The following is a 72,089-nucleotide window of genomic DNA, read 5'->3' as shown; positions in this document are numbered from 1 at the left end:
TGTATTCTCTGAGCCCATGTTCTCAGGCAAATGGTAACATAATTTAGCCCACAAGCCTTAAAGCCACAATCCAAGGGAACAGAGGGGAAAGGCCACTCGGGAACTCTGGACCCCAGATTTCAGTCTGATCTGCTATGAAATGTTTCATATAACACCTGAATCTTCCTTCTCCTCTGTCTCTTTTCTCCTTCCTCCTCCTCAAGTCATCCATTCTACAATTACTTGAATATATGGTAGAGTCCCTAATAAATGGCAACCTAGGTTCTCAGGGTCTCCATATTCTTATCTGCTTGCTACGGGCAATCTTAGTGAAGAAAAGAATTTATTGCCCTCCTCAAGACTATTTGCAGCAAGGGCTATCTTCTTTGCCCACCTGACCTGCCTCCCTGTCTGTGACAACAAATACCTTTCAACTATTTTTTTTCTAAATCCAGGGACTCTGTGGCTGTTGTCCTGGTGATAATTATTAAAAGGGAGGAGCAGTGGAAATAGAGGAGTAGCCCTGTAGAGAGTGGCATGAAGCTTTGGTGGCTAGACAGAGCCTACTGGGATTGCTCCCACAGGAACTCTTCAAAGGTTTAATAAGATTCATCTTACCTCGTGTATACGTATTCCCCCTCCCAGGCTCCTGGCTACTCCTAACACTTTCCTAGGAACCCAGCCCTGATTGGACTGGGGGAATCCTGATGCCTGGCCTCTTGCCCAGACTCGCTAAGTGTTCTGGACTGAGGCACACTTGTCTGCCTCACAGTAGCCTTCCATCTCTAGGGAGAGAAGAACACTGGGCCACCTCACAATGACTACTGCCCTAGCCAATGGGGCCATGAGATGCTGGATGAAAAAGACAAACTCAAATAAGGGAAGAAGAATTTCCTGCATAGTGGTCCTTTAATCTTCATCATTTGCCGTTCTGCCTCCCCAAGCTTATAGCAACACGGACTCATAGGCTTTAAAGATAAAAGGGACCTTAGACATCATCTAATTTGACCCTATAACTTATACAAGCCCCCATGCATGTGGTCATCTCTGGATACAAAGACAGATCTGATACAGTCTCTGTTCCCAAGATGTTAAAGGCTTGCACACGTATAACTGTGATGCTTTTGTTGCTTAGTCATTTTCAATCACGTCTAACTCTTTGTAACCCCATTTAGAGTTTTCATGGCAAAGATAAGGAGTGGTTTTCCATTTCCTTCTCCAGATGATTTTTTTAATAGATGAGAAACTGAGGCAAACAAGATCAAGTGACTTGCACAGGGTCACTCAGCTAGGAAGTATCTGAGGTCAGTTTTGAATTCAGGTCTTTTTGACTCCAGGGCCAGTGTTTAATCCACTGACCATCTAGCTGCCCAACTGTAAAGTTATACAATTTAATGAAACTATAACTTTGAGAAGCTTGAGGAGAAATTTCAAAGCAAAATCACTTTTACCCGATGTGTCAGAGAAGGCTTCAGTCACATGAATTGAGTTTTGAAGGAAAAGCACATCCATGGACTGGAGTATGTTTCAGGTTACTGAAGATAGTGTGAACAAGGACATGGAGCTGGGAGGGGGCAGGATAAGAATAGGGTTCATTCTCTATCACTTCCAGAATAAAATACAAAAATCCTGTGTTTGGTATTCAAAGTCCTTTATAACCTATCCATCCATCTCAATCTCTGATCTTTCACTTTTCTTTTTTTTTTTTAACCCTTGCCTTCTATTTTAGAATTGATTGATTCCAAGGCAGAAGAGTGGCAAGGGCTAGGCAACTGGGGTTAAGTGACTTGTCCAGGGTCACACAGTTAGGAAGTATCTGAGGCCACACTTGAACCCAAGACCTCCTAAGGCCTGGCTCTCTATACACTGAGCCAACTAACTGTTCCTTTCCAGTCTCCTTACACCTTATTCTCCATCAAGTACTCTTTGATCCAGTGATATGGGCCTCCTGGCTGTTCCACAAACCAGACACTCTGTCTCTTGGCTCTGGGCATTTTCTCTTGTTGTCCATTCCATCATGCTTCACCTCTTCATCTCTGCCTCTGGGCTTCCCTGGTTTCCTTGAAGTTTCAACTAAAATCCCATCTTCTATAGGAAGCCTATCCCAGCTCCTCTTAATTTGAATACCCTCCTTCTAATTATCTCCCGTTTATTCTGTACATGCCTTGTCGCTATATTGTTGTTCACTTACTGTCTCCCTCATCAGATTGTGAGCTTCTGAAGGGTAAGGACTGTCTTTTACCTCTTTGTATCCCCTGGACTTAGCATAGTACCTCGTACAATGTAAGCACTTACTAAATGCTTACTGACAACTGACTGAAAGTAGTCTTGCTGGATTAAAATTTAGAGTACCTGATGGGGAATAATAGGAAACATGGCTAGAAGGGTAGGTTGGGTATAGAGGGCCTTGAATATCTGAGTTAGAGTGGTTGTTTGGAAAGTACTTCATAAGTAGTAAACCACCACAAAAAGGGATATATTGTTTTTTTATTAAGATTTCTGCTCCCTCTAATCTATGTGTAATAAACTGCAGTTGTAGACTAGAGAGTTGAGGTCCCAGTGCTTTAGGAAATAGGGTCTTCTCCCTTTCTTGGTCTTTTAATGTTTATGACACTGAAATAGCAGTGATATGGCAACATTCTTTCTTGAGACAGGTTCAATATTGGACTTACCAGTCTATAAGTATAGAGTCCCTAGTCTTCATCTTTTTAATCAGGACACATCTGTCTTGTCCTCATGATACTTCTATTCTTCACCCTTCTTTTGTAGTATTCTCCAACCAGGTATAGAAATGCGGAAGACCAGTTAGGAGAAAGATAAAATAATTCTATGACCTCTACTCACCTCAGTGAAGGTGCAACTGATGTTCTTATGGTATCAATTTGGTACTGAGTATAGGTACAGTGGAGTGCTGGCAAATGTTTATCAGCTGGATTAAGTTTCATTTGCATAATGAGTAAGTTCTCCATCACTGTCTTAAATCTAAATAATCAATAAAGCAATCAGTCTCTGATGTGTAGCTTTGCCAATTTCCGAGTTAAGTGTTCACACTGAAAATTTAACAAATGGCTCACAACAGTCAGTTGATAAACTTACTGTTCCCAGTCTAGGGAGAGACAATACAGGGAGAGGAAGTGATCAGAAACAGAATTTTCTGGAGTCATTGGAATGGTGAGTTGATCAGTTGGGCAGCTAGTCAACATGTTCTTTCTACAAGAACAAAGAAAATATGGTAGTATTGATTTTATGACTAAGCCCAGAAAAAAGGTGGAAAGTTTAGGGAGTGGTGGGGTGGGATGGGATGGGGTAAAGGTACAGAGGAAAAGGAAGAAGGGACAGGCAGAGAAATGGCAGAGCAGATAGCAAGATAGATGAAGTGGACATCTGGATGGTATACACAATTGTGATTTGGTAGAAAGGGCATCAGATTTGAACCCAGAGGCCTGGGATTTAATCATGACTCCAGCTCCTATTATTCATGAGAGTTTCAGTTTCCTCAGTTATAAAATGGACCACAAGCTAATAGATTTAGAGCTAAAAAGAAGTGCAGAGGCCATCTGGGGAGCCCTCCTCATTTTACATGTAAGCAATCTGAGGTCCAGGGAGATTAGTAAACTTGCTCTTTAGGGCACTTAGGTAATAAGTGTTAGAGGTGGGATTTGAACCCAGGCACTCTGACTATAGAATTAGTGCTTTCTACTACATTACACAGTTTATCCTAACAGGATTTTTGTGAGAAACCAGTGAAAAAGTGTTGGTTAAGCACTTGAAAACCTAAAAGTGCCATGAGTGGGATTTATATGTGTTGATATTTTGTTTGTTCATCCCTGTCTTCTTTTCTTTCAAATTTTATAAGGTCCGTGATTTCAATCAAAGTGGCCACTTGCTTCATGCCTTAGTCGACAATTCCTCATCAGTTTCTGTAACCAAGTACTTTCTTCTCTTAGGTAAATCGGTCTTTGAAAAGCAAACACTTGAGCCACCCCTGGGTCCTTAATTCAAGCCATCATTGAATCCTTAACTCAAAATCTTTTTAGGTTAGTAAAAAATTGGTCAAACTTGGCAGGACCTCTTGAGAATCCCAGAGCATTCCCAAGGCATGATGATCATAGTAGAACCCTGGGGATGGTGCCCAAACTTCCTCCTGAAAATAATAGCTTATATTTCTAATGCAATTGAAGGCTTCAGACAATTTCTTGCACTACCCTGAGAAGTAGGTAGTGCAAGATTCTTTTTCTTATCTTAAAGATCAGAAAACTGAGGCTCAAATTGATTCTGCAGTCCATTCAAGATTATCAATAGCAAGATATAACCTGCACTTAGCACTCCAGCCATATTAGCAAATTTCTACCTAAGAAGGGAAGAGACAGATGGGTTCAGTTAATCAGACTGACACTTTAGTTCAGCTTTGGTGAAGGAACTAGGAATTTGGTTAGCCTGGAGAAAAGGACAAGATTACAGTCTTCAACTGAGGGAGGAGGTGATAAGGTACACTGGAAGGATTGCTGGATCTGCGTTCAGAAGACCTAAATTAAAACCTCTCTTCTTATGTTATCTATGCTATCTATACTTTAGGCAAACCACTTTAGCTAATTGGGATTCAGTTTCCTTATCTGTAAGATGAAAGCCTTGAGTCTGGCATAATGGTGCAAATCTATAATATTTGCTACTGAGGAGGCTGAGGCTGTGGATTAACTGAGTTTAGGAGTGCTGAATTGCAGTGGACTAAAATAAATCTCCTGCCCCTATAAGATAGATTGGAACAAGGTGGAGGTGGGGTGGAGGATGGGCATTAAGCTGCCTGAGGAGGGGCAAAAAGAAATGGGTCAGTCCAAAATGGATCAGTAGTGGAGTTGGGGCCATGAATGGCCATTGCAGTCCCAATATGGACAAGCTAGAGCTTCAAAAAAACAACAACAATAACAACAACCCATAAATAAACAAACAAATAAATGAAATTAAGAGGATGGTTTAGATCAGTAATGTCAAATATGAGGCTTATAGGCAGCCTGCAGCCTGTAATACTCATAGGGTGGCCTGAATGAGATAAAAATGTAATTGGGAAAAAATTTTTAAAACAGTTTATTTTTCCCTCAATTATGTGTAAATGGAATTTTTAAACATTGTTGTTTTTTTTTTTAAACCCTTACCTTCTGTCTTGGAGTCAATGACTCCAAGGCAGAAGAGTGGTAAGGGTAGGCAATGGGGGTCAAGTGACTTGCCCAGGGTCACACGGCTGGGAAGTGTCTGAGGCCAGATTTGAACCTAGGACCTCTAGTCTTTAGGCCTGACTCTCAAGCCACTGAGCTACCCAGCTGCCCCCTTTAAACATTGTTTTTAAAAAAATTTTTTTGAGTTCCAAATTCTCTTCCTTCTCCTCCTCCCTATTGCTTGAGACAGCAAGCAATTGACATAGGTTATACAAGTGCAATTATAGAAAATAAATTGCCATATAGGTCTTCTCATGAAAGAAAACCTATACACACACACATACACACACACACACACACACACACACACACACACACACACACACACACAAAGAAAAGGAAAAATAGCATGCTTTGATTTACATTCAGACTCTATCAGTTCTCTGGAGGCCAATAGCATTTTTCATCCTAAGTCCTTCAGAACTGTCTTAGAGCAGTGATGGGCAAACTTTTTAAAGAGGGAGCCAAAGGAAAGGAAATGCTCATCTGTCAGTCTGTTTCTAAGGCAACTCTTTTGAAGTTTCATTGTATTGTATCCTACTCATTGTATTCGTCAGATTAGGAATAATGTCACATGGCTGGATAGAACATTTCAGGGGGCTGCATTTGGCCCTCGGGCTGTAGTTTGCCCATCACTGTCTTACATCATTGATTTGCTGAGACTAGCTAAGTCATTCACCATTGATCATCATACAATATCACTGTTACTGTGTACAATGATCTCATGGCTCTGCTCACTTCACTTTGCATCAGTTCATCTAGGTCTTTCCAGGTTTTTCTGAAATCATGTGCTCATTATTTCTTATAGCACAACAGTATTCCACACAATCATATAGCACAACTTGTTCAGCCATCCTCCAATTGCTAGATATCCCCTTGATTTCTAATTCTTTGCTACCCCAAAAAGAAGCACTATAAATATTTTTGTCCTTTTCCTTTTTTAAAAAAAAATTCTTTGGCATACTGAAAAAGATATACTGGGAATAGGGGAATAACTAGATGCCAGACAAACTGGGGACCTCACCCCACAAAGGAAAGACTGACAGGTAAACACAGGGAAACCAAATGGGGATATAAGGTTTGGAAATGACAGTTGGTCAGCTGACTTTATCAACCATTATCAACCAGGGAAAGCCAGTGAAGTGGGTAACTTCAAGATGTGGGTTCTTTATGGCTTAGAGCAGACAGGAAGTATAAACTGGATTTATTGATATTAAATGAGGGAAGTGGAAGAGAAGGGTTTTCTATACTATGGAGCAGCCCAAATGATTTAACAAAACTAAGATCTAAACTAAGCTAAATCTCTAACTAGAATAAGAGAGGGCTGGAGAGGTAGACTTCTCAGTACACTGATCCACGGTGCTCCAGGATGATCACAGATGTCACAGGAACCAGGAACAAGTCCGATACATAGCCAGTCAATCCAAAAATGCTCTAGGGAGTAAGGTAGATAAATCTGCTGTCCACCAGCAGATAATCAAGACCTTTCCTCTACCTAGGCCACGATAGCTGCTTGAAGTGTCTTCTTCTCAGTGAAATCCAAATACTACTCTATCAGCTCCTTGGCTACTTGGCAAAGCTGGACCACACAGCCAAAACCTCCTTCCTTCAGCTTGGCCAAACCATACTCTCTCTTTTGAAAACCCTGGCTTCATTCCATTATGGAATGTCCATGGAGTCCTAGATTTCTTCAAGCTGTCATCTATACTCCTCCTCATAACAATATATACCTACTAGTGGTACTGCTGGATCAAAGAGTATGCATAGACTAATATAACCTATATCAAATAATTTACTGCCTCTGGGAGGGGTGGGAAAGGAAGGGAGGGAGAAAAACAGATTCTTAAAATGGCAGAAAAATGCCAAAAATTGTTTCTAAATGTAACTGGAAAAAATGAATATTTTAAAGGGCATATATAGTTTTATAGAATTGAGAAACATTTAACTAAGTAAAAATCCGATTGAATATAGATAATGTTAACATGTGTTTTTACAAGTCAATAGCGGCTTCAGGGATCCCCATCTATGGTTTAGTAGTTTCCTTTCTATCTGAATTTGGCACTACTGGCTTTGAAGGACTCTTCCAGCTCTAGATCTCTAATCCTAAGTATTTGAGGAGCTCTCTTGTGGAAGAGATAGATTTGTCCTGCTTGGCTCCATAGGGCAGAAGTAGGAAGTTGTAAGGAGATAAATTTAGACTTGAAACAAAGAAAAATTTCCTGACCAAATTTTCACAGAGTAGGATGGGTTGGCTAAGAGTGTAAGATGTTCTCCCTCACTAGAGGTCTATAAGCAAAAGCTAAAGGTCTACATGACGAGTATTGTTCAATTTCCTATCTTCCTCCCTATTTTGTATTAGATGACCTTAGATGTTCCTTCCAACTCTGAAATTCTGACTTAAAACTAAGGCTTCTCAGCTAAAGTCAGAATTTCAGAGTTGGAAAGGTCATCTGTCCACTACACCATGTTGCCCCTTTACTAAGAACTCAAGGGCAAAGACCATGTTTTATTATTCATCGATTTGCATACGTTCACTAAATGTCCCAATGAACAATTCCATAAATACTTTCTTCAGGCATCCTTTCTCCATGACATCCTTTCACCTGTTCCTCAAAATTCACTATTCTCTTTCTGCCCATTGTGGATTACCCAGCCACATCCTCTTTCTTGATTCTTCATCCCCATTTCTTACATCTCTCCACTTCTCTTCTCTCTCCTTCCCTCTATCTTTATCCTGGTGTTTTTCTCCAGAAGCCTGGATTCTTGCAGTAGCTGACTAAGTAGTTTCCCAAACCCTAGACCATTTCTTCATCATGCATCCTCCTTTTATCCCAACACTTTCCTGTTCAAATCCATGTAAATAATGCTTCATTTCTTGTAGGATAAAGTTCAAGCTTTTCAACCTGGCATTCAGGTCTTAAGGAAACCATTTACCTTCCAGCCACTCTTCCTACTCATTCATTCCAGTTCTTACTGAGTACTTCATAGAATCATAGGTATGGACAATATCTTAGAAATAATGAAAGAACAAATGATGAGAGTCAGCTTCTGAATTTTATTAAGCACTTAACTATTCTACACACCACACTAAGAATTGGGTATCCAAAGGTAAAAAAAATAGTCATTACTCTCAAAGAACTTACATTCTTTTTTTATTTTTTAATTTTTATTTTGAATATTTTCCCCTAGTTACATGTTTCATGTTCTTTCCCTCTCCCCCAAATTCCCCTAACCCCCCTTAGCTGATGAACAATTCCATTGGGTTTTACATGTATCATTGATCAAGACCTAATTCCATATTGTTGATAGTTGTACTAGAGTTATCGTTTAGTGTCTACATCCCCAATAATATCCCCATCAGCCCATGTGTTTGAGCAGTTGTTTTTCTTCTGTGTTTCTCCTCCCACAGTTCTTCCTCTGAATGTGGCTGGTTTTCTTTCTCATAAGTCCCTCGGCATTGTTCCGGATCCTTGCATTGCTGCTAGTAGAGAAGTCCGTTATGTTCGATTGTACCACAGTGTATCAGTCTCTGTGTACAATGTTCTCCTGGATCTGCTCCTTTCATTCTGCATCAATTCCTGGAGGTCATTCCAGTTCACATGGAATTCCTTCAAAGAACTTACGTTCTTAAAAAGGAAACTAATCCATAGAAGAAATGTTGGCTAATGAAAGGCAAATAGGTCATAAAGCATCTTAATTAATCTGTTTTTTAGAGGAGGAAAAAGACAATGAAAGTGACTTGCTGCCTAAGGTCATTCTGTGATGAGTTAACAGAACCAGACCTAAAACTCAGGTGTTCTGACTCCCAAGTCCTATCCATCATGTTGCTTCTCATCAACCATTCCCCAACATGAGCTCTCAGCTTCAGCTAGGCTGATCTTACCAAATTTGAACATCATGTACTGAGCCTCTTCAGTCATTTTTCAATTGTGCCTAATTCTTCATGACCCCATTTGGGGCTTTTTTTTTGGGGGGGGGTAAAGATACTGGAGTGGTTTTCCATTTCCTTCTCCAGCTCATTTTACAAATGAGTAAATGGAGGCAAACAGGGTAAAGTATCTTCCCCACAGACATCCAGCTAGGAAATGTCTGAAGCCAGATTTGAACTCGGGAATATGGGTCTTCCTGACTCCAGGCCCAGCATTCTAGCCACTGAACCATCTAGCTGCCTGTGATATGCCCCTATCCTAGCCTTTGCTTGTATTGTTTCTGTGCCTGGAATGACCTTTGCCTAACCTCTGTGCCAATTCCATTACTACTCATCCTCTAGGATTCTTCTCTTCAGTGAAGCATTTTTTTGACCACTGTCATCCTTAACCATTTTCCCTGTCTTTGGAATCTTATAGCTCCTGCCAGCTCTTTTCAATTTAACATATTCTGCTAAGGCCGGACATTTATCCCTGGACACTTAATCTCTTCAATGTGGGGAAAATCTCAGAGTGGAAACTTGGTGTCATAAATCTTGTTCCTTAGAAGCACTGAAGGGTTAAGTTGTTGGTCCATAGTCACTTCTAGTCAGCTTTTACTGATTCCAAGGCCAACCCTCTATCTCCCATGCTACACTGGACTCCCAATCTCTAACTACACATATATTCTATCGCCCCAACTGAACAAAAACTCCTGAAGGGTAGGGACCATGTCCTAGACCTCACTGCCTCCTTTGATTGGGCTATTAGTTGGTAGATAAGAGGAAATTAAGGACAGCATAGTGACTGCAAAGTATATAGCCGAGGATAGGTGAGCTGGTTGGGTGAGCTTAAGCCTAAGTCTTAGGCTATCTCTTCTTCTTTCTTTCCTGGGTATAACAGCAATCCAAGGTGAATGTTTTCAGCCTTGAAGGCAGACATTTGAGTCTGAAAGGTTGAGAGTTCCTGGATCCTGTTGGTGCCAGGATTGGATTACTGGGGTGGGAGGAATAAGAGAAAATTACTTGGTATCAGGAAAGTCTTGGATAAAACATCCACATCTATCTTTCTCTTCCTTAGAAACAAGATTGACTTCCCAATTCACCTGATAAATGGGTTCTTCTTTCACTTTAAATTAAATTCCTACTTGCTCTCTCCATCCATTTCTAGATATTAGGAATCCTACTGGCATCTTTTAAAGTCCAATTTAAATGCCTCCTCTTCAGTGAAGCTTCTCTTCCCCCTTTGATTCCTCGTCTGGTCTCAGCATTTTGTAATCCTCTTGGGTACTTGAATTCTCATTAATATTATACTGAACCTCAGAGCTAGCAGAGACCTAGGTGGGCATCTACACCAACCCCTACTTGAGTTCAGAATAGTAGATTGAATGTCGGAGTTGGAGTCAGTCCACTCAGATTGCACTGCACAACCTGTTACTTGTGTGACTGTTCAATTAACAATCTTTCAGAGTCTCATTCTAAATTGCTGATAAGAGTACTTGTGTTGGGGTTTGAACTGGAACATATCTCATGGAGCCACATGGGGATGGATCTCCAGGGCCTGGTAACTTTCAGTGACTTATATGACTCAGCACTAAAGGGCTTGTCACTTTGTTAAAATAAGACAAATGAGGGATTGTCTCTTGATTCCTGTCCCATGATGGCTAAAGTGAGGGATGCTGTCAAAGTTGCAGCAGAGAAGCTGCTCAGTGAATCTTAAAGAGAGTAACTCTGTTCTTTTGTGCTCTTGATCTCTGTCTCTCTTCCTCTCCCTCTCACCCTGCTTCCATTCTTCTCCATCTCCCTTCTGTCTCCCTTCCCCCTTTTTTTCCCTCTCCCTTTCCCCCCTCCTTCCTCCTTTTCTCTCTTCCCTCTCCTTTCTCTGTTCTCTCTTTTTTTCTTTCTCCTCTCCATCTTCCTTTCTCTCTCCTCTATCTGGGGGATAGAGACAAGACTATCTCCCACCCCAATAGCATGGTGGCTGCAAAGTACCTGGCCAACGGCACATGAACTAGCTCGATGAGCTTAAGCTTAGATCTTAGGCTATCTCTTCTTGTTTCTTTCCTGGGTATAGGTAACTGAGCAGCAATCCAAGATGAATATTTTCTGCCTCGAAGGCAGACTTTTGAGTCTGAAAGGTTGAGAGCTCCTGGATCCTGTTGGTGCCAACAGCACTTCAGATAACACCCTGCCAACTACTTTAGTATTTCTTGGAGTTGGTCCGCAAGAGAAGGGTGAGCCTAACCCTGGATGAGCTTGCCAGAAGACACACACACCTTGAGGGTATTGCTTAGACAGCGCAGATATAAGGTAAAATGTGAAATGTTGATTTAGCAGCCTCACAATCTGTTTTATGTTTTGACATTTTAAATCTCAACATCCTAGGAAAGTATTAACAGTACTTATGTTATTGATGCTAATTCAAGTCTTTGTTAATGAGCACTGGTGAGTCTCTTGTGTTAACCACTTCTGTGTGAAGAAAATGAATGGCTGTCCTTTAACCTGATTTTCTTTGTACACTGAGTACCTTTCTACTCTTCCCTTTGGGAAGGTCATAGAAATGCATGAGCCAAAATGAAATTTTAAGTGATTTTCTCAGGGCCCTGGGGTAGATGTGTAAAGAGTCAAGGAGTAATAGAAATTGATCTTTCTCTCTATCTTCAGACCCACCTCCCACCAGGACTCATTTCAGTTAGCAAACATGAATCCAGAGCAAAGACAAGGACTCCATAGCAGGGAGAGGGTGTCAGAGTACCTTGCCTTTTCCCCCCAAAGTAATACTATTTCTCTAGTTTCACTTACTTCTTATATTGTGGGGGAAATGCTTGGTAACCTTTAAAGCAGTGATGGCAAACCTTTTAGAGACTGAATGCCTAAATTGTACCCTCATGCTAGATGTGAGCAGCCCCATTACCCCAGACAAAGGAGAGAGCAAGTGCTTCCATTGGGCTGCTGGGCAGAGGGGTGGGTGATGTGAGAAATGTTCTCAGGCATGGTAGAGGAGGGGAGGGGAGCAGCCCCCTCTAGCACATGTGCCATAGATTTGTCAACATGGCCTTAAAGTGATCTGCAATGGAAAGTTATGATTAATTCTCCTTTGCAGCATGTATTCCTGACAAATGACCAGCCAACCTCTCTTGAAGACTTCTGATGATGAGGGATTCTCTACTTTGAGGGATCTCACTCCTTTTTTAATTTCTTTAGTTATAAGGAAGTTTTCCTTTCTATTGTGGCCAAAGCTTTCTTCTTCCTTCTTTTCCTCTGGGTCCAACCAGAATGAACATAATTCCTTTCAGAAATGAGTCTTTTATGTAATTGAAGACAATTATTGTGTTTCCCTCCTCTAACCACGAGTTTTATCAGTGTGTATTAATGATTTTTCTACTAGTAGATTAGCTCCATAAGGGCAAGCACCTTATTTTTCTGTCTTTCTCAGTGATTCACATAGTGCATTGTACAGAGTAAATGTTAATGTTATTGTTGAATTTGCCCCAACTCCAAAAGGTTCTCACAAAAAGGACTAGATCTTTTTCTCACTCCTTAGCACCTGCTCATTTGTAGATGCTTCCTTTATCTACTAGGAGTCACTGTGGAACCCTGGCCCACACTGGGGATGGGACCTATACATATCCCTCTCTGAAAAAGGAAAAGAAAAACCCAAAGACGAAGCAAATGTTAGTTGTTATTAGACTTTAATGTTGGTAACTTACATGTTATTGAAGAGATGGTCAAAGGCTCTTCTTTGCAAGAGAGGAGAACAAAAACACTATCATAGCTAAACCTGAAATCTTCCCTGGTGCCTAATGAGTACTCTGCACACACAAAGTAATCAAACAAATGCCTCTGGAATGAATTCTAGTATTTGCTATCATGAGCTGTTTCAGATTCCAATCTTTCCTTCCAAACACTAATAGATAAGTCTTTATTCTTCAGATTAGCCTGCTAATCTTAAAAAAAAATAAGAATTTTCTCTTGGAGTCTGTGACTAACTATAGTCAGGAGATATAAGAGGAGAGGACTACCCTTTCTCTCCAATATCATTTGCCTAAGAGTCCTCTCTTTTTTATTTTCTAGCACAGCTTCCATCTTCCTTCTCCAGAGCCCTCTGCTGTAGCAGGGAGCCCCTCTTCCTTCCTCAAATATGTGTAATATAGTGAAAAGAGCACTGGATTGGTGGTTGGGGATCCTGGGTTACAGTTCCAACTGTGAACAGGGCAAATCAATTCCTACCTCTGTGTCTACACTTTCCTCTTTTGCAAAATGAGGGTGTTGGACTAAATAGGCTCTCAGATCCCTTTTTCACTCCGATATCCTAGAATTCTGATGCATAGGATGGGAATGACCTCAGCATTATGTGGCCAGAGACCTGATTTCTGGTCTCAACTAAAGCACTCAGCTAACTCAGGTTGCAGCTTTATGCAGGCTTCTTCCCCTCTCTTGCTTCAGTTTCTTAATTTCCTTCATTTCAAGATGATTGATTCCCCCTGGCACATGCCCACTTCTCAAAACTGCATCTGTTCTGATGCAAAGTCCAACTGTATTTTAGAGTCTAGAGCTCTTGGTTGAGTATAACTATTTCACAATTCAGCTTGTCTTTGAGGAACAAGGTAGATTTAGGTTATCATTTCCCGAGCTCCAGGGACAAGGAGTCACACTCCAGATAGACTATATTTAGAGTTTCAATATCACTTTGTATTCGGACAGTTCATGGATGGAAAGTACATACATGCTCAGTCTTGTTGGGTCATCCTTATGTGATAGGCAGCAGCTAGTGGAAACCTTTAGCTGAGGTTTTCCAACAAGTTAGAAACAAAGCCAAGAGAAAATTACTCATACCTTGAGGCACTCCTTTGGAGGGCTCCCAAAGTAAGTGAATGCTGAGGGGGGAAGAAAAGGAATGGTAATAGGTCATATTTTTAAAGCACTTTAGTTTGCAAAGTACTCTCCACATATACATATATGCACACATGTATATTGCCTCATTCGAGTCTCCTAATAATCCTCTAAGGAAAAGCAATATCCTCATTTTACAGGTGAGGAAACTGAGGCTCAAAGAGTTTAGGTGACTTGCCCAGTCATCAAGAACCCAGGTTTTCCACTTCCAGACCCAGTACTCTTTCTACCATACCACAGTTAGCCTAGTCCTGGAAACGGTGAGTTCACCTTCCACAGGGAGTGGAGGGATGAGGAGAGACAGGGAAGATGTTCCACTTGGAAGTAGATCACTGTACAAAGGAACTGGTGATGTTGACAAAGGTGTGAGAAACAGGGGGCTGGGTCAGCTCATAGATTGATTGGTAGGTCCCCACCACAAACCCAAGGAAGCCTAGGACACTGATCAGTGTGTCCTTAATGATGGTGATAGGGCTTATGCCCTCTGGGTAAAAGGCGATGATTTCCAGGAGTGGAGGTATGATCAGAGCCAGGGCACTGCTGCTTATGGAGCCCACCAGGGCTATTACCAGGTCTAGCCTGGGGACAAGGATGGCCAAAGCACCTGTGAAGCAAAAAACATTTGTGACCAATCTGAAATGGATGGTATAACTAGCATTTTTGTTGTTGTTGTTGAGTTATTCAGTCATGTCTGACTCTTCATGACTCCACGAACTATCACAGCATGCCAGACCCTTCTGTCCTCCACTGTCTCCCTAAGTATGTTCAAGCACCTGTTTGTTGCTTCCATGATATCATCTATCCATCTCTTTCTCTGCCATCCCCTTCTCCTTTTGCCTTCATTTGGTCCTGAAATCAGGGTCTCTTCTAGTAAGTTATATCTTCTCATCATGTGGCCAAATTATTTAAGCTTCAGTGTTTGACTTTCCAATGAATAGTCTGAATTAATTTCTTTCAGTACTGGCATCATCATGTCCATTTTTCAAGCATAGAAATGAAGGCAAAGGAATTTAAACAACATCCTTTAAAAGGTCACCTCTCAAAGGAGTGACAGAGCTAAACTCCATGGATCCAGAGTCTTAGCACTACATCAAGAGGTCTTAAGGTCTTCCCTAATAGGTAATTCTGTATAGGCCACCTTTTAAAGGAAGCAAATTTCAATACTTCAAAAGACCTGTGCTTTTGTCAGTGTATTTATGAACTCATAATCACAATTGCAAATCAAAATCTCTCTCTAGTGAAAAGTAGAGATTTTCACAAGTTGCTACACTTAGCTGGGCTGGTTTCCTGAGACCTTTCCCTGTGCCCATACTTAAAGCCTTCCCAATTATTGGGGTGTGTGTGTGTGTGTGTGTGTGTGTGTGTGTGCGCGCGCACGCACACGCACACATGCACGTGTGGACAAGATAAGTTTTATGAAATAAAATTACTCCAAATGAGAGTGAGTTGGAGTTCTTGCTCCCGGGGCCTTGCCTGTGGGTGAGGGGAGTCTAGAGCTTCCTCTCTAAGGGGGAAGAAGTTCATAGGTCCCAGTTCTAAGGGAGATCCCTCTTCCCCTAGCCCTGGCCCAGACAGGGATCTCCTCTTGCACCATCATCCCACTAAGGAAGAGTCATTCCAAAGAGATACCTTGACCAAGGTGCCCATCTTCCTGTGCTTCTGGATTACCAGCCTGGGGAGCTTGGGTCAGATGAGAAGGGTTGGGTGCCCTCCAGAAACCTGTCCAGCTTGGCAGGAGCTGCAAGAGTCTACACTCTGTTGGCCCAACCTTGGAGAACCCAGGGTCATCTTCACATTGAGATAAGGCCCTAGGGGAGGACTTTAGTGGGAGAGTACATTTGAAAGCCTCTGTAAACTTCCAAGAGCCATCTAAACACCGGGGGGGTTATCAAAACAAGCTCAGTGAGTCTCTTTCCCAACCTCCTCATGAGACATTATAGGAGAGGACATTCTCTAGCTCTTTCTTTTGTGAAGTGATCTGATTATTTAGAGCTAGGAAAATGGAGATTATTAGCTCTCACAATAAAAAATTGGGGAGAATTGTAAGCAGGTAATTATTAAATTATCCTTGAATCTCAAATGACATTGAAGAGAGAAAAGGAAACAAGCACTTATTAAGTGCCTATTATGTGCCAGCTACTATACTGAACATTTTACAAATATTATCTCATTTGATCCTAACAACAAATCTGAGAGGTGGGTGCTATTACTGCCCCCATTTTGCAACTGAGAAAACTGAGGCAGTTAAGTGACTTACTCAGTCATATAGCTAGTAAGTATCTGAGGTCAAATTTGAGCTCAGGTCTTCCTGATGTTAGCCCCATGCTCTGTGCACCATGGTGCCTCCTAGCTGCCATAGGGTGAAGTGATCTGCCTAAAGTCAGAGTAAGTAGCAAAACCAAGAATAAAACCAAAGTGCCTGACACTTAGTTCAAGATTCCTTTTACTCTACTTCATCACAAGCTTGCTGAGTGGTGCCAGTGAACTTGAGGATTCCTACCCTCATACCATGGTCTATACCAGTGAGTCCCAAAGTGGGTGCCACTGCCCTCTGGTGGGTGCTGCAGCGATCCAGGGGAGTGGTGATGGCCACAGATGCATTTATCTTTCCTATTAATTGCTATTAAAATTTTTTAAAAAATTAATTTCCAGGGGGCTAAGTAATATTTTTTCTGGAAAGGGGGTGGTAGGCCAAAAAAGTTTGGGAACCACTGGTCTACACCCTGACCATCTCCCAGGTGTTGGGTGCCCAAGTATCACATCAAAATCGAATCATACTGTGTCTGGAGGATCTGGGTTCAAATCTGATCTCAGATACCTCCTCCCTGGGCAAGCTACTTAGCCCCAATTGCCTAGCCTTTACCACTTTTCTGCCCTGGAACTGATACTCCGTATCAGTTCTGAGACAGAAGGTAAGAGTTTTTTAAGAAAAAAATCAAGTCATTTTGCTTTCTACTCACATGTCACAGAGACCAGGGCTGTGCGGATGGATAAGTCTACTGCCAGATTCCAGCTCCTTGGCACACGAGAGACAGCAAAAGGGATGATGATCTCTGCTGGGACGTAGAACTGCAGGGCGTAGGTGAAAAAGATTCCAAGGGAGTAGAGCAGCTTGACGGACTGATATAACCTGTTGATAGAACCCAACTAATTGATCAGCTTGTCTGGGAAAATCTACCTAAAATCTTAGCTCTTAGCACCAAAGTAAATGCAAAGTATGGCATAGAAAGAAGGGATTGAATTCAACAAGGTTAAGTCAGAAGTCACCATATTGGTTGAAGAAATTCATGTATGTTTTCTTCTCCCAAACTTTCTACTTCCTTACAACCCAATACTGGATCACACTGAATCAAGTAGCCAGAAGTCTGTGTAAGATTACTGTAATAATGGTCAATAATAGGGCGACTAGGTGGCACAGTGGCCAAGTCTGGAGTCAGGAGGACCTGGGTTCAAATCTGACTACAGACACTTCCTGGCTGTGTGATCCTGAGCATGTCCCTTAGCCCCAATTGCCTAGTACTTGCCCTTCCGTCTTAAGAGTTGTTACTCGATAACAGAAAATAAGGGTTTAAAAAAATAGTTAAAAAAAATAACAAAAGCAACAATTGACTTTTCACTTGGCAAAGCATTTTACATACATTATCTCATTTGAACCTAATAAAACTGTGAAGAAGGTATTGCAGTTATCATCATCCCCATTTCATAGAGGTGGAAACTGGGACTTAAAAGACATTTAACTGGCTTATCTGAGTCAGAGGCCAATTTAGTTCCAAGTTAGAGAGTTCTTGGAAAACACCTAATTCATCCCTTTCATTCTACAGATGAAGAAGCTGAGATCTAGAAAATGTAAATGGATTGCACTGGACACAGATAGTGTCAGGAGCAGGACTGCAGGTCTCTGTAACTGTGGAGATGCAGATATGGGCCCTGAGTTGGTCACACTATCAAGACTAGTGGTCACTTTTGACCATTGACTTTGGGCTAGTTCCCAGAATTGGATCTAAGAAAATTCTCTGAAGCTCCAAGTATCTATCAGCAGAAAGAACAAGTATGTGTGATGTTGTAATATAAATGGGCTTGTCATAAGTGCATCAAAGAATTGTCAATTGTTGGAACAGGGCTTCTAAACTTGGGATCTGCGACATGGTTTTTAAAATATTTTGATAACTCTATTTCAATAGAGTTGGTTCCCTTCTTAATCTTATATATTTTATTCATTTAAAAACTACTCCAAAAAGAGGCTCATGGGCTTTATTAGGCTGCCAAAGAGTTTTAGGACATAAAACAGGTTGAGAATCCACACTTTAGGCCATCCAGTTCAACTTTCCACTAATTCCCGGAAGAAATCAATTAAATGACTTGACTAAAGCCATATAGTCAGTAGGTACCAGATCTGGGACTAGAATCCAGGAATTTATCCCTGCATTATAAGCCATCGCTCTGAAGGGATCAGAGAGAAGGTCAGGAGAACTTCTGACAAAAGGGATCCAAACATACAAGGTGACCAGTTTGACTTTAATCTCATTCCCTTCCACAAATCCCATCATATGTTACACCCAATTAAAATATCATCTTTAAAACAGAATAGCATTAGGTGTCATACCTATGGTTTAATAATGTTGGCATCCAACACATTTAATTAGGAGCCATAAAGAGAAGAGAATATTGGACTTGGAACTCAAAGGTTTGGGTTTGAGTCCTGACTCTGCTGCTCATTGTTTGGCCATGGGAAAGTCACTTCCTTTCTATGCTTTGGAGTTTTCTCCTAAGTAAAATAAGGAGTTGACTTGGTAATCAAATCACTACAGTCTCCTCCACTGGTGATATTTTATGATTCAGTCTAGGAACTGAATTTGAGATGAGATTAGCATAGAGGTATTAAGTTCACTTGCTTTGGCCTTCCCAGAAAGTTCTATAGTCCTCCTGCTTTATTTAAGTAGAAATATAAAATTAATAATAATCTTAATATTAACTTTTCTAGACTTTGTATTTTATCCATCACTGATTACAGTAATCAGTTCATCATATAAATAATAACTTAGTGTACAAAGTGCTTTATATACATTATTTCATTTTATCCTAAAAACTCCATCAGGCTGTGGGACTCTGGGCAAGTTGCTTAATCCCAGCTGCCTAGCCCTTACTGCTCTTCTTCCTTGAAACCAAAATTTAGTATCGATTCTAAGACAGAAGGCAAGATTTAAAAAAGACAAAAACAGAAAATGCTATCAGGAAGATAATGGTTATTATCCCCATTTTACAGATGAAGAAAGAAAGACGGAGAAAGAGGACTTCCCCAAGGTAAAACAGCTAGTAAATGGCTTTCAATTTGTAGTAGAGAATTCTTTCTATTCCATCAGAATTGTTCCTTCCCAAGTTTATGTGCATGGATTCCTTCCTCTCCAAACCATAAACGTACCAGCAATTGGGTAAGTTGAGGGTTATGCTAGCTCGTATGCCATCTCCAAACCTCAAGTAGCCCAGGCATCCCAGGCTGATGTAGAGAAGAGTAATTATGGTCATCCCCAAATACAAGATGAATGGGAATTGCTCCCTCTTCTTCATTTTGTTTTCTAGGGGAAGAACCTGTTAGGAAGGCAAGGAAGGACAAAAAGAGAAGTGTTAGTCACCAGCAAAGGAGATAACACCATCATCCCCAAAAGGATTTCTATTCTGCTTCTATTCTAGGTCTTCCCTTTTCTTCTTTGCAACCCTCTGCTCTGGGCAAACTCATCTTCTTGTTTTGTGAGCCTACGAAAGGTTTTAGCATTTTAGCATAGAAAAGCACATTTCAATGCAGTCATTCATTCCATCAAGGTGGTTGGTTATTCCCTCTCCCTAGAAGATCAGAAGCCCTTTGTCCCTTGTTGACTAGTCTTCATGCCCTAGTCAAAAAATGGATCCCCTCAGTGGGTCTCTGATGGTGAGCCCTTCTGCCAAGAAGCTTCATTGGTTCTTGGATGATAGACTTAGAGACCATCCTCAGGCTCCTCCTCAACACTTTTCCAGCTAGTTGGGAACTGTCAGAGCTTGAACCTCACTGGCATTGCTTTTGAGAAGTTGGGTGTACCATTACAACAGGATGTGATGCCACATGTGCTACCTTCTTCTACTAATCAAAATCTTGGGTGGACAACTTAGTAATGGTTAGCAAAAAGGCTTAGAACACAGCTACAGCACCCAAATTTTGCTAATGGGTCACAAAATAAAAAGTGGTGGAAAGCATTTTTATTAAGCACTACTCTGCTAAGTACTTTACAAATATGATCTCATTTGAGCCTCATAACAATCCTGTGAGGTAGGTGCTATTTTTATTTCCATCTTACAGATCAGAAAACTGAGACAAACTGAGGTAAAAAGACTTGCTTTTAGGCAGTGCTAGACACTAGGAAGTGTCTGAAGCAGAATTTGAACTCTGACTTCAGATCCAGCTCTAATCTACTGGCCACTAGCTGCGTCTATTCATATACTGCTTTTTAAAGTTTGCAAAACACTTTATAAATATTGTCTCATATGATTTTCATAACATCTCTGGGAGGTAAGTGTTATTTTTATCCCCATTTTATAGATGAGAAAACTGAGGCAAAGAGTGGTTAGGTGGCTTATCCAAGATCATGAAGCTAGTATCTGTAGCAAGATTTGAACTCTGGCTCCAGGTCCAGTTCTGAACCACCTAGCTTGTGACTAAGCCAGTAATCTGACTCTTCTTTATAAAATCTCCTCACTTTTATGTATCCATAGTCCCTGAGAACCACAGAGATCACTCTTGGAGCCCTAAGACCTGATGTGTCTGAAAAGGTCAGAAATGAATCATATCTAAAATATGTATATTTCTCCAGGGCTTAAAAGAATACCACTGAAAAGTTTTACTCGCTAAGGCAATGATCAGAATAAGAAAGTCACAAAAATTTCCATTTCAAAGCAGAACACTTGGATTCAAATCCTTAACCTGCCAATTAATAGAATCTCAATTCCTTTGATTTGGTTTCCTTATTTGTGAAATTGCTATCACATTCCTACAATCTACCTTCTAGGGCTGTGGTGGGCAAACTTTTTAAAGAGGCTGCCAAAGGAATGGAAATGCTCATCTGTCAGTCTGTTTCTAAAGCAAATCTTTCCAAGTTTCATTGTATTGCGTCCTATTCCTTGTATTCCTCAGATTAGGAATAATATCCCAGATAGAACATTTCAGGTGGCCTCATCTGGCCTGCTGGCCATAGTTTGCCCATCACTGTCCTAGGGTCATTATAAGGATTAAATGAAATAATATCTGATGAAGGGGCAGCTAGGTGACTGAGTGCATAGACGCTGGATCTGGAGTCAGAAAGACCTGAATTCAAGTCTAGTCTCAGATATTTACCTGCTATGTGACTTTGGACAAGTCACTTAACCTTTGTTTGCCTTAGTCCACTGGAGAAGGAAATGGCAAACCACTCTGGTATTTTTGCTAAGGAAACCCTACATGGACATAACAGCCCATAGGGTCGTGAAGAGTCAGATATCACTTAATGACTGAACAGCAACATGTAAAAGTGCATTGTGATCTATAAAATACTCGTTGGAGGGCAACTAGGTGGCTCAGTGGATTGAGAGCCAGGCTGGAGACAAGAGGTCCTGGGTCCAAATCTTGTCTCAGATACTTCCTAGTCATGTGACCCTGAGCAAGTCACTTAACCCCAATTGCCTAACTCCCCCAGGGCTACCCTGAAAAATCCTAGTCAACCATTTGGGAGATATAGCCACTTATCTCTAATCTCTTCTTATCTTGAGAGTCCTATGACCAGTCAGAAGGGAGCCAGCTGTAAGCACTTAGGCTTGGAGCCAGAAGACTATGATGTTGACTAGCTGTGGAACTCTGGGGAAGATACCTTCCGTCTCTCTGGGTCTCAGTTTCCCCATTATATAAAATGAGTGCTTTAGAGAAGATAGCCTATGAAAGATCCCCTATCCATTCTAAGATTCTCTGATACTAGTATAGAATAATTTTATACCTGGGGTCGGCAGAGAGATGAAGGATTGGACTTCATCTACTTCTTCCTACACAGTAGAGCCCAGAAGCCGCAGGGGGGTTCTGAGGTCCTGCATTCAATTCTTGCCTTTGATGTAAACTTTGAGAAAGTCACTTAGCTCCAAAGGCCTGTTTCCTCTTGTGTAAAATGAAGTTAGACTAAATGGCCTTTACTCTCTCTTCTACTTCAAGAACCATGATCTTTCTATTAGTTGAAGCTCTCTAGGGAGGGGAATGAATTGTCAAGAGGTTAAAGATCCTCGAGGATCATACTTTGTTCAGGTATGAGTTAAATTAGATGGTCTTTGAGATTCCTTCCGACTTTCCGATTCAGTGACCCAGGTCCAATTTGTTGAAGTGAATCAATATGTATGAAACAATACATATGTAAGTTTGACAAATCACAACTTATTTTGGTGTCAATTTCCTCAGCTATAAAGTAAGAGGTTTGGGCAAAATAGTGCTAAAGACAGAAGTTTTTAATCTTTTTTGTATCATGGCAATTCATTGAAGTTTTGGATGCCTTCTCACTATAGTATTAGTTGGTGCTTTTTTTTAAAGCCCTTACCTTCTGTCTTAGTATCAACTCTAAGACAGAAGAGCAGTAAAGGCTAGGCAATTAGGGTTAAGTGACTTGCCTAGAGTTATACAACTAGGAAGTGTCGGAGGCCAGATCTGAACCCAGGTCTTCCTGACTCTAGACCTGGTGCTCTCTTCACTGTGCTATCTAGCTACCCCCACAATCATGTTACAAAGGAAGCAAATACAATGAAATATAATTATCAGGATATTTAAAAACCAAGTTCATGAATTCTGGGTTAAGAACCACAGGTCTAAGGTCTCTTCCAGTTCTAAATGTATGAAACAACTTGTTTATGAAACCAACTTCAGTTATGTCTTAAGTCAAAATTTCTGTCTCATGATGGCATTATTCTAGCCTTCCAGGAAAGGCCCCATCAGAACAATAGGTACCATGATCCCCAAGCTCCTTCCTAAGAGTTCATTAGTGGTCCCAAGAAGTTCTTATCACTTTAAACCTTACCACACCAATGCTCTCAAATGCAAAAATGGCAGTTCCAAAGAACAAAGGGTAGGTATTCCAGCTACTGATAAGAGGTAGGTTTTTGGGATCCGGGATATCCTAAAAGACAAAAACAAGTGGTTAGGATTAGAAGAAGCCCCATGATATCACAGCACACAAGCCCAATGAATAGTCCCAGGAAACTTTAAGAGAAGATAACCAGAGTTAAGTTCATTTCAAAATTGTTCCTAAACAGTTGGTGGTAGTCTCTCCCCTCCTGGTATGATTTTATATTTGCTTATCTTGACACGTGTTTGTATCCCCAATAGAATGGATACTCCTTGAAGTTAGAGACTATTGCATTGATTTATTTTTCTCCTATCCCTGGGAATGTGGTTTGTATGTAGAAAGCGTTTAATGAATGTATGTAGAACTAAATAAAATTATTAAATTCCCAGCCACCAGCCTTTATTAATTTATGAAGGAAAGGTTAACAGCTTTCTCTGGAAAGTAAAAAATTGGTGTGTGTGTGTGTGTGTGTGTGTGTGTGTGTGTGTGTGTGTGTGATTTTTTAAAAAACAGACACAAATTAGAACTAGCTAGATAGCCCTAAGCAACAGTGCTAACAGTAGAAGAGATAAGAGAAGAAATGGAAGCAAGACAATCTTCTGGAAATCTCATAGAGCTGTGAAAATAGCTCAAGTCAGAAAGAGCTTGAATTCAAATCCTGCCTCAGATATTTACTAGCTGTGTGACCCTGGGAAAGTTACTTAACCTTTGTTTGCCTTAATTCACTGGAAAAGGGAATGGCAAACTATTCTGGTATCTTTGCTAAGAAAATCAATGGACATTAGGATCTATGGGATCATGAAGAGTCAGACATGGCTTAATGATTGAACAACAACATGTTGACGTGCCTTGGTGGATTTTAAAGGCTTGAGTTCTCCAAGAGTTTGGGGTGTTGTATAAATAGCACTGAACTAGGGTTCAATAAATCTCAGTTTAAGTCCCAGCTCTATCATTTACTATCTGTGGGCCTTTAGGTGAGTTTCTTGGTCAGTCTGAGCAATGGTTTTTATATTCTCAAGATGAAAATGAGGCTATTTCTTGAACAAAGTGTTTTACAAACTATAGAACACTATGGAGGGTACTTATTACTGTGTTAAATATTATTATCACTTCACCCAGAAATAGTGTTGCTTTACAGAGATGAAAGCAATCAAGCCAGTAGCATTTTCTTAAGTGGGATTACCTAAGGAAATGATACATAAATGAAACTTCCTTTCCAAATTAGTTCTGCAGAATAGTTTAATACCTGCTATCTCTTAATAGGTACAGCGAGGTGGTGCAATGGATAGAGTGCTGGGCTTGGATCAGGAAGATTCATCTTCATAGGTTCAAATCCAGCCTCAGACACATACTATTTGGGTGACCCTGGGCAAGTCACTTAACTCTAAGTGCCTCACTATCCTCATCCATAAAATAAGCTGGAGAAGGAAATGGAAAACCACTCTAGAATCTCTGTCAAAAAAAACCTCCAATGGCCTCACACAGAGTCAGAAATGACTGAAACAATGCAACAACAACAAATCTCTTAATATCTATTATCTCTAAATTCACTTCAAGCAAAACATTCATTAATGTGCAAAGTATTATGTTAACCTCTGAGAAATAGTTCCTGTCTTCACAGAAATAGGGGAGATCTAATACATAAGTCAATAAATATAAGCTATAAGGAAGTAAATGTATTTCAAGGCATTTAAAAAGGGAAGTTATTTAAAGAAGGAAAGAATATTAAATTTTATATGTGAGGTAGAGGGACAAGGAAAGGAATAAAGTTAAGAAGGCCTTGTACAAGGGTCAGAAAAGTGAATAGAGAGTCAGGCCTGGAGATAGATAGGAGGTCCTGGGTTCAAATCTGGCCTCAGATACTTCCTGGTTATGTGATCATGGGCAAATCACTTAACTCCCATTGCCAACCCTTTACTCCTCTTTTGCTTTGGAACCAATACTTAGTATTATTTCCAAGGTAGAAGGTAAGGGTATTTTTTTTTAAAGGAAGGCCTTGCATAGGATGTGAAACCTGAGCCATGCCTTGAAAGAAGTTGGGGATTTCATAAGGGAGAGGAAGTACATTTCAGATAGAGGTTCACTTATGCAAAGGGATGGAGATAAGAGATGATGTCATCTCCGGGTAAGAGTCAACAGGCTAGTTTGACTAGAACAGTGAGAGAAAGAGTATAAGATGAAAAAAAGACTGAATAGGGTGTAGACAGTTTTAAATGGAAGGAAGAGGAGATGGAAGCTTTGAGTATGGGAATAATATGGGTAGATCTGTGTTAGTAATATCAATTTGGTGGTTTTGTGAAAGATGGATTGGAGAGATGAAAGGTTAGAAGCAGAGTCCAAGTGGGTGTATAATGCAATAGTTCAGATGTACAATAATGAGGGCCTGAACTAGGTCAAGCTATGTAGGTGGAAAGAAGGAAATAGTTGGAAGTTAGAATTAACAAGATGTGGCAACTGGGTAGATATGTGGAGGGACAGAAAGGATGCTCCAAGGTAGAAACCTAGATGGCTAGTAAGAGTGGTATCCAACAGAAAGAGGGAAATTTGGAAGAGGTATGGGTTTGAAGGAACATATGTATTCCATTTTGGATGTACTGTGTCCTGGGTGCCATATTAGGCACTGTACAGGAGGCAGATGGTCATCTAGGACTGGAATTCAAGAGAGAATGGGACTGTACATATAGATGTGGAGTGATCTACATAGATAAATTAATCTGTGGTATATGATATAGATGGTCAGATATAGGAAAGGGAAAAGAAGAATCAGACAGGAGAAAAATCAGTGCAGAGCAAGGTCACAGAAACTGAAAAACAAGTCAAAGACCAAGAGGAGGGGCTGGTCAATACTGTGAAAAGCTGCAGAGAAATCATGTAAAATAAACCACCAAATTTAGCAGTTAAGTGATCACTGAAGGGAGCAATTTCAGTCAACTAGTAAAGTCAAGATTCAGAACTCAGGGACTGAGAAGTGAGTGGGATATAAGGAAATGGAGGAAATGAATATAGACAGTCAATTCTAGAAGTTTGAATGTGAAAGGGATGGGAAAAATGCGATGACAGTTTGTGGCAAAGTTTTTTGTTTGGAGGCTATTATTTTTTAAGGATGGGAGAAGAGGCCTTGGCATGCTTATTGGTGGCAGAGGAGCCAACAAATAAGGGGAGGCGGAATATAAAAAAGAAAATAATTAAAGAGATGAGGACCTAAAAGAGATGGATGGAGATGAGATCAAGAATATAAGTAGAAGGATTTTCCTTGGCAAGGATAAACGCCACTTCTTCAGAGTGAGCAAATAAAAAGGGGATATGGAAAGATGAACAAAAGGACTGATGTGTAAAATAGGAGGAAAGAGGAAGCTTAGGACTCAATTTTCTCAGTAAAATAGAAGCCAAGATCCTTCTTTCAGAGAGAGGGAGAGGAAGAGGCAATATGTAAGGTTTGATGAAAGAGGTTTGGAGCTACTATATAGAGAACATTGAAGAGGAAACTGAAGAAAAATTAGTGTTTTTCTGTGTAGCAGTGAGGGGTGAGATTAGGTAACAAATTTTTAGTGCACCTAGTCGGCATAGTTATATGGCTTTTTCTTTTGCACTGTTAAGCGAGATGAGTAGGGAAAACAGATGGCAGAGGTAACTCAAAGTTGGATTGTCAAGGTAACCCAAGGTTTGGTCTGGTAAGAGTAAGACCAAGGGACAAACAATTTAGTGGTAGTTAGTGTATGGTGGAATTAGTCAGCAATATTGTTGAGACTATTGTAACAGAGGACTAGAAGTTATGGTGAGAACAAAAATTGGACTTAGGTGGGATAAGGAAAAGAAAGAAATTGAAGGATAGAAGGTTTCTCAGAAAGAGATATCAGAATTCTGGATCATGGTGATATAATCCTAATGGGTATTGGGTCAGATAAAAGGTGTTATCATCTCTCTCTGTCTAACTATGTTAAAGATATTAGTTGCAGCAGTTGAGATAAATGAGCTTGGAGGCCATGGTAATTAAGGAGTCATCAATGAATATATCTAATTCCTCAAAAACTGAGAGAGGAAGTGGGGGTGGACAATATTGATCCAGGTACTGAAACTTTTGAGAAAGGAGGAAGATTTTAAGAAGGATTTGGACAGGACAATAGTTATGGGCAGAATAAACTCTAAAGGAGGAGAAGCTGCTAAGGAACAGTCTAGCTAGTGGAAGAGTGAGGAGTAAGACATTTCCTTCTCCTCATTCTCCTCTTCTTCTTCCTCCTCCTTCTCCTGAAATATTCCTTACTGGAGAAGCAGTGTCTTCTGGAGACAGATAAGTTTCAATTGGTGCAAGAAGGAAAAGTGTGAGACAAAGAGAATCAGGAGAAAAAGAGAGTTTTTCAACAAGAGTCCCAGAAGGCACAATGCTAAGTCCACATCAAATGTTTCAGATCCTCACAATCATTTTTACCTAATTATCCTAAAAAGTAATTGTACTAGATAAAAAGGCTTCTAAGAGAGGCAAAGAAAAGTTTCTTACTGGCACTTTACCAACCTCGGAAGCTAAACTTCCAGGCCAAGTCTCTTAAACCAGAGTTCTGGGGAAGACTGATTTTCTTTTGCATGTGAGATATATATCATCAAGATACTCAAATGAGTATCAGTAATTTCTGGGTAGTGGGAGAGACAATGTTGGGGAATGTAGGCTGTCCTGATACTCCCATAAGCCACCTCTTTTCTGATAGGTCACAGATTTTTACCAAATATCTCCATTGTGATGCCCAATCTAGGTCACATTGCTGTACACAGGAATGTTTTGCTAATGGGGCACTTGATATAGTTATAGAGGGCATAAAAAAATGCAACTCTTTGAGACATAGGGTTGGTTACCTACATGCCACAATGAGACCCTGAAGTATGAATATCAAACTGTTTCAGAGGAAATGGATGCAGAATCTTTGTTGTGGTTCCTTCTATTGAAATCTTGTACCATAATATCAGGGGAGTAGGGGATGGGAGTAGAAAGGAGAAAACTACTGGCTCTCTTTTCCCTCATGTCACAGTAGACTAGCCAGCATGGTGGAATACCCAGTGACAGCTAAAATAATAATCAATTAAAGCTGACAATAACTGATCCAGTAACAAGGAATACAAGATTTTTAGAAGATATCCATCCTTTCCTTCTGCTCTTCTTGCTTTGGTGTAACAAATGATAAAAGGTCCCAGAGAGCCATCTAAAGATACCAAGTATGCATTGTTCTTCCTGAAATTCCAGATACTCCCAAAATCTTCACTTTGTAAATAAATAATTGGGAAGGTGAGAATGGAAGGACCTTTAATTTGGAAACCTAGGTGTTAAAGGTCCCAGTGAAATTTAAGATTCTGGTCTGGGTACATACCTGAACAATGTATTGGTAGATCACAATCAGACTGACAAACATACTTAGGTTGGCCAACATGGAGAAGATGGACAGGAGTCTGAGGTTGCGGATAAATACCAATAGCACTACAAAGGGCAGGAAGCTGAGCATGTAGAGTCTTGAGTCCATGGTAGGTGTCAAGGTCACAGTCTCATTGATATTGCAGCTGATGGTAGTTGTATTGGCTGCTTCTATCACCTGATAAGAGGCACAGGAAGTTATACATCTCACCTAAATAATCCTTTGAGCAGACCAATGGCCTGCTTAAAACACCTTCATGGCTCTCCGTCATAGGACAAAGTCCAAACTCCTCAACTTGGCATTCAAGGTCTTCCATTATCTGGCTCCAACCTACCTTTCTGGATTTGCTCCAGGCAAACTAGTCTATCTACTATTTTCCAACAATGACTCATGCTAAAAATACCTTAGCAGATATGATTGGGAATGTTGACTTTAAAGGATCAGTCTATAGCAAATAATAATAATGGAAATAGGTCTTGATCAGTGAATAATACATGTAAAACCCAGTTGAATTGCTCCTTGGCTACGGGAGAGGGGAGTGAAATTGGTAGCCTTCCTAGAGGGATGTGAGACGATACAACCCACCTAGGAACCTTCCCAGGGCCAGTGAAGCACAAACCTTAAAATAGTAAAATCAAGTTTATTAATGTTAAACAACTAATAAATACAGTCCTAAATCTATCCAGCTACATCTCCTCCATTCAATCTCTGAGATCCTCATGGATCTGTCTTCTGGTCTTCTCTATCCCTTCTTATATCTCCCTGCTCCTATCTAACCCCAAAAAGCTATCTAACTCTAAACTACTCTAATGACTATGGATTAACAAAAAGAGGAAAAAGGAAAAGACTCACAGGTGAATTTGAGCCCTTACCCAAAGTCTGGGGTTGGCTGCACTATATAACCCAAAGTCCCAGATGACAATCTTTGGATTACCTTGGCCCAAGAGGATTTCTGGCAGATAGATCACTGGCAGATGGTCTCTGTGCCTCAGGGAAAACAGTTTTCTCCAAAGTAGATTCTCAACCAAGGAGTCAATAATCTCTCCATGAAATTATGACTACCTAGGGAAAAATCTCTCAGAGCAAAACCTCCTTCCCCCAGCTCAATCAAAACAGGAGTCCAAGGAATGACTTTTAATTCCAGTAAACTCCCACAATCCTTCTCTCCTTGTCAGAATCCTCCCCCAAGGCTTGTATCCAAATTCTCCTCTTTTTCTCTTAAAGCTAATCCCTAAAATTTACTCTACCCCTTACCTACTTCCTACAGGAGGGAGGAGGGGAAGGAAAGAATATGGATCATGTAACCATGGAAAAATATTCTTAATTAATTAGCTAGTTAATTAAATGGAATTTTAGAAATAAAAACTATAGGAAAAAATAAAAATAGAAATAGAAATACCTTACTCTTCTGAGTCCCCTCCTATCTCAATCCATCTTTTGAAGTCTAGCTCAAATTTCATCTAGCGACCTAAGAGGACTGCTCTAACCTCTTTAGCAAATGGAGTTCTTCTGAACTTCTTTACTATCTGTGCTATTCATTGAATGATTTATTACATATCAGTTTGTGACATTTAACAATACCTTGAACTGTTTCTGAACTCTTATGTTGTTCTTTGACTTTTCATATTAATATGAACTCAGTTGTAAGCTCCTTCAAATCAAAGATGGCATTTTATACTTCTCTGTACTGTCCATGGCCATTCAGGAGGGGCTGAGGCAGAAGCAAACACTTAAATCAAATCAGCAAATGTGTACTAAAGTATGTACTACGTAAGAAAAACTAAACAGTTTCTGTTCTCAGGGAGTTACTGCACAGAAATCACATTGTGCCTGACCTGTATTCTCAGTAAATTTGTTGATTGTTTAGTGACAGGATTTCTGGATTTTAAGTCAAAGGAGGTAGATTTTAATTCTATCACTCCTAGCACATTAGCAATGACTCTGAAGTCAGAGGGCTTGGGTTTAGATCCCTTATCTGATGCTTATTATTTGTGTGACCTGGAGCAAGATATGACAAGTCCTGGGTTTCAATTTCCCCTTCTATAAAATGAGAGCATAGATGTAGAGTTGGAAGAGTTCTTAGAGCCCGACTTGTCTTACAATTGAGGAACTGAATGAAGCCCACCAAGGTTGAGGTCAAAGTCCATTTAATGACTTGTGCAAGGTGAGTGTCAGAGAGGATTTGAACCCAAGCCCTCTGTTTCCAATATCACCTTCTGTACTATGTTGCCTCTCTTGAATCTATAGACCATGTAATTGCTAAGGTTCTTTTCAGTTCTTAATCCCATGGGTTATCCAAAAACAACAAAAAAAGTTGTCAAGGAATCAAGTACAACTTAGATCCTTTTCATCTATCTGCTAATTCATAGGATCATAAGATTTTAAGAGCTGAAGGAAAAGTTAGAGATCATTTAGTCCAATCCTGGCCTTTTGCAGAATCTGATTTCTAGAAAGGTTAAATGTCATCCAAAGATATGTAGGTATTTCTAAGAACCAAGAACTTATTGTGTGGTTCCTACTTCACCATCATCAAATAACTGATCTTACAGGTAAACCTCTGTCATCTGTGATCCAAAAGCAGCAAAATTTAGGTTGTAGAGGCCATGGGGGAATAAGAACCACATTATTTTGCAACATCTTGATGGCCTAACACCATAGAAATGCCCCAATTATGCGGTGGCCCAATATTAGAAAGTCCCCTAAAGATGTAGTAAAGCAGATGATCTCATTCACTGTTGTAACAACTAATTGCCAGTCTTGAGTAATAGACTCTACAGTTTTGTTTAAAAGGACTTCTTTCATGATTATACAAGTATTTGATCTCTTCCTCTTGTTTCCTGCCCTTGAACAGGATTTTCTTATGATAAGAAATCTTGCCACTTGTATTCCAAAAACTTCCCTTTACTCACTTAACAGATCCTCCTCTCTCTATCTATCTTTTCCTTTCTGGTGAAATGTTTTACATTTTCATCTTAAGCAGCCACAGAATGCTTATTGGCTATGTACACTAACTGGACCTGAGAGGTTAATAGAAACCAAAAAGGCACCCTATGACCCTGAATTTGTCATCAGCTAGAGCAAACCCCTTGACATGCTAATAAATCTCCTATCTTTGGCCTATAGTTATCCACCCCACCATTGATGAGTATGCTTTCCCCAAGAGGTCAAGAAAACTCTGCCAAAGTACAAAAATGTTGATTTACACTAAGGTGCCTATATTTCATTAGTCTCTTTTGGTGGCTATGGTGTAAAAAAATAACACAAATATCTGTTGTTGGGCAGCTAGGTGGCTCAGTGGATGTAGCACTTGATCTGGAGATGGGAGGTCTTGGGTTCAATTGTGATCTTGGACACTTCCTAGCTGTGTGATCCTGGGCAAGTCATTTAACCCCCATTGCCTAGCCTTTACTGCTCTTCTGCCTTGGAATCAATGCTTAGTATCAATTCTAAAACAAAAGGTAAAAAAAAGACCTAGGGCCAATCTTCAGCAGTACATCTTAGTATTACTAGTCTGAGCCTCAGTTCTTTCACTTTAAAAATGGGAATATTATCATTTATGCCATTTCAAATGGCTCAAGTATAAGAATGCATGTTAAGTGCTTTATTAACAAAAAAGTTACATAAAACATCAGCTGTTATTGTTATTAAATAGCAGTGAAGGTTTTGTCTTACTATTACTAGAACAGTGACTAATACAATTTTAAAGTGACATAAAGTCTTACAAAAATCAAGACTATTCACTCTAAATTCAAGACATTCCCCAAACTGCATTTTAACTAGTGTTTGTTTAAATAAATATGCCAAAAAAACTCCAGTGGACACTTGTATGTAGCCTGAAAGCTTTGAATCTCCCACCCTTGGCTTAGACCTCTTAAGATTCACTCATCCCAACTCTAAAACTATAGGCCTCAATCAGCCTACTTTTAGCTTTGACATAGGGCCACACACTAAGATCAAACAAGTGCCCTGGATAGTTGCGTGATGTTAACTTGGTAAGAAATCTAAATCTAAGCAGGTCTGTTTCTCTGTTTCCTCAAAATCAGAGCAACAAAATCCTACCTGTTTCAAGTTATCAGCCAGGAAGACAAAATAGACACAGCAAAATCCCAGCTGAGTGAGAATCAGGAAAAACCCGACAAGATGCCTGGGAAGAAGGGAGAAAAAAAACCAGCTGCGTTAAAAAGCTATCATGTCCGTTTAGGCAAAATTCATCCCTTTTCTCTCCACTAAAGCCCTCACCGCTCCAGCCCCCACGATAAGATCATATTATATTAATTCTCCTTAGGTATCATTGATAAGGAAAATATTTCAATAAGAAAAGACCTGTCAAACATACATTTTTAAGGAGATTGAGCCATGATATATATTCTCAGCTTTGAGTAGGATTCCTCATGATCAGGTGCCACTTCTACCCCACCACTTCTTCAACAAAGTGGGATCAGTGAGGTCTATATCGCTGTGCTCAGTATGATTTCTGCCAGATGCCAATACATGCATATGCTTGGCTGGAGCTGTGACTGCCAGTTGTCAACCCAGGGAAGGTAGGATAAAGACTTGAGACAGAAAAGCAATGGCCTAAACAAACCCATATTGTCAATTTATCACTATGCCTTGCATAGAAACAGGCCAGGACCAACCCAATGAGCTTTAAGGGAAACCCTAAAGCTGAGTATCTGGTAGTGTTACCTTTCCCAGCTTCTGATGAGGATTATCTCAGAAGGAAGACCATGGGATTCTGGAAGTAAGATGGCTGTACCCTCAGAAGCCCTATCTCTATAGCATTTGGCATTCTTACTTTAGTTCTCTGAGTTTTGACCTCTGGAATCCCATAATGACCAGGACAATGAAGAACAGGGCAACTGGGATTCTTACTAGTGGGTCCTCTAGTCTGTGGGCATCTAGATGAGGTTAGGAGACTAACTGGGGCTGGTCAGACTGTGAAGAGCAGGAGCAGTCACTGAGACCTGGTCCCAGGATATGCTAACTACATTCTAACTTAACGTGGCCCTAAAATTTCCCCAGGCTCTACTCTCAAGGAATGACACCTAGATATGACAATGAAACTTTTGGCTGGGTTGCCACAGACAAATAATTCATCATTTAGGGGCCAACTCACTGGTAATTCACTTCTTTGTTATCCACACTATGTCCAATACCTGAGGAAGAATCTATCAATCATCCCGTAGGGTGTCAATATCCCCACATGTGATCAACCATGCTTTGGATCCACAGTCATAGCTGTTCTGGATTCTTGTCTATAAGACCTGCCAGAGCTGGTTTACCATGGCAATGTGAACCTCTGAGGACAAAGGGTAACTTTCTGCCCAATGAGGTACTGGAATATGGTCCTCTTAACCTATGTCAGAAGAAACGACTATAGAATTGCTGTCCCTGGCTATTTCTTCAGGGGCCCTGCATTATGGGAGTCAGGAACTAGATGTCCCCAATGTAGCCTGGGATAACTGGAAACACTCTCAGGGTTCAAAGATTCAATTTACCCTACCTGTTCCCTCAGAGGCATGGAGGACACTAGAATAAAAAGATGGTGACAGGAACGCCTAGAGTCTTCCCTAAATCAGAGTTCTGGAAGTACACATAGGGGAAGACCCTGCTTTCAATAGGGCTGAAATTGTAAAGCTAATGACTTGTCAGAGATATTTCATCACTTGCACAGAAGGGAGTTGAATTTGGGGAAGATTACATGGTAGGTAGTAGAGGGGGATAGAAATAGACTTAGAGTCACCATTATCCTGAGTTTGAATCCCTCTCCTACTTATCAGATGAATGACTCCCCAAGTCACCTAATCTCTCCAAGCCACATTTCTTGGGGAATAAAGTATGAACAACCTCACTTGCATTGCCAACTTCTGTAACTGTGCTGGAAAAAGAAAACAAGAGAGTATATGAAAAATGCTTGGTCATAAAATGCTTAAAGCTCTATAGTTAGGTAGCTCAGTGGATGTAACTAATGACTCTAAAGTCAGGATGGCCTATGTACAAATCAAGCCTCAGACACTTACTAGCTTTGTGACCCTGGGGAAATTATTTAACTTCTATTTCCCGCAGTTTCTTCCTCTATAAAATCCCATTTTACCTCCCTCGGTTGTTTTGAGGAATAAATGAGGTAATATTTGTAAAACACACTTCTCACTTTAAAGCACTACATAAATGCTAACTATTATTAATGTTTTTATCATTATTTTTATTATTACTCCACTGAACTACTAATCTAAGGCCTCACAAAAGCAGAATAACAAATTTTTTCTTGACTCACTACAATAATAATTTTATGCTTCAAAAAGTGGAAGAATCAACAAGAGAAGAAGATTCTCATTTTCTTTTATCTGATCCTCACCAACAGTGAAAAACTGTTTGGGTAAAAAAAGTTGGGGAACTTGAAGAGGGAGAAGTCACTTCTGTCTTAGATTTTGTGACAGAGGAGGGGTTGGGAATCTACAATCTGGCATGCATCCCAGAACTTGGGAGAACAGATTTCAAAGGAGTCTCAAAAAGGATATATGCCATTACCTAAAATTCTATAAGGCAAGTTAGCCTGACGGAGGTGGGGGTAGGGGTGGGAAAGCTCTTAATAATGAAATTCGATAGACACAAAGAGAAACAGTTCCAATGGAGAAGGAAAAAGGCAAGCTAAGGAAAGAGATCACTGTAGATACAAAAAGAACTCTCCAATTAACTTTGATTTTAAAGGCAATTGAAGAAGTTGGAAGCTATGGCCAGTAATCAATCGGGAAACATTTTTTACATACTTACCAGATGTCAGGTACTCAGTATTCATAACGAATGAAATAATCCCTAAAAACTTTCAAAAATCAAACATTAAATGCCCACTATTTATGAAATCCAAAGTTAGGTGTTTAGAATGCTATCCAATTTAAAGACATGGTCTCAGGGACAGCTGGATGGCTCAGTGGATTGAGTGCCAGGCCTAAATATGGGAGGTCCTGGGTTCAAATCTGGCCTTGGACACTTCCTGACTATGTGACTGACCCTGGACAAGTCACTTAACCCCCATTGCCTAGCCCTTACCTCTCTTCTGCCTTAGAACCAATATACAATATTGATTCTAAGACAGAAAGTAAAGTTTAAAAAAAAAAAAAGACATGGTCTCTCCTTTTTTGGAGCTTATAATCTAGGAGTGTGATAATGAAATTAAATCTGTCCTGCCCATCTTTAGATTTAATCACCAAAAGTGAGAACATCCCCACTTAATTCACAAGTTGGGAGGTCTCTGACCCATTTGTGCTAGAGTGAGTAACAAATCAAAATTTACTGACTGCCTCCTGGGCAGTCCTTAAAAAAGCATCTGTTGTGACTGGACATGTAAACTAAGAGGAAGGCACAGGACATGATGCAAAAGAATCCCCTTTAAAAGAGAGTTCAGTGAGTTCAGTTTTTTTCTTGTTCCTGACTGGGACCTGGAGAAGCACTGGACCTGAGACCCTGAGTCCTTCGTGATACTGTTCTTAAATCTTTCCCTTAGAACTACACGTGGTGAGTGAAGAAGGCTGACTATCTTAGTCTCCAGAGGGGCCCTTGGTTGGGAGAAGCCCTCATGACTAAACCCCTTGTTAATTGGCTTTTAGGCTCTCCAACTGGGCCTCTGGAGCCCTGCCAGAGTAAAGCCCAGATGTGAATACAAATCTAATTTGTTAAGTTAGATCTCTTACTCTACCCTCTTCTCATCTCTCTACTTCCATTCTCTCCTATATTTTGTAAATAAATTACTAAAATCATTTTACGAATTGGTATTTATTCAGTTCCTTGGTGACCACACCTTTAAATATTAATATATCCAATCAAAAACCCCTTTTCCCTCTTACAGGAATTAGAAATCTCATGTGTAAATCTCATGTGTAATTCTCGTTACCAATGTTTTCTCCAGTCAGACTTTTCATAAAGAGCTCAATGAGATCCCAAAGAATTTTTCCCCTGAATAGACAAGGGAACAATGATCATTTTTACCTTCCCCACAGGGCATGTTTCTGGAGCCAAGAGCTGGGGCTGGTTTTTAGCCCATACATTACTGTATCTCCATAGTCCAGAAAGGGCTTCTGCAACCTAGAGGAAAAGAATGGACAAAATATCAATTGCCAGCTGACATTTCGGTGGAACAGTAAAGTTTACAAAGTTTCTTCACAATGAAACTGAAATAAATAATGGAAGTATAGTTAGCCCCATTTTTACAGATAACCTTTGATTCTCATTTTCTTTTCTCATTTTTTTCCAAAGAAAAAAGAAAAAAACCTTTGCCCTCTGTCTTAAAATCCATACTGAGTATTTCTTCCAAGGCAGAAGAGTTGTAAGAGTTATATAATTGGGGTTAAGTGACTTACCCAGGGTCACACAGCTAGGAAGTATATACAGACAGATTTGAATTCAGGACCTCCCATCTCCAGGTCTCACTCTCTATCCACTGAACCTAGCTATCCCCAAGCTTCAGGTTCTTGAAGTGACTTAGTCCTGGGTCACAGAGCTAAAATCATAACAGACTCATTATTGCGTAACTATTATTGAATTAGGGGGTTTTAAATTAGTATGTGGTTGTGTCAGCAGCAAGGTGGTTCAATGGAGAGAGTGCTGGACTTGTAGTCAGAAAGACCTGAGTTCAGATCTAGCCATAGACACTTACTAGTTGTATGATCCTGGATAAATCATTGAACCCTGTTTACCTCCATTTCCACATCTGTAAAATGAGCTGGAGAAGGAAATGGCAAACCACTCCAATATCTTTGCCAAGAAAACCATAAATGGAGTCACAAAACATTGGATATGACTGACATGACTGAATAAAAAAATGTTAAAATAATGTGACTATAATTATAATATGAATTAGGGAGTTTTGAAAGAAAAAGAAAACATAACTCTAGACTTTGAAATATCATCAATTATAGGCTATCCTCAGGTTGACACAAACTCAGTTTGGGAGAGATAATAATGAAAAATGTTTGTACAAAAATATTTATAGTCTCACTCTTTGTGGTGACAAAAAATTGGAAAATGAGGAGTTGTCCCTTGATTGGGGAATGGCTGAACAAATTATGGCATATGATGGCGATGGAATATTATTGTGCTATAAGGAATGATGAACTGCTTGATTACTATGCAAAATGGAAAGACCTCCATGAACTGATGCAGAGTGAAATGAGCAGAACCAGGAGAACATTGTACACAGTAACTGAAACATTGTGGGATGATCAAATGTAACAGACTTTGCTACTAATAGCAATGCAATCATCCAAGATAATCCTGAGGGATTTATGAGAAAGAATGCTATCTACATCCAGAAAAAGAACTGTGGGAGTAGAAACACAGAAAGAAAACATAATTTGTCACTTGTTTATATGGGTATAGGATGTAGGTTTTTGGTTTTTAAAGGATTATTCTATTACAAAAATGAATAATATGGAAATAGGTATCAAGTGATAATATACATGTATAATCCAGTGGAACTGCTTGTTAGCTCTGGGAGTGGGGAGGGAAAAGTAGGGGGAGAGAAAATGAATCATGTAACCATGGAAAAATATTTTAAAATAAACAAAATTTAAAAAAAAACACCTCAATTTGGGGAAATAGTATGGCCTAGGATTAGACAGACCCTTAAGAGTGATGGCTGTCCCAAATCTAAACTCAAATCTTCTCACCCCAAATTCATTGCTCTTTCACTATAATCCCCCTTACCCCTCTGCTTCTGAAAAGAAATAAAAGTGGAACCAACAATACTTACTACTTGCATTATATACTTCAACCTTGTTGCAAGACAAGGATTTTGTAAACTCTAATGTTTTTACAGAAACCAGGAAAAGAGAGAACAGGAAAGACTTTTTCTATATTTGATTAAACAACCAAATATACATGCATTAAACAACCATTGTGCATATTTTTGTTACCTAGCAAGCATAAGAAATGATCCCTGATTTCAAAGAGCTTCCAGTCCTATGAGTTAGGGCATGAAATGTATTCAAGAGGGTGTCATACAAGGCAGAAAATGAGAAGAACAAAGTCAAAATCTAAGCAAAATGTTGCTGGGAAACTTGAGAACATAATCACTTTCAGTCAATCATAGTTAGCTTAGTGGCACAATGGGTAGAGCCCGTAATCTGAAATCAACTGAATTCAAATCCTGATTTCAGGCACATACTTACTGTGTGACCCAGGGGAAATCCCAAACCTTTCATGGCCTTAGTTTCCTTTTTCATAAAATGGGAAAATAATAATACCTAGATTTCTTGTGATGATCAAATTAGATAGTATTTGTAAAGCACTTTGCAAACCTTTAAGCTCCATATAGATACTAGCTAACTAAGTAGATATTGGGACATTTGAACCTAGACAGGAAATTCACATATGCATAAGTTCTCATTTCAACATAAGCAGAGGAGGTATGTACAAGGAAAAGTGTAGCCCTGGAAGAACTAAGAGGATTCACAAGGAATTGCCAAGCATTGGCTCATTTCCTGTGTGTCATCTCCATAGAATGAAGGCACCAAGTCTTGAGGTGCCCTAGAAGAGCTTTCTTTCCTACTCCTAAAGATTCTGAGACCAGATTAGCTTTGAAGTTATTCACTCAAGTGAATCACAATTCACACACACACACACACACACACACGCTGGATTTGTGAAATTGGAACTATTTGCTCTGCTGATATGAAATTCTCAAGATTTTGGCCTAAGGGCAGCTAGATGGCTCAGTGGATAGAGAGCCAAGCCTAGAGATAGAAGGTCCTGGGTTCAAATATGGTTTCAGATACTTCCTACTGTGTGACCGTGGGCAAGTCACTTAGCCGCAATTGTCTAACCTTACCACTCTTCTGCCTTAGAACTGATTTTTAGAACCAATTCTAAGGGGTAAGAAAGGGTAAGAGCTAAAAAAAAAAAGATTATGATCTAAGTTTCTTTTAAGTTCTTTTTAACAAATGGGAAAATAATTAGAAGAATGGAGCTATGTGGCCAAATGACTAGAGGGCTGAGATTGGGGATAGACCCAAATTTTGCCTTAGACACTAGCCATATGACTCTGGGAAAGTCATGTAGGTCTTTGAGCCTCAGTTTCCTCATTTGTAAAATGGGGATAATATTAGCAACTATCTCCCAAGGCTGCTTTGAGGGGCAAATGAGAAAATATTTGCAAAAGTTCTTTGCGTACCTTAAAGTACTATGTAAATGATAGCAGTCATCATTTTCATCATCGTTATTATTATTATTAGCTATGTAAACTCCTTGCAAGTAGAGATTTCATCATTTTTAATACTTGTATCCTAGAGCCTGACATAGAGTAAGCACTTAATCAATATTTCTCAAATTGATTATGGTTTGTTTGAGTGGGATTAGGAGAGAAAGGGTCAGGTAGAAGGAATGAGTTAAGGGAGATGAAGTCAGATTGAAGATAGCGAAATTAACAGTGGGGTCAGGGAGAGGAGACCGAAGAAAAGGCTATATCTGATGGGCAATAGGGAGCCACCGAAGATGTGTAAGTTGAAGAGTGAAGTTGTTAGATTTTTACTTAAGAAAAAGTGGTCATGTGGGAGAGTCAAAAGGGAAAATTTTGTCAATAGATGGGCTATGTGAGATGCAGGAGAGTAGAGAGTCAAGGATGACAAGGGTTACAAGCTTGAAAGAACAGAAGAATGGTGGTGCTTGCAAAAATTAGGGCAGTTTAGAAGGGAGGTGGATTTCAGGGGAGAAAAATCATAAATTCCCTTTTGCACATGCTGAGTTGGAAATATCTCTGCAAATTCAGTTTGTCCCAACAAGCAGTGGACTATCTGGGACTGAAATTCAGGGAGAGACTGGGATGTACATATAGAACTGGGAGTTATCTGAGTAGAAATGATTATTAACCCATGGAAACTGAAAAGGTCTCCAAGAAAGTATATATAGAAAGAAGAAAAGGAGACCCTGGACAAAATCTTGAAGAAAGCTTACAGTCAGTGACTAATATGATCCAGCGGAAGAGACTCAGGTGAAGTCAGACAGGTAGGAAGACAACCCACCAGGAACAGGATCAGGAAATCCCAGAGAAGAGAGTATTCAGGATGGAGTTAGTAGACTATTGTGTCAAATACAGCAATGAAGCCAAGCAAGAAGAAAACTGAGAAAATACTATTAGATATGGCAATTAAGAGATCTTTGGGGGACAGTTATGTAGCTCAGTGGATAAAGATTCAGGCCTGGAGATGGGAGGTCCTGGTTCAAATCTGATCTCAGACACTTCCAGGCTGTATTACCTTGGGCAAGGCATTTAATCCCAATTGCCTAGCCTTTGCCTCTCTTCTGCTTTGGAACCAGTCCCTAGTATTGACTAAGTTGGAAAGTGAGGGTTTAAAAAATGATCATTGGTAACTTTGGAGAGAGAAGTTTCATTACAGTGATAAAGACACAAGGATTTTGAATGAAAGGTAAAGAAGTGGAAGCAGTGAAGGTAGACAACTTTTTCTAGGGTTTAGGCAGAGAAAGGACAGAACCTCAAAGATGTTAGTGAGAGATGGTAGCAGAGAGAACATCTGGAGATGGCAGTGGGGAGCCAGGAACATTCCAAGTCTCATTACAGGACTACTGTGTCAAAAGGTGTGAGGGAAGGTACAGCTGATGCTAAAGAGGAGAAAGAGGGATACAGTGTCATCTGGCAAAGGCTAGGTCTCAATGAAGGCTAGCAGATGGAAGGAACATGAGAGAAAGAGGTCCAGGATGAAGCTGTTCATTATGAAATAAGGATTCCAGAGGTCACAGTGGAAGGGGTGGGCAGGGTTGTATTGAAACGTGGGTAGGATTTAGAGATAGTTGACTAGATAGTGGGGATACTAATTAAAGAATATACTTGATGAGAGTTCAATAATAATAGCAGTAGTAATGAATGTCAGATGAATAATAATGCTCACCATAATGAAGCGTTATTGTCAGGCAAAAGTCAAGTGTGTGGGACACTAGTCACCCTGACTATGGGACCTTAGGGCAGGATCTTTATAGGAGGAAAGCTGCCAAATAGCATGTGGTTCCATTAGAGGAATCATTGGTTATATAATTGAATAATAATCAAAAGGCCATTTATTCCAATGTCTCAATTTACAAATAAGAAACAGGTCAAAAGAGAACAAGTAATTTCCTAAAGGTCACATAGCCAGTGAGCAGTAGTTCTGAGATTAGAACTCAGGTCTCTTGGTTCCTGGGCTAGGACTCTATTATAATATGCTGATTCATGGATTCTAAATTTTAGGCTGAATAGTCTGGCTCAATCCTAATAGGAACAGCTAGCATTTATACAGTTTTTAAGGTTTGAAAGCTACTTTGCCAATGTTTTAATAAAGCCATTATCTCCATCTTTTGAGGTGAAAAAAAAATTGAAACCCAACTAAGTATCAAAGGCAACATTCAAACACAGATCTTCTTAGTCCAAGTCCAATCCTTCTAAAGGGAATATAGGAGTAGAATTCCTCCACGGGGGCTAGAGATGAGGTAGGCATAGTTTTGAGAGGGTACATTTGAAGACTAGACAGGGATCTAATTTTGTGTTTTTGTTTTTAAAAGTTCTTGAAGAAAAAAAAGTTCTTGAAGTAGGTGTGGTTCATTTTATTCTATTTGAGACACAGTAATGAGATTGTTTCAACTAAGCTCTAGAAGAATCATAAATATGTCATGTTAAGATTAGGTAGACAAATGAAACATGGCTACATCAATGCACACAGTACAGAACCTTTCCTTCAAGAGCAGAGAGAAGTAAATGTATCTTACCTTTGGCAGAAGTGGTTCGAACACTTCACCAGGATACCCATACAGTGCACTGCCACAATGCCCAACACCAACAGACTGAGAGGACCCATCTTTAAAGAAGAGTTTGTGGAAAGAAGGGGAAAGAAAAGGTGACATTGTTATCAAAACCATAAGAAAAAGGGATGGCTAACCAAATGCAACATTGTTATAGCTCTCCTTAGGAAACAACCATCTGGGTGACCCAGTGAAGGGGAAAATGGTGAGGATAAAGAGGAAATCCTATGAAATGGACACTAGTAGCAACTCTAGTTAGGTGTTAAATTTCCTCAAAGAAAAAAAGAGATTACTCTTGTTCATAGATTATAAAAAGAGATTATGTGTTCATAGCATATTAGTGGAGTACTAAAGACAACCTTGGGCTAGAAGAGACTCAGATTGTAGCCCAAATTCTTCTTCTTTTTCTTTTTCATTTATTCAGTATTCATTTTAGACATAACATTAGATTAAGTATTGGGGTGCAAATAGAGAAGGTAATCTAATCTCTGATCTCAAAGAGCTAATATTTTAATGAGGGAGACACCACATGGAATGGATTCAAGGCTCACCACCATTCTAATTGTCCTTCTCTGGACGTTCTTCAGCTTATTAATGTCTTTCCTAAACTGGTACCTAATATAGAACTTAATATCATAGATATGGTTCAACTAGAAGCCCAAATTCTTCTAATTCACTGTATGATCTTCCCTTCTCAGGGCCTTAACTCCATCTGGTTAAAAAAAAAATGACAGAAGGGAGGAGGAAGTAGACTAGATAACTATGATCTCTATTGTCTCTTTCAGTTCAGATTCAAAGTGTGCCACTTTGGGATAGGTAAGGGATCAGCCAAATACACCCTGATTTTTTTTAAATGAGTTGAATAAAGATTCAATGTTCTGGGGGCAGCTGGGTAGCTCAGTGGATTGAGAGCCAGGCCTAGAGACGGGAGGTGCTAGGTTCAAAGCCAGCCTCAGATACTTCCCAGCTGTGTGACCCTGGGCAAGTCACTTGACCCCCATTGCCCACCCTTACCACTCTTCCCCTACGAGCCAATACATAGAAGTTAAGGGTTTAAAAAAAAAAAGATTCAATGTTCTGTCCATCTCCCAAGGTACTCAGTGTTCAGAAGGATCTTGCCTTTTGAAAGTTCAGTTAAGGAAAAAACTTTCCCATTTCATTAATTTAAATGAATGAATAAACAGACAAATAAAAGTGATACCACCCCCACTAATTCTTTGCCAGAGTGATGGGGTATTCCTCCCTCCCACGGCATAAACACCTCTTACCAAGAGCCCTGCATTCTTCACTGCCAGCGGCAGCCCCAGGAGACCTGTGCCAATATTTCCTTTCAACAGGTGAACCAAAGTTTGGAACACTCTGCAGAGAAGAAGACAAAGGAGAGTCAGTGTGGAGGGAGGGGTACCCCATGTTCGTTTCCCTGGCTGCCATTTCAACACCTGGTTGGACAAAGCAACAGAACTGGTTTAGGTGGTACCAGGGCAATCTTTGAGCTACATTGTCCTCTCCTGGAATATCCGGAATTTATGATAATTATTACATTGACTGTCCCAGAGCTCTATCCCCACAACTAGAGCACAGGAAGCCAAAACTCAGAGGGAGAACCATCTTATTGCATTTCAACTCAAAATTCATGTGGAAACAACTTTGGAGGCAGTAGTCATTTGAGATAAAGGTCCCATGGGGAATCACCTGACAATGGAATTGGCCTGAGGTGAATATCCTAGTAAAATAAATTCCCTTGGAGGTTGCAGAGAATAGAAAATTACACCTGAGTGACTGAAGGTCTGGTGGCTAGACCCACTGTGTCTGTCAGCTTAAGACAAAATGAATATAGGGAAATATAGCCTCCATATTCTATACCACTAACTTTCAGAACTTCATGTATTTTGAATGAACAAGCCATGTTTTCCATACTGTACCCATAAGTAGATTAATCTTTCTAATATAAAACCCATGTCATTCCCTTGCTCAGACCTTTCAATGGTATAGCATTGCCTAAGGATGAAGTCCAAATTCCTTAATCTGATGATATTCTAAGCCTTCAACAATATAGCATCTGACCTCTTTATCTTTTGCAACATCACACACACACACACACACACACACCTCTTATATACTCCAGCTAAAGTAGTAAACTCAGTTTCTTCCAGATGTATCCTGTGCTTTTACATTTCTGTTCCTAGCATTCTTCATCCCTAGAATGACCTGCTCTCTATCTTATGTCTCTGTCTGCTGGACATCTATTCACCCATCAAGGTCCAGTCCAAACATTGTACGGTCTGTGAAGCTTTCTCTGACTCTCCCTCCTATTCCATTGAAGTAGAAGTGGAGATGATTTTTCCCTTCAAGACCACATTGTATTTGGGCATAAACTGGGGCAAAATATGTTCTATTCCTTATCGTGTGTGTGTGTGTGTGTGTGTGTGTGTGTGTGTGTGTGTGTATTCACCTGGTACAATTTCTTTGAGGACAGACTGTGTGTAAACATGTATACAATGAATTAGCCCATGCTGTATGTAGGGAAGGGTGAAAAAGAGAACAGGAGAACATCAAACAAAAGATTACTGGAAGGTTTGCATCCTGGTTCTGCTACTTAACTGTAAACCTTGGGCAAATCACTTCATTTTATGAGCCTCAGTTTCTTCCTATGTAAAATGGAGATATTATTTGTACTGCTTATCCCACAGGGTTGTTATGAGGCTTAAATGAGATATATATACTGCTCTTCATGAACCTTAAAGACACTATCTGCCATTATTAATAACAAAAGAAATCTCCAATAGTCTTGAAAGGATTGTGAAAAAGCAGTATATATCTAGGATGTAGGAGATACAGGGTTACTGAGGCCAGAGAGATAGAGTCCTATATTCCTAGGGTTGGCAGGGATCTTAGGAAGCCATATAGTATGTTACCTATTTCTCAGAATCATGGATCTAAGCAGCCACCCTACAGAAATGATCCCCTGTGGAGAAGGAGGCAGAGGGCCCAGCTTTTGCAGACACCAAGAAATGGGCCTTTAGCTCTCAAGCCAGTCCAAATAGAGAAGGTGATTGGGAAATAACAGTGACAAGGTACAACTTAACGGCTGCTTTTGGCCTTAAGGCTTCCCACAGTCTTCTACAAAGAGAAAAAAAATCAAGACCCAGCCTCCTCCTGCCCAATAGCTGCCCGGATTCTTTTGAGTGAGTAGAGATTTCTGTTGAGCTTTACTCTAACTTCTCTGTAGTAGGTTACAATGCCAGAATGGCAGGAGCCTTGAGAACACATAAAGGAACAAGAGAATCAGCTAGCTCTTAGAACAAGGAATGTCAGGGGTGAAAGGGTTCTTGGAGGTCATCTAATCTACAGCTTCATTTTACAGATGAGAAAATTAAAGCTCAGGAGTTTACATGCTTGTCTATGGTCATCCAGATAATAAGAAGAGCAAGCATTCCCAACTTGGTCCTCTGCAGTCTTAAAATTCAAATTAAATTTTCAACTTACAATTCAGTGCTCTTTCCTCTAGTAACCATTATGCTGCCTTCCAAATGCCTAGAAAGAGGGTGTGGTTTATAAAAGTTATGGGAGTTGAGGCAGCTAGTTGGCTCAGTGGATTGAAAGTCAGGCTTAGAGGCAGGGGGTCCTGGGTTCAAATCTGGCCTCATATGCGTCTTAGATGTGTGATCCTGGGCAAATCACTTAACCCCCACTGCCTAGCCCTTACTGCTCTTCTGCCTTGGAGTCAATACCCAGAACTGATTCTAAGAGGAAAGGTAAGGGTTTGAAAAACAAGAAAGAAAGAAAAATTATAGAATTTTGTTCCTTGTGTATATACACATACACATGTATATACTTAGATAGAAAATATATAATAATATATATGTATATATAATATATAATAATACAATAAACATATAAGTATATATTTTATATATTTTAAAATTTAAATTTCGTATTTTTATATTTATATTTGGTATATATTTAGCATAAATAGATATGATATATATAGAGAGAGACAGAGACAGAGACAGAGACAGACAGACAGATAGACATGAAGTGAAAAGAGAAAGGGAAGACTGGTGGTGTTCCTGGAAAACACATACTAGGAGCTAGGGACAACTTAAGCCTAAAACAAAATTTCAATGTGTGCTCTTACCACTTTGTTAGTTGAAAAATAAATATCTAGCATTTCCCTCCTCCTTTCCCTCTTCATCCTTGGGCAATGTGAAACTGAAGTTGGCATCACGTGTAAATATAATGTTTCTGAAGGTGATGTAGAGAACTCTGTTCATGAGCTAAGAAAACTTATTTGTTTTGTCAGTATAGAGAGTCCCTTTATCCCAGCAACCCCGACCCTCTCTTTATACATTGAAATCCTCAAATAACCGAGGCTGGATTAATTATTCAGTTTATTAGGTGGTAAGGAGAGTATCCAACATAGACCACCCCTAAGCAGACACCCCTTTTCTTTTCCATAGGCAGACACGCCGCCCATAAAACCCCTGAATTATCAAATGTTAGAGACTGTTTTCTTTTGCAACTAAGAAAGGGTAAATGGGTCACTTTTGAAGTGTTTATTTAAGAGCCCGAGAGCTCAGAAGGAGCTATTTCTCTTTGGAATACTCAATCTTAAACACTGGTCCTGGCCCTCTCCAGCCACAGTTAAAAAAAATCCAGGCCTAAAGATGGGGAAACCTAGAATCTTATCCTGGCTGGTAGGCTCACTAACTTCCTATGTGACCTCAGGTAAATCTCTGTCATTTTCCAGCTCTGTTAAGTGAGGGGATGGACTCAAACGGATGACCTCTGTGGGTCATTTCAGGGCTACAAATTGATGATTTAAACAGGTCACCCCTGTTTAAAGCACACTAGCAATCAAGTGTCACTCTGTGCCAGCTGGGAAGTACTGAATTTTTAAAAAACTTTTACTTTCCGGCTTTAGTAACATTTCTAAGATAGAAGATCAAGGGCTAGGGAAATGGGGTTAAGTGACTTGCCCAGGGTCACAGATAGGAGGTTTTGAACCCAGATCCTTCCATCTCCAGACCTGGCACTCTATCCTCTGAGCCACCCAGCTGCCCTGGAGAAATACTTCTCTAGGGCAGTACAAGATAACTAAATGTCATCTCAAATCAGGACTCAGGAATGTGCCCACTGTCCTTGAATTCTTCCATAACCCCTGGGGCTCTTCTTGCAGGTTATCTGAATAGGCAAATGATGAAGAAACCAACATCTTTCTCTTGGGCATGAACTCAAACTGACTCATTACAAAGAGAATCCCATTGGACAATCCCTGGAAGAGAATCAAAAAATTCTTTCCCCAAGGAAAACCCTATCCTTTTGCTTCTGATGCATCTAAGACAGTGTCTTGAAGGGAAGAGAGGGAGCCAGAATACAGTCTGCCCAGGAGCTTCAGAGAGGAAGCCGGCCACTGACATTTGGTAGAATTTCTGCAGTTCTCACCTGATGAGAAGGTGACTGGGAAGTCAGACCTTATGGGCATCATCTGTAAAATGGCAATTATAATCATATTTATCTCCCCTTCCTAATGGGGTTATTTGAGCTATGAGTATTAATGTCAGAAATCCCCAGACTCTCTCGGATGCTCTTGTGGTCCTAAATTCAGACAACATTTTCCTCTAGATCAAAAGTTAACCCGGGGTTCATAAACTCATTTCAAATGTCAAATTAATATGCATTTATTAAGCGCCTACTGTGTGCCAGGCATTGTACTAAATGCTCGAGATACAAAGAGAGGTAAAAAGTAAAAACAGTCCCTGTTCTCAAGGAGCTCACAATCTAGTGGGGAAATGATTAAAAACAAGATACCTACAGCAACCTAATAGATGATCTCCCAGAGGAGACACTAAGATTAAGGAGATATGGGAAAGGCTTCTTGTAGAATATGAGACTTTAAAGTCAGGGAAGCTATACATTTTATTTTATGCATTCAAAAACATTATTTTGAGAAGGAATTCACAGGTATCCCCAGGTTTCCAAAGGGGTCTATATCCTCCCCAGAAAAGGATAAGAACCCTTATCTAGATGCTTTCTTAGAGCAGCCTGGGTTTCTGCTCTACATATACTCAGAGCCTTATAAGGACCACACAGCCAGACAGAAATAAGTGTACAAAGCAGACCAGACACTCAGGGGTAAGGAGTTCTGATCTTAGCTTTGCAACTAACTTAATCTTTCCATGCCTCAATTTTTCCATCTGTCAAATGGGGACAATGTGATATATATCCCACTTCAACAGTATCTGCAAAGAACCAGAGGACAGCCCAAAGAATCTTGCAAACACCAGATAGAACAGCAACCAGGCCAACAAATAAGAAAGAGAGAAACAGCTACTTACGTTATCCCCTTCTCGTAAGAGCCTGGGTCCGAGCCATTGTTCCCACCTTCGGGGGAGCTCCCATCCCCTGAGCCGTAGTTGCTGTATTCTTTGTTCTGGAGCTTCCAGGTGCTGTCTGGTGGATTGACAGTTAAGGCCACAGAAGCTTTGTTCTTTAGTTCCAGGTCTCCAATGGGATCTTTATTCAAAGTAGCCATGACTGCAGACTCCAGCAGTGGCTCTTAAAGTACTGATAAAGTATGAGAAAAGGGTTCTGTATAGAGACAAAGAGGTGCTTCGTGCAGATGGACAATCACAGCCCAACTGATTGTGCCTTCACAGGCTGTCTTCAGGAGCTTAAATAAGGCCCCGCCCAACTCTCCTGGGCTGACTCCTACTCTCCTTTCCTGAGGAGACCCAATGGAAGTGCTTTTTGGTTTCAGGTTCTTCCCTGGCTCTAAAGAGGAGAAACCAGAATTCCCTAAGCCAATTCCTAAACTAAGGTGGACTGACGTCCCTCTGCCCCCCACGCCTAGCTTCCTTACTCCTTGGTCACATCCGAAATGACTTTGGTAAGGCCAAACCTCCAGTTTGCTTCTCTTGAAACAATCAACAAGGATTTACTGGAGCACCTGCTATGTGCTGGGTACTCTTCTAAGACAAAAGGATACAAATAAAAAGGAGAGATGGTCTCTGCCTTGAAGGATCTTGCATTCATTCTTTGAGGGGATATACAAAATAGATACCAGATAATTGGGGGAAAAACACCAGCAGGCAAGAAAGAAACAAGAAATTCCAAGAGTTCACAAAACATCCTATATTTACATATACATATGGGGTACTACCTTCTAGGAGAAGGTAAGGTTCTTAAAGGCAGAAACTCCTTCTCTTTTTTTATCTTTAGCCTTTCCCTCTAGACCTGATTTGAGTCCAGATTCATTAAATGATCATGGAGTTAGCATAGCTTTACACTTACCGGACATCAGATTAGGTCCATAGAGAGCAGTAGGATATCAGAATTTAAAGTAGATCTTGATGGGAAAAGGCGAGAGTTCCTTTAGCACCTTCATGGGAACCTTGCTTTCTTCCTCACTTATCTGATCCACATTATATGTGTCTCCTTCTTCCAGGTAATTCTTAGGCCAGGTTCCATCCACCTTCTTCCCTAAAGTCAAAATGAAAAAAAGTGATGGGGAAGGTCAGTTTTTCAAGCTTCTTACTTCTGCACCATCAAAAAACATAAGAGAATCCTAGGGGGACAGCTAGGTGGCTCAGTGAATTGAGAGCCAGGCCAACAGATGGGAGCGCCTGGGTTCAAATCTGGCTACTGATACCTCCTAGCAGTGTTACCCTGACCAAATCACTTAACTCCATTTGCCTAGCCCTTACCTCTCTTCTGCCTTAGAAATGATACTTAGTACTGATTCTAAGACAGAAGTTAAGGGTTTAAAAAAGAGAGAGGAAATCCTAGTGCCAGAAAGGACTATCCCATTTAGAACTAGCAGGGTCCTTTAACATAATTTAGTCCAGGGCTTCATTTTAAATTTTATTTTTTAGAAAATTTTTTTTCATGGTTACATGATTCATGTTCTTACTCTCCCCTTAACTCCCCAACCCCACCCCACCCCATAGCCGATGCCCATTTCCACTGGTTTCTTCATGTGTCATCAATCAAGACCTATTTCCATATTATTGATAATTGCACTAGGGCAGTCATTAAGAGTCTACATCCAGGGCTTCATTTTAGAGAGAAGAGAAATGGGACCAAGAAAATTTATATGACCTGGCTAAATTTCCACAGGTAGAAAGTAGTAGATTTGGAACCGTAACCTTAGTGTTCTAATGACTAATTCACTGCTCATTCTGTTATACTATGCTGCCTCCAAACACAACAAGGAATGCCAAAATTACAATGGACCGAACACATTGAGTCAATAACCTCAATTTATATATAGATGGGGAAACTGAGGCCCAGAGAGATATTGTGGTTTATTCAAAACATTGCAGCTCCTTAATGGCAAAATTGGGATTAGAACCTCAGTTGTTAATTCTTAGTCTGTCAGGATTTAAGGAATTGGGGAGAAGAATGTACAAGAGTTCATATTTTTCCCACCTGCAGAAAAATGGGGTTTCTAAAACCTATAGACACATAAAAGGCACTCACCAAGTTGGAGACATTGCTTGTTAGTTCTAATGATAACCTGTATAGGAGGTACAAGAGCTGGTGTTATCATGTAGATTCCCTTTAGCAAATATTTGCATGTTCTCAAGGCAGTTCAGGGGAACAGTCGCTACCTGGTATCTATTTTTCAATTTTAAAAAAATCACAAAAACTAAAACCCTTACCTTCTATTTTAGAATCAATACTAAGTATTGGTTCCAAGGCAGAAGAACAGAAAGGGCTGGTCAATGCTGGTTAAGTGACTTGCCCAGGGTCACATAGTAAGAAAGTGTCTGAGGTCAGATTTGAACCCAAATTCTCTAGACTGCAGGCTGGATTCTATCCAATGATCTACCTAGCTGCTCTTTTATCTCTTATCTCTTCCAGTAGAGAAAAGGAAAAAGGGCTAGCCTCAGAGAGAAAGGGACCTCGAGAGGTACCAGGATGTAGAGGAAGAAGTGTGGCATTTAGAGTCAGAAGGCCAGGTCTCTAAGCCTGACTTTGATACCAACTGTGTGACATTCAGCAAATTCCTTCCAGTCTCTGAGCTTACTTTCCTCTGCTGTGAAATGGAGAGAACTCTGGCACTCAGTTACTTATCACACAGGTAAGATGTGAGAAAGATGTTTTGTAAACTGCAACATTCTATATAAACACGAGCCATTTCTGCATTTAATATTCATGAAGACTTGGTTTACTAGTGAGGAGGAAGTAGATGATTACATTATTTGGGGTGCCCGATCCCTGGCCTAACCAAGATAATATGTTCTCTCCAAATACATTCCTGGATACACCACACCCAGAGGTTTACTAATTGCATTTGCAATAGTAATTGCTATCCTCTTGAATTCACTAAGTAGGTGTATGATTTTTCTGTATTTCCAGTAGGCTTCAGCACACTTAGAGCTTCACAGGGCTGGTTGAGAAGTTTGGGTTTTTTTCCCCCTCCTGTTTCCTGCCCTCCTGGACAAAAGCAAGAGGACTGGCCCTGGGTCCACTTCTTAGGAAAATACAGGAAGACTAAGAGCTCATACAGTGGTATAACTCTGGACCCCCAACTACAAATTTCATTAGGGTCCCTTCATGTCAATAACCATACTCATTCTTCCATTCTACTTCTGGTTTCAGTCCTGATTCTTTAGACCTGTCCAGGCATCATTTACATTCTCACTGTGCAAGATCTTTCTGTCCCAGGGGTCCCTCCTTTGATTAGTTAATCCATATACATTCCATTTGGAGGAAATGTCTAGGCCAGTGATGGGCAAACTATGGCTCGAGGGCCAGATGTGGCCCCCTGAAATGTTCTATCCCATCATGGGACATTATTCCTAATCTGACAATACAATGAGTAGGTTATAATACAATGAAACTTCAAAAGAGTTGCCTTAGAAACAGACTGACAGATGAGCATTTCCTTTCCTTTGGACCCCTCTTTAAAAAGTTTGCCCATCACTGGTCTAGGCCACAGTCACTCCTCTCCCAGCTCTGCCCTTGACTCTTCAGATTTCTTCCTCCAAATCTCTCCCCATCTTTTCTTTCCCTCTGTCCCCATATGCTTCTCTCCTGTCTTTTAAATTTTGTCTTTCTCAATTAGAATATAAGCTCCTTGAGGACAGACACTATCTTTTTTTGTTCATATTTGCATTCCCAAATGCTTAGCACAGTGCCAGCACATACTGTTAAATGCTTGTTGACTTAACTTGAATTGCTTTTTCCAGTCATCTCTCCCTATCCTTCAACTCTCCGGAGTTCTGGGAACCCAATTACTCCCAGGCCCTTCCATGTCTGTTTTCCTCTTACTGAAGTGCAATACCCAGCTGGAGCCTGGCAGAGAGTTTCTACTTTAATTTCACCCATATCTTCTGTTCTGCCCCAGATTATCCATCTGTTTCAGGCCCTCTCTGCAGTGTTCAGTAGTCCGAGGTAGCTGGAGAGTCACAGGACCTGGGGTCTGTGAACAAAAGTAGGATCTCAAAAGCACTTGACTCTTCATTATGACCTTGAACTGCTTGATCTCTCTGGACAAAGCCAAAAGTACTTCTGTCAACCAAACCTGGTGCCATTTCCTTCTTTCTGTAGACAAAAAGTCTATCTTGCAGCCTTCCCTATACACCCTCTGGGGATATCTCTCAGAATAAGGCTTAAATGCCACATTGTCAGAACCTGCCAGGTCTTGTGCCCTATTAGCCTACCCTACAAGAACCCAAGTTCCCCTCCATGTCACAATATTACCTGTCTTCTTTTCTATTTTACTATGGAGTTTATAAAATGATTGTCAAAAGAAGGCAACCCAGTCAATTAAATTTTTTTATATTTAAAAATTTTTTTATTTTGAATATTTTCCCCTAGTTACATATTTCATGTTCTTTCCCTCTCCCCCAACCCTCCTACCCCCCTTAGCCAATGTACAATTCCACTGAGTTTTACATGTATCACCAGTCAATTAAATTCTTGAAGGGTAGGACCTTGCATAAATACATTGTGAATGATATAGCGAACAAAATTTGACTATTAAATCTGAACAATGGGGCTTGGACAGGAAGGAGCTCTTGGATGGAGAACACTCCTCTCTCTGTGGCTGACCTTTTAGAGTTGGATAGAAGCCATGTTACATCAGTAAATTACTCCTACTCACCAGGGAAAAACCACCCTCTGACACCCTCTAACAACAGGTGTCATCTAAGATGGAGTGGCCCCACTTTAGTGAATATTCTTCCAAATATTTAAACAAGATGCCTTCCCTCCCTAGGGTTCGATAGGCAGCCAACCCCTCCAGTGACAAAGAGCACACTTCCTCACTGGAGAACGGGTAATGCTAGTAAATTCCTACTTATATTGAAGACAAATGTGCCCCCTGAAAGTTCCTCCTTTTGGTATTTAGCCCCAGCAAAATAAGCCCCAAATCTTTTCCACATGAAAACATTTCAGATGTCAGAAAACATGAATTGTATCTCCCCTGAATCCTTTCTTTTCTCAAGTGAATTATTCCCACTTGCCCTCAATCAAACTTCATGTGAAGTAAAATCACTTTTGAGTCTACTCTCCATCCCTCAATATACCTGAGGTGATATAATGAGATGGAAATGGCGACGGATTTGAAGTCAGGAGACCTAGATTCAAATATTGGTACTTGTACTTATTAGATTTGTGGGACTCTGAGTAAGCCCCATCATAGTGAACATAGAGAGGAAATGGACCCCAATGCACATGTGTCCACTGAGGGTAGCAATTGGGTCTATCCTTTCAGGTTGGACTTGGAGTCAGAAAGATTCAAGTTCAAACCCTACTTCCTCCATTCATTTGTTGTGTGACCCCAGGCAAGCCACCTAACTTCTTTGTGCCTCAGTTTCCCCACATGTAAAATGAGAGGGTTGATTAAAGTGGCTTTTAAGACTATGATCTTATACTAATATGCTGACAGAAGGGCTGATACAGGGGTTGGAGGCCTAGTCAGTTTAGTTATGCCTGAGTTCCTGAAAATGTGATTTGAAGTATAATGCCTTAGCACAAAAGTAAAAAACATGCAAATATAATTTCTCTACTTTAAGTTACTCTACAATACTTTCCAGGCTCCAAGACAATTGGCTGAAATGATGTTTTGAGTGAGCCAGAGGAACCCAAGGGACGTAGAAAAGGTTTCTTAATGTTTCACAAATTAGATAACTCATTAAAAGCCTAGCTCTTAGAGCCAACGGTGTGAAACAGATTTTTTTGTTCTAGTCCTGCTTTCACAAAGATAAAGTATTATTCCTACTCTACAGATGAGGCAACTGAGACTCGCAAAAGTGTGCAAGGACACATGGCTGAGAAGAGGGAAGGACTAGACTTGAGATCTCTTAACCTCCACTGTAGTTTCCAGCTACTATACCCAAAATATACTGCCACTGTCTACAATCTCTTCCATCCACTGGAGATCACACAAAGAAGGGACAAAAAGTGGCAGCAGTCAAAGAATATCCTCTCTCCTAGGCTAATTTTTGCATTTTGCATCTTCAAGGTTTAGGGTTTCTCTGCCCTCACCCTGCCAGCACCCCCAAACAACTGTTCTCTCTCATTGGTCAGTTACCCAGCAGAAAGCTTACTTTATACCTTGATTTCACATGAACAATGAACCCAGGAGATAAAACAGCATCAGAGTATCTAGACCCTGTTATTATTTCTCCTATGAGAAGCCCCCATACTTGAAATGAGAACCCAGACCTCATGTGGTTCCTATGGGATGTGAGGTAGTAGCTAATGGCTTTGAATCTCAACTGTTATTTACTCTTTATATAACTTTAGGCAAGTCACTTCCTTTCTTGAGACCTCAGTTTCTCCATCTATAAAATAATAGGATTGAACAAAATGGCCTTGCTCCTATCAATTTTAAGTGGAAAGGGTAGCCTGGTTAACCTGGTAAGGTCATGGAGTCTTGGGCTCCTGTTTTGGATTCTGATTGAATCTTCCTTCAGAGGGAGAAGAAATTTCCACTATTTTGCTGAGAAGACTAAGGGCATCTCCTGGCCCATGCCTACTCATTCAAACAGGAGTAGTTAAATCTCAGCATCAGGCAGATGATTTGATCACCTGAAACAATTGTGAACAAAATCCCGTCTACTTACTTAATTTAACAATTTAACTACTATGGATAAAGTCCCCTTTTTAGTCCCTTTTGAACTAGACCAAAAAAGGGAGAAAGTAGATCTTCCCAGCCAACTGGAGAGAGTCAGAAATACCAGACAATGGAGACCAAATACCAGATATCAATTGCTGTGGAACTGAATTCTGGGCTCACTATAGACCTCTGGGGACCAACCTATATAACCTGTACACATACACCCAACAAGATAGCCCTAAAGCCCAGTTAAATCATTTCTTAGATTTAACTTCTAAGCTTCTTGGTTTCCTCGTCTGTAAAATGAGGGAGTTAGGCTAGATTATCTACAAAGTCTCTTTTGGCTCTCAATCCTATAATCCAGTCTCCATGATGTCATATGCTATAGGTAGAATGCTATTGGAGGGAACGGGGAGGAAGCACTAGATTTGGACGCTTAAGATATATGTTTGAGTCCTAGATCAAGGATTTAGTAGCTATGTGACCTGGAAAGCAAGTCATTTAAACTCTAAACACCAGTTTCCTTATTTGTAAAAAGGGATACTAATATCTGCCTTGCCTACTTTACAGGGTAAAAAAATCAAATAATATTTTAGAATCTTAGAATTAGAAAAGATCTCAGAAATTGATTATCTGATCCAATCCTTATATTCCAACAGTTGAGCATCAACCTTTACTTGATGGCATTCTTAATATTTTTTCAGATGGTACAAAGTCACAAAGAATAGTTAATTGACTCTGTGACAAAATAAGGATCCCAAAAGATAGCAACTTAGACTAAGAGTTTTAATTTATTTTAAAATCCTTCCCTTCTGTATTAGTATCAATAACATAATGTACTGTTACTGTTTATCTCTTTTAATTAGATATATTTTAGCTTTAACCTTTTCTGAGATCAGTATTGCTACCCCTCCTTTTTTTTGTCATTTGAAGCATAATATATTCCACTTAATCCCTCTATTTTTATTCTATGTGCATCTCTCATTTTATTTTATTTTAATGTGTTTTAAACCATAGACCTCCATCTTAGAATCAATACTGTGTATTGGTTCCAAGGCAGAAGAGCAGTAAGGGCTAAGAAATGGGATTTAAGTAACTTGCCCTGGGTCACACAGCTAGGAAGTGTCTGGGGTCAGATTTGAATCTAGGACCTCCCATCTGTAGCCTGGCTCTCAATCCACTGAGCCACACAGCTGGTCCCTGTATCTCTAGTTTTAAAAAGTATTTCCTATAAACAACATCTTGTTGGTTTTTGATTTTTAATTCATTCTGCTCTCCATTTCCATTTAACAGGTGAATTCATCCCATTCAAAGTTATAAGTATTAGTTGTGTATTTCCCTCCATTCTCTTTTTCTTCTCTGTTTTTCCTTCTTTGTCTCTCTTTTTAACTTCTTCAGAAATCTAATTTTCCTCTAACCACTATCTTCTTAATCCTTACCCCCTCTTTAATCCCAACTTTATTTCCTTTTCTATGCTTCTAAGATTCTTTCTCTTTTCTCTTCCTCTTACCCTTCTAGTTGTTCATTTATTTAACCCTTCTATGAGGCCCTCTCTTATCCCTTTTTTATCCTCTTATTTGTTAATATAAATGTCAACTATTATTCTCTCCCTTGCCTTTTAACCTTGCCCTCTTTTTTCTTAATCTATATGCCCTTTTAAGATTTCCTCTTTTCATTTTTTATCCCTCACCCTCTTATCTTCTTAAAACTTAAGAAAAAAATTTCCCTTCTCTATGTATGTATTATTCCCTCTTTTTCCCAGATCTAATAGGAATAAGACACTAGCATTACTATCTCTCCATCCCCTCTTTTCCTTCATTGTGACATTTCTTTTATTTGTGACTCTTTTATATGGGATGATTATTCTAATTCATTCCTCCCCATCCAATTTTATTTTGTTTTTTAACTCAAAATCTATTATATTCAATTTGACCTCAAATCTTCTATCTACAAATGCTCCTTCAAGCTACCCAATTAATGATATCATTCTTAAGGTTTCAACATACTTTTTTCCCATATGAGAAGTACTTCATCTTAATAAACCTCATCTTGGATACTTTGTGTTTAGTTCTGGATACTGTATTCATGAACAGGATACTTAAGGGTATCGGGAAGAAGTCAAGAGATAGAGAAAACAAATCATTTAAAATCTATATTCCAAAAACCATACAGATAGTTGAGAAGACTAAGGGTTTCTCCTGCTCCTGGGTACTTTACTTATTCACACTTTATTGAGGATGTGAGCAATATAGATGATGGCATATTTATTATCCTTAAATATCTGAGAAGTTATCATCTGGAAGAAAGAACCCAATCTAGTTCTAGAGGGAAAAAAATAGGACTACTATTGTGCTATAAAAAATGGCAAGCAGGATGCTTTCAGAAAACCTGGAAAGATTTACATGAATCGATGCAAAGTGAAGTAAACAAAACCAGGGGGAACATTGTTCACAGTAATAGCAATATTATATATCAGCTATGAATGACTCAACTATTCTCAGCAATACAAATATGAAAGACAATTTAGAAGGATTTAGAAAATAGGCTATCTGTTTCCAGAGAAAGAACTGATAGAGTCTGAATAAAAACTGAAGCATTCTCTTTTTCACTCTATTTTTTTGTGGGAGTTATTTTTGGGGAGGAGGGTCTATATTTCCATGATTAGTATGTTTTGCATGACTGCACATATAAAATCTATATCAAATTGCTTGTCTTCTCAATAGAGAGTTAAAACGGAAGAGAGGGAAAAACTTTAGAATTCAACATTTTAAAAAAGAATGTTAAAATTGTTTTTACATGTAATTGAAAAATATTTTTTCAAAATAAAGGGGAAAAAATAGAACAATTGGGTGGAATTTATAGGAAAACAATACTTAAAGATAAGCCTTTTAATAATTAGAACTGTTGGAAAATTGAATGAGCTTCCTTTTGAGGTAAGTGAAAGCAGTCAAGCTTAAGTTAGATAACCACTTGTCTGGATTACTATAAACTGAGAATGCCTATATAGGGTGAGAGGTTGGAATAGATGAGCCTTAATAAGAAGCAGCTGTGTCTCCATGGTTAGGAGGACAAGATCTAGAGTCAGGAAGACTTATTTCAAACCTGACCTCAAATACTTCCTAGCTGTGTAACCTTGGGCAAGTCACTTAACCTCGGATTGCCTGATAACAGGATCCCCCGGAGAAGGAAATAGCAAACCAGTACAATATCCTTGCCAAGAAAATCCCATGAATAACTATGGTTCATGTGGTCACAAAGAGTCGGACACAAATGGATGACTGAATAACAACAACAAAGATCCTATAATTTAGGAAGACAAAGCGAGTATTATTATCCCCCATTTTATAGAGAAGGAAATAGGATCAGAATGTTAAGTGACTTGTTTAAAGTCATATATAGCCAGAAGAACTAGGACTTGGGTCTTCTCCCTAGTCAATCCAGTGTTCTTTTCACTACCCTGAAAAAAAACAACCAACTGCCTTGCTGCCCCCACCCCAGGGCCAATCCCAGTTAATAAGTTCTCTGAAGGTGGAGAAACAGGTTTACCAAATTTGTACATCTCCCCCACAGTAATAGGAAATATTTTCAACTCACCTTTTTTTCTTTAACCTCTCTCATCTTTAGCCCTTAACTGAGGATAAAATTGTTCCTCCATATCCAGGACTGCTGAGTAATAAATATTGAGAACAAGGATTACTTAAGTCTCTCCTTCCCTTCCTCCCTTCCACCCCAAGGCCATCCATCCCCACATTCACTTCATCACCCAGTTTCTTCTGATGCAGTGTGATCGCAGTCAAATAGAGTCTTACTTACAAACCATTAGCTGAAAGAAAAAAGTAATAGGGCAATTCTCATTCCAAAAAGGAGAAAGATTTTGTTGTCTTAAAAACCAGCCACTTCTAATGTTCCCATTATGTTTTAGCCAAAGAATCAGGATGAAATGTTAGAGATCCAATTTTAAAGATTATAGAAATACTGTACTTAAGCACTTAATAAATTCAAAGTGCTAAATGATCGCCAGGACAACAACAAGGTCATATCCTGTTATGTATTTTCATTGACAACTGGCAAATCATTAATTCACTGCTAAGCAGCTGAAAAGGACATAACCATGAATAAGACATAATCCATGCCCTCGAGAAGCTACTGTTACGTTAAGGAAATTATTGAGGGAACTCTGATCACAAGAATAGAATGGAAGCTCTGGTAGTCAGCAGGAAAAGCTAGCAATTGAGGTAATGGATCATGAGGTGGGAGGCAGGCCTGGGCGGCCAGGTAAAGGAGAAAGGAGACAGTTGACTCACTAGGTGTGAAGTGTGAGAGTCAGTGGGTGGAGAGAAAGTTTGATAAATTGAGGCAAGACCAGATTTCAGTCTCTGGACTTCTGTGTTGGTGCTGACTAGGGGACCTACATGGCTGCTGTGGAATAGCAAGCTAAATGGAGAAGCTAGAGAAGTAATCTATCTACTCTCTCTCTCTCTCTCTCTCTCTCTCTCTCTCTCTCTCTCTCTCTCTCATCTTCCTTCCCTTCTCCTGTCTATCAGTAAATCATAATAAAATCACAAAACTTGCAGCCAGCCTCACAATTTTAATCTAACAGTCTAGTAAAAGGAATACGATGTATACATAAATATAGCGCATAGTAGAATATTAAAGCTTAAGAGATTAGAGTGTTAGTTCTTTGAAGTTTTCTTGGCAAAGATATTGCAATGGCAGGCCATTTCCTTCCCCACCTCATTTTATAGAAGAGGAACTAAGGCAAACAGGGTTAAGTGACTTGCCTAGGATCACACAGCAAGAAATGTCTGAGATCAGATTTGAACTCAGGAAGAGGAGTCTTCATAGCTTTGGGTCTGGTACTCTATCCATTGTGCCACCTAGTTGCCCACTCGGCACATAGTTGGCACCTAAGAAATGTTGATTGAATGATTATTAAGAGGGATATACAGTAACTCAAGATCAAGTGAAGGAGAGGAAAATTTGAATTGGAGGGATTCAGATATCACAAATCAAGAAGGAGAAGAAGAAGAAGAAGAAGAAGAAGAAGAAGAAGAAGAAGAAGAAGAAGAAGAAGAAGAAGAAGAAGAAGAAGAAGAAGAAGAAGAAGAAGAAATTCCTTATAAAAAACTGGGAGTGATAATTAACATCCTGTAGTATAGAATCAGGACTGAAGAGGATCTTAATCTAGAAACATGGGCCAAATCTAATAAGGTGAAATTGAATAGAGGTACATGTAAAGTCTTAAACCTTGATTCAGGCAAACCAAATGTACAAGTACAGTGTACCTTGATAACAATTTTGTGAAAAATATGTGGGGATTAATGGATTTTAAGCTTATCAGGAATCATGTATGACATGAGAGCCAAAAACTCTAATGCTAACTCAGATTGTGTTAAGAGAGGGTAGGAGGCTCTAGTGAGGGAAATAATAGTCTCATTGTCCTAAGGACCTGTTCAGACTAGAATCTAGAATCACAGATCAAGAATACTCTGTTCTGTTCTTGGTATCACAGACACTGGCAAATTTGAGCACATCTGGAGAAGGGCAACCACAATAGTGATGGAATTAGATATGATATATGATATATGAATATATCATGATATACGAAGATTAGTTGAAGATAATGGGAATGTTTAGCCTAGAAAAAGAGGATCTAAGTGAGACATTTTAACTTTCTTCAAGAATCAAAAGGGTTTTCTTGGAGAAAAGGGATTAGATAGATGCAAAGTTAGAGAAGCTATAAATTTGTCTAGTGATTTTAGAAAACAATTTGGAACTATCCCAGAAAAGTTACCAAAGGGGCAGCTAGATGGCTCAGTAGATAGAGAACCAGGCTGGGAGACAGAAAGTTCTAGGTTCAGCTGTGACCTCAGACAATACCTAGTTGTGTGATCCTGGGCAAATTACTTAATCCTAATAGCCGACCCTTAGCACACTTTTGCCTTGGAACTGATACTTAGTATCAGGATTAGTATCATTAAGTATACCTAGTATCAATTCTAAGACAGAAGTGTAAGAGGTTTTTTTTTTAAAGATTTTTAAAAAGAAAAGTTACCAAACTATATATAAACTTTTTGACCTAACAATACCAGTTCTAAGCATATATATACACTCCAAGAATATCTGATACAGAAAGAAGCCGTGTACACAAAAATATTTATAGTAATACTGTTGTAATTAAAACAAAAATAAAACTGGAAACAAAGTTGGGGCCCATCAATTAGAAAACGACTAAACAAACTGGGAAATATTAATGTAATGGACTATTACTGAGTCCAAAAGGAATTAATGAAGACCAAAAATCCAGAGAAACTGGGGAAGAATTGTATAATACACTGTGAAATGAGCAGAACCAAAAGAACAATTTTTTTATGTGGTAGGCACAACACTGAATGCTGTTAGTAATTTTTGATGTTGTTTCTTGTTAAGAAATTCTTCATGGTTTTATTTTATAATGAGGCATTGGAACATCTGAGAAAATCAATTACTTGGACTGCACATGTATCTGCTGCTTTCTCCTTCATTTCTTTGGGTTATTAGAGCCAAAAAAAAAAAAAGACAGAGAGAGACAACTCTTTGCATTACTTAGTCTTTCTAAGGCATGCATTAGTACAACAGAAAGTTCTTCTGTCAGATGCAGCTAGTCTAACTTCCAAACACCATGCACAATACACTCAAATAAAGATGCTGCTACTATCATGGGGAGAGGAAGTGATATCAAGAAAAAAGAGGAGGCTCACCTGAAGTTATGTAGCACTAACTTGAATATATCATTGGTGCAGACCTGTGAGGAAAATTGTGAGAAAAGTGAAAGAACTGATAGGATTAGGACAGCAAGTGGTTAATTGTGAGAATTGAGTGAACCACACTGAATCCATCTCATGACAATTCTGGAGCTAGTTTAGTTTCCTTTCTATTCAATTATGGGCTTAATCCAAGTTCTGTCTATGAGAAAAGTTTATTCAACTGTGGGAATTAAGAAAATCTTATAGCATTGTTTGGACCTATCCTTTTGTGGCTGGGAAAATGAACCATCCATACCTGCTGTTTAGAGTCTTTTAGCCAAGGACCTAGGTTATGTTGACCAGAAACACAGTGAGATCCTAAGATTGATGTAAGAAGTTTTCCCATAATTATACATCTCAAGCAACCCATATGTCTTATCTGAAAACTGGCCCCATATGCTCAATCAGATATTTTTCCATGCTCCTTTGATTGTTTACAGATACTTGAGGAGGAGTGGGATAATGCTTCTCCTGAATTCAGGGAATTGTACCTGTTCACACTCCCTCTCCCAACTTTGGAAAGTCCTTAATTGTTCATCCAATTAGAAATCAGATTTCTTAACGTTGTATTGTATCCTTTTAATTAATTGGCCTTATTTGATTGTTTTTATTGTATAAAAGATTGTCTTCCCCTGTATTCAGGGACCAGCCTGAAACTGAAGAAAGGACTTGGTCCTGATTTGTTGGGCAACTGGCATGCATCATGTAATAAATCACATAATAAATGCTCAGAAAAATCAAACCTTTGCTTCCTCAGTCATTTCATCTTTTGCTAGTTACAGACACAAGCATCATTGATGTTCTTTATCTGGTAGAATTCCATGATGAGGTCTTCATCAGCTTTTAGTTGTCTCATAACCATACTGAGTATACTGCTATCAGAGGTGGGCTGGTAGTCCTGAGCTGTGATACTGTTGTATTTTCTAAAATGGAAGACTAGACAAATTTTCCACTATCACTGCTTTGCCTTATTATTGCTACCCTTTCTATGTAAGGGAAGATGCATTAATATATTGCTCCTCAACCTAGAATCATGCACAAAGAGCTATAAAACTGTGCATAGCTTTTGACTCAGCAATACTACTACTAGATCTGTATTCTAGATATCAAAGATAGGGAAAAAGGATCCCTCTGTACAAAAATATCCATAGCAGCTTTTTGAGGTGGCAAAAAACTGAAACTGAAAGGATGCCCATCAAGTGGGGAATGGCTGAACAAGTTGGAGTATATGATTATGATGGAATACTATTAGAATGTTGCCATAAGAAATGACAAACAGGATGATCACAAAAAAAACCCTCAAAAGACTTATATGAAGTGATACAAAGTGAAATGAATAGAATCAGGAGAATGTTTTACATAGTAATAGCAATAATGTATGATGATCAGCTGTGAATGACTTAACTATTATCCATAAAGCAAGCATCCGGTACAATTTCCAGAGACTTGTGACAAAAAAGGATATCTAGCATCATAGAAGGAACAGAGTTCAAATGCAGATCGAAACATACCATTCTTCACCTTATTGCCTCCATGAATTTTTCTCTAGTGTAAGCAATATATGTCTTGTTTCACAACATAAGGAACATGGAAATACATATTAAATGATAATATATGTACAACCATATCATATTACCTGCTTCTTTGTGGAGAGGGGGAAAGGTGGGAGAGAAAGAGAGAATATGAGTTGCAAAATGTTGGGAAATGACTATTAAAATTATATTGCCATGTAATCTGGAAGAAAATTAAAAATAAAAAAACATATATATTGCTTCTAATTGGGATCTTTAATTATCAAATAACTTACAATAAAGTTGCACAAAGCTGGATCCAATCTGCTCCCCAATCAGCTTGTTTCCCCTTCTGGACCCTCATCTAGAAATAGAAACTGATGGGTTGGCATGATAGTAGTGGCCACAGCAAATGCTAGCACTTTGATTTGTGCAATGACCAGTCTTGCTTCTAGAAGACTGATGATGAAACATATCCTGCTTCAGAAGAAAGGTGGTAGGATACAGGACCAGGAAGGGACTGAGTGATGACTCTTCTGGAATGTTATTGTATCTTTTATTCTTTCAAGAATATTACTTAAATTTGTCTTACTTAAATATTACTTAAAATTGTCTTGGGGCAAAGAGGCCCAAGCAAGTTTGGATATCTTTCTTTCCAAGCTAGAAAGGACTTGGATATAGAACAATGTTAAATAAAAATTCTTTCTGGTGAATGAGTGTAATCACAGAGTATATAATCATATTCATTTCTTTCTTGAATGGGTAGATATCTGAGTGATAGGAGATAAAGAGGAGGAAAGATGAAAGAGCTCTTGCCAATGGAAGATTGTGGGGTGATGGCTAGAAGCTAGAGAGGAAAATTTAAACTCAGCGTAAGGAAAAACTTCCCAATAACTAGATATGTCCAAAAGTACCTCCTAGAGAAGAAGAATGCTCCCTGTTGTAGGTCTTCAGGCAGAGACAGGACAACAATTTGTCAAAGATGCCTGAGAGAATTCCTCACTTGCCCAAGGTCACACAGAGATTATGAGCAGAGGTACAATAAGATTCTCAACTCCAGAGGGATTATTCCTTCCATCATACTAATGTATTGAATGAATATTCAATAAAACATTATTAAATGTCTCATCAGACATTATGATGAAATCACATTGGGTCATCGATTGTATTGTCAACACTTCCTTAAAGACAGTAAGTAGACCTGGGTTTGAATTCTGCTTCAGACACTCACTGGCTATGTGAATCTGGTAAGTCATTTAACTGCTCTGAGCTTCAGTTTTCTCCTCCATAAAATGGAGATAATAGCATCTACCTCACAGGACTGAAGTAAAGATTTAACACAATAATATACATATGGTAGCATTTCCTAAACCTCCTTTTTCTCCAATAGGTTGTCAAAGTTCTAGAGATATTTCCTCCTTCTACCTCTTGCTCTCTTCTCCATAAACCTCCATACTTGAAATCCTCCTTAATGGAAGTCCTCAGTCCTCATGTAGGAGGAACTATAGTTACCCTGACCACAAATCAGGAATGAGATACCAATTAGAGGAACCCAAGTCAAACTCTATTCCTCCTTATGATGCTATCAATTGGGGAATGGCTAAACAAGTTATGGAATACTACTGCATCATAAGAAATGATGAGCAGGTTAACTTTTTTTTTTTTAATGCACAGACCTTACCTGAAATTATTAGTAAAATAGCATACCCAAGAGAGCATTTTATACAACAATGGAAATATTGATTGAAGAATGACTTGTGTGCACCCACCTCCAGAGAAAGAACTGATAATTAGAAATAATCAAGACATAGTTTGTACACACACACATACACATACACTCATACACACACACACACACACACACACATTTTTTCTGTCAAACGCTGTTTTTTCTAGTGTGGGAAGGGGAGGGAAAGAAGGGAGATACCTGGGAATTTTAATGTAACATACAAATAAATAAATTACAAATTAAAAAAATAAATAAAATACCTGATTCTCATCAATATCTCTTTCTCTCTGAGCCAATAGGGGCAGCCCAGGTGTCTTGAAACAAAGAACTGGAGGAATGACCAAGAGCTTGGGCCAGGCTAAGAGGGCACCTTTTGTTTGGACACTGATTTCCATTCTGTTCTTGCTAGGTCTGATGATCAATCCACCCAAGGCCTGGAACCTTACCGACCTATCATGTACCCCACCTCCATGTCTAGTTGTATCTTTTTCTTTCAGGTAGCAGTGGTTTCCAAGTATCCTTGCTCTATCGTCTCTTCCCAGGCCTTCTCATCCTAACCAAAGTTAAACACCTTCCCTCAAGTGATATAAAAAATGCCACTTAAAAAAAAGGCAAACAAAGACCTTTTGCTTTAGAATTATTGGTCTATTTGTTTCTCCCCCAAAGAAATACATCAGGCTCTCAAAGGAAAAAGCAGATGCAATAAACTAGAACAATGAACATATAAATCATTTTACAAATCTTAAAGTCTTACATCATCAACATCATTATTCTCATTCTTCTTATCTTCTATTCAAAGGAGTTCTGACTGAAACAATTCTGGGTCAAGTTGTTGTCCTAGTATTGTTTCTTTATGTTTAGTATCTGGCAGACCATTAGTATTATTTATGAAGCTTTCTTTCCCTCTTCTCTGCTTCTCCCTTCCCTCTGGTCACATGGGGTAGACTAAATGGCACGGACTTTCAGAAAAGAAAAAGAAAAGAGGGAAGAGGAAAAGCAAAGGACCTGGATAATCTCTTAAATGGAAAATCAGTAACTAACTTGCTGAGTTACTTATAATATTTCTCCCTCATACCCCCCATGAGGGAAGGACTCATTTGGTAGAAAACTGTTTAAGGTTCCTTCCTGTGCTGAAGCTTTGACAAAGAAACCCAAGGCCTAAAAAGCATAGGGCAGTCACAATCTAGTCTCAAATCTTCCACCAGCTATTTTGTACCCTTGAGCAAATCCCTTGATCTTTCCTTATCTATGGAGTAAGCATAGGAGTAGCTCTCTCCTACCCTCCCTTCTCTGAGTTTGGACTAGGAATTTATTAACAACCATAAAAGGCTCCGGGGCTTTAAGGAAAGTACAAAGTATGACTTTAGCCTAAATATTGACCAGCCTTTCACTGTTCCTAAAACTTTAGGAACATCTCCCCAGTCCCCAGGGCAGAGTCTGGAGGATGTAGGCATATTGAGGGTAAAGTAAAATCACTAAAGAGCAATAAAATATTTGCAGGTTAATGCTTAGCCCTGCTGATCCCTCTGCATGGCCTGCCATTCCCTTCAATTAGTCAATCAACAAGCATTTATTTGAGGGCTTACTATGAACCAGGCACTGAGGATATAAAGAGAGGCAAACTCATTTCCCTTCTCTAAGAATTTATCTATTCTTCATGGCCTAATTCCAATCATAAAGGGGAAGAAAGGGTCCATTTCTCAAGTGACTCTTACTATTAAAACTGGGCTTCTACCTCACATTTGTGTAATTTTAGAATTTACAAAGAACTTTCCTCACAATATTCCTATTGGATACAAGCAGAGCTCAGAGATCATGAAATGACTTGCCCAAGAACATGTGGCTAGTTGCAGAGCCTTTGAAAATATGCTGCTGGTCTAAGTTATGAGAGAGACTCTTGCTTACAAGGTCAGTCTTGGTACTGTATTGTTCAGTGACCTATCTAAGTTTATATTATCCAAATAATAATAACACCCCAATATTTAAAGAATATGTAATTTCATCTGTACACACACTCTCAGGGATGTGTTGGAACTGACTCTTGTAGCTAATAATTGTTCAATTGTCAGTGTGAGTGTTTGTACTTTGGAAATCAGTAAGCTATATATCAGGGCTTGAATTGTTTTTTTTTAATAGCCTACACTCAAGAAAGAGGTGGTGAGGGGATATTAAGTGGCTCGGTGGGTTGAGAGCCAGGCCTAGAGATGGGAAATCCATTCAAATCTGGTCTCAGATGCTTCCTAACTGTGTGACCCTGGGCAAATCACTTAACCCTCATTGCTTAGCCTTTACTGTTCCTCTGCCTTGGAATGAATACTTAGTTTTAATTCTATGATGGAAGGTAAGAATTCAAAAAAGAAAATGGTGGTGAAATTGTTAATAAGGTAGATTAAAACATGTATAATCCAGATTGAATTGCTTGTCTGCTCTGGGAGGGGGAATGGAGGAAAGGAGGGAGACAATATGCATCACATAACTTTGGAAAACTTGTGAGGAAATTTGTTATTAAGATTTTTTAAAATAATGTAGATTAAAACTTAAACATGTTACCACTCACACTTTCTTTGGGGGCGGTGGGGGGGGAGACTCAATTGTTAAACATATACAAGCTCACTCTTCCCCAACTCCATGACATAGAAACCAGATTTTAGTATTGGTCATTAAGTATTATTGTACCTAATACATTCATTAACTTGTAGCCAACCTGGTAAGAAGTCTCTCCATGGTTAGCTAGCCTGGACCTCAGATAAAGAGATTCGACAGGTCTGTACTTAAAGCCTCTTCAGCTAAGTATTAGAAATGATGATCTACTGGCATTTTCTTTGAGAACCCAGAATTGTTTCTATGTTACAGAGAGAGCAGAAGCTCAGGGATAAAGAAATTATAACATTTGCTTCAATGTTTCAACAGCCTTTGATTTCATTAGTGTAAATACTCCTTCCACCAAAGCAGATCTCAATCTATTTGTTTGTTTAAACCCTTACCTTCTGTCTAAGAATCCATTGTAGAAGAGTGGTAAGGACTAGGCAATGGGGGTTAAGTGACTTGCTTAGGTCACATAGCTAGGAAATGTCTGAGGCCAGATTTGAAACCAGGTCCTCCTGTCTTCAGGGCTGGTCCCCTATCCACTTAGCCACCTAGCTGCCTACAAATGGTTGGACTGTGACCCTTTTTATTTTAAACTGTTACCCTCTGAAGTCTTAGAAATGATATTAGTATTGGTTCCAAGGTAAAAGAGTGGCAATGGCTAAGCAGTTAGGGTAAAGTAACTTGCCAAGATCACATGGCTAGGAAGTGTCTGAGGCCAAATTTGACTCCAGACCTGGGATTCTCTCCACTGAGTCATATAGTTTCTCCTATTCAAAATCTATTTATGACTTAGCAGATCATATTCATGAGTTGCTATGGTTGAATAAATCATCGGCTGATAGCCAACCAGGCAGGGATATGTTGGCAAATGTTTAAAAATTGGCTGTTCAAGAGGGGAAATGTATGCATGATACTTTTAAGTTTAATCTGCTTTATTAACATTTTCTCCATCACTTTCTTAAGTTTTGACAATCAATAAAACAACAAATATGATTCATATTTTTGCTCATTTTAGGTATGAATGCTCACAAAGAAAATTTAACAATAGGTTTGCAAGCTGGTATGAACTGAATCCAGCATACTCCCATAGCCAACCCTCCCCCAATCCTCTGATGATGAACTTCTCTTAATTTAGCTAGACTGATATTTAAATGACACATAGAGGCTACCTGTGCTTTATTTCCTATTGACAATATGCAGGAGCCTGCATCTTTCGGTGTATGGTAAGGGTTTTTTAATTTGGAGTCTATTGATAGATTTAAAGGGACCCATGAACTAGGATGGAAAAAAAATTACATTGTTATTTTTGTTGTTTTTCAGTCATGTCTGATACTTCATGATTCCATTTGGGGTTTTCTTGGCAAAGATGCTGGAGTGGTTTGCCATTTCCTTCTCTAGATCACTTTATAGATGAGGAAACTGAGGCAAACATTGACTTGCCCAGGGTTGCACAGCTAGTAAGTGTGTGAGGACAGATTTGAACTCAGGAAGATGAGTCTTCCTGGTTTCAGGCCTAGCATTCTATCCGCTGTATAATTAGAATTTCGTTCCCCAGAACTCTGTTTCCCGGCTTCCCATGTTTCTTCTCACGTTATGTGCTAACGTTGAAAGGATATATTTTTGTGTTGCTCCTCCCTCTCTTGCTCTCCTCCTGGAAACACAACTGTGGTGGCTGGGCAAGTGCCAGGCAGGAGAATTTACTCAGGTGTTTTTTACTCAGGCTTTTACTTTTGTTCTTTTATTTCTTCTACTCGTGATTATTAATAAACTTTACAAAATATAATACTTGGAGTTATTGGACATTAATTTAAATCTTACACCACTAAACCATATAGTTGTCCCTCTATATTTTTGCTAACCTCAGTGACATTTAGTATTCCTTCAGCTGTTTAAAAGCATTATTCTGAGGAGTCTATAGGTTTCCCAGATTGCCAAAGGGGTCCATGATGCAGAAAGGTTAAGAACCTGTGGTGTATAAGGACAGGAGCTTTTTGCTTATTATTTAGTCTACTATTCTACTTTATTAGAGGCTTTTTGTTTATTATTTAGTATGTCATATCTGGTCTATGAGAGAATACACTGAATGGGGACTTGAAACAGAAGAATTGCATAGATGTTGACCCAAAGAATACTTGGAATCCCTGTGTAGCTTTCAGGGACATGAATACAAATATATTCCTGATTTTCTAATATTCTGAGCTCTCTTTCAATCTTCCCTTTGCTATTAAGTAGTTTCTGTCATAGCTTTCATATTGTGACCCCATTTGGGGTTTTCTTGGCAAAGGTACTGAGGTGGTTTGCTATTCCTTCTCCAGCTCTTCATAGTTGAAGAAACTGTTGCAAACAGGATTAAGCAACTTGCCCAGTGTCTGAAGTCAGATTTGAATTTAGGAAGATGAGTCTTCCTGACTTGAAGCCTGGTACTGTAGCCATGACAACACTTGGGCTGACCTTCAGCTTGTCCTCCTCCAGGGTCATTAATCCACCAGTCATCTGTTCCAATTTAGCCACACCTTTACTGCCCTCTGCTGTTTGCTCCTCAGAAGGCCACAGAAACATTTCTCAAACCCAGATTTAATACTATTTTTCATAAAATCACAGAATCTCAGAGTTCAAAGGAATTAGAGATGAATTCAGTCATAAGTAATGCTTCCTAGGGGGCATCTGGGTAGCTCAGTGGAGTGAGAGTCAGGCCTAGAGACAGGAGGTCCTAGGTTCAAACCCGGCCTCAGCCACTTCCCAGCTGTGTGACCCTGGGCAAGTCACTTGACCCCCATTGCCCACCCTTACCAATCTTCCACCTATGAGACAATACACCGAAGTACAAGGGTTAAAAAAAAATAAGTAATGCTTCCTATATAAAATGTCACTGACAAATGATCATTCAGCTTCTTTATGTATATTAGTCTCTAGAAGATCTCTTGTGAAGGAAATTTTTCCAAGGCAGCCTATTCTACCTTTGTTCTCTTCTAGTTATTAAGTTGTTTCCCCTTACATTAAGTCTAAATCAGCCTCTCTGCAACTTTTTTAAAAATTATTTATTTAATTAATTTAGAATATTTTCCCCATGGTTACATGATTCATGTTCTTTCCCACCCTCCTCCCTCCCCCTTCCTGTAACTAACGAGCAATTCAACTGAGTTTTACATGTATCATTGAACAAGACCTATTTCCATATTATTAATATTTGCATTAGGATGATCATTTTGAGTCTACATCCCCAATCATATCTCCATCAAACTATGTGATCAAGCAATTGTTTTCCTTCTACTCTCACAGTTCTTTCTCTGGATGTGGATAGCATTCTTTCTCATAAGTTCCTCTGGATTGTCCTGGATCATTGCATTACTGCTAGTAGAGAAGGCCATTACATTCGATTGTGTAGCAGCATATCAGTCTCTGTGTACAAGTTCTCTTGGTTCTGATCCTTTTGCTCTGCATCAATTCCTGGAGGTCTTTCCAGTTCACATGGAATTCCTCCAGTTCATTGTTCCTTTTAGCACAATAGTATTCCATCACCACAATTTGTTCAACCATTCCCTAATCAAAGGGCATTTCCCTCATGAAACTTCTACCCTTTGCTTTTAACTCTACCTTCTTAGGATAAGTCAAGCTATCTTCTATGTGACAGGTCTTCCAGTACTTGAGGAGAACTTTAATGTTCCCCTCTGTGTATATCTTATCTTTTCTAAGTTCAATATTCCCTGTTCCTACAATCAATCTTCATAGTTCCTTGCCCATCTATGTCAACCTCTTATGAAAGTGCCCCAGCTCATCATGGTATCCTCCCTCAGACTATGACACCTTCAACTTCAGTCTGGTTTCTAAGAGCCACAAAAAAAGAAACAAATCAGAACTATCTTACATTCTACTCTTATGTCAGAATGTGCATCTAGATGCACAAACCTAACATTGATGTCCAGCACTCTGGTAGAGAAGAGATAACACAGGAGATGGTGATCTCTGAAGAGACATAGAACTGTAGAGTTTAGGTGAAGAAGATCCCAAGGCAATAGAGTAGCTTGACAACTTAATACAACCAGCTAACAGAATGAAAATGATCTCATTGGGACAATCAATCCAAGTCCCTGGAATTTGCCTTGGAAATAAGATGACTATGTAAGATTAATTACATTAATTACAA

General features: G+C 39.5%; 1 protein-coding gene across 2 annotated transcripts; it reads right to left on the bottom strand.

The window, feature by feature from the left end:
* Window positions 1-14,315: 14,315 nt before the first annotated feature.
* LOC123235597 (proton-coupled amino acid transporter 1-like) lies at window positions 14,316-48,794 on the bottom strand. Of its 2 annotated transcripts, XM_044661784.1 has the most exons (11): window positions 48,598-48,704; window positions 47,678-47,691; window positions 43,528-43,616; window positions 42,227-42,315; window positions 36,464-36,559; window positions 32,540-32,624; window positions 28,439-28,657; window positions 23,037-23,135; window positions 19,406-19,572; window positions 16,947-17,116; window positions 14,316-14,590 (listed from the first exon to the last, which is right to left on the bottom strand). In XM_044661784.1, the coding sequence occupies exons 4-11, from the start codon at window positions 42,313-42,315 to the stop codon at window positions 14,316-14,318; spliced, it is 1,200 nt and encodes a 399-aa protein (XP_044517719.1). In that variant the 5' UTR covers window positions 43,528-43,616; window positions 47,678-47,691; window positions 48,598-48,704. The 2 variants fall into 2 exon arrangements, with proteins under 2 accessions (XP_044517719.1, XP_044517718.1); XM_044661783.1 differs by lacking the exon at window positions 47,678-47,691 and having other exon boundaries at window positions 43,528-43,618; window positions 48,598-48,794.
* Between the last annotated feature and the right edge of the window lie 23,295 nt (window positions 48,795-72,089).

Source organism: Gracilinanus agilis, chromosome 2 (genome assembly GCF_016433145.1).
Source record: "Gracilinanus agilis isolate LMUSP501 chromosome 2, AgileGrace, whole genome shotgun sequence".
In the NCBI taxonomy this organism is placed as follows: domain Eukaryota; kingdom Metazoa; phylum Chordata; class Mammalia; order Didelphimorphia; family Didelphidae; genus Gracilinanus; species Gracilinanus agilis.
This window is presented reverse-complemented; position numbering and strand designations above follow the sequence as displayed.

What these genes read in the sequence shown, in the direction of transcription:
- LOC123235597 (XM_044661783.1), bottom strand. Translation starts at nt 48,794, where the DNA reads ATGGCTACTTTGAATAAAGATCCCATTGGAGACCTGGAACTAAAGAAC. An exon ending in TGAAGAATGCAGGGCTCTTG is followed by an intron (nt 42,316 to 43,527) that starts GTAAGAGGTGTT and finishes TCTTCTTTAAAG; the next exon opens with ATGGGTCCTCTCAGTCTGTT. An exon ending in TCTACCAATACATTGTTCAG is followed by an intron (nt 23,136 to 28,438) that starts GTATGTACCCAG and finishes TTTGTCTTTTAG; the next exon opens with GATATCCCGGATCCCAAAAA.